General features: G+C 44.5%; 3 protein-coding genes across 26 annotated transcripts in view; 1 reads left to right on the top strand and 2 right to left on the bottom strand.

The window, feature by feature from the left end:
• Nucleotides 1-5,999: 5,999 nt before the first annotated feature.
• LOC111853980 (glutamate receptor ionotropic, NMDA 1-like) lies at nucleotides 6,000-37,187 on the bottom strand. 22 transcript variants are annotated; one of them, XM_072714723.1, is made up of 24 exons: nucleotides 36,916-37,187; nucleotides 36,365-36,728; nucleotides 33,949-34,083; nucleotides 31,926-32,102; nucleotides 26,292-26,354; nucleotides 25,469-25,566; nucleotides 24,295-24,416; nucleotides 23,373-23,547; nucleotides 22,775-22,919; nucleotides 22,195-22,281; nucleotides 21,895-22,038; nucleotides 21,500-21,631; nucleotides 20,520-20,684; nucleotides 19,931-20,049; nucleotides 19,364-19,476; nucleotides 18,723-18,871; nucleotides 18,325-18,482; nucleotides 17,807-17,968; nucleotides 17,236-17,345; nucleotides 16,843-16,988; nucleotides 16,382-16,438; nucleotides 12,966-12,992; nucleotides 11,912-12,022; nucleotides 6,000-8,342 (listed from the first exon to the last, which is right to left on the bottom strand). In XM_072714723.1, exons 2-24 carry the CDS (start codon nucleotides 36,611-36,613, stop codon nucleotides 8,274-8,276), a joined length of 2,913 nt encoding a protein of 970 aa, XP_072570824.1. In that variant the 5' UTR covers nucleotides 36,614-36,728; nucleotides 36,916-37,187; the 3' UTR covers nucleotides 6,000-8,273. The 22 variants fall into 22 exon arrangements, with proteins under 22 accessions (XP_072570824.1, XP_072570814.1, XP_072570815.1 ...); XM_072714713.1 differs by having other exon boundaries at nucleotides 36,365-37,187; XM_072714714.1 differs by having other exon boundaries at nucleotides 6,000-8,339; nucleotides 36,365-37,187.
• A 5,801-nt stretch (nucleotides 37,188-42,988) lies between these two features.
• On the bottom strand, nucleotides 42,989-61,613 carry LOC111853969 (cholesterol 7-desaturase nvd). The gene is made up of 7 exons (XM_023831455.2): nucleotides 60,895-61,613; nucleotides 47,972-48,160; nucleotides 47,548-47,726; nucleotides 47,328-47,453; nucleotides 47,120-47,239; nucleotides 46,764-46,940; nucleotides 42,989-45,650 (listed from the first exon to the last, which is right to left on the bottom strand). The coding sequence occupies exons 1-7, from the start codon at nucleotides 61,322-61,324 to the stop codon at nucleotides 45,489-45,491; spliced, it is 1,383 nt and encodes a 460-aa protein (XP_023687223.1). The 5' UTR covers nucleotides 61,325-61,613; the 3' UTR covers nucleotides 42,989-45,488.
• A 2,950-nt stretch (nucleotides 61,614-64,563) lies between these two features.
• The window catches only part of LOC111853994 (GTPase-activating protein and VPS9 domain-containing protein 1-like), a 20,504-nt gene continuing 18,686 nt past the window's right edge, over nucleotides 64,564-66,381 (top strand). For 2 of the 3 annotated variants that reach the window (XM_023831526.2, XM_023831523.2), the window contains exon 1: nucleotides 64,565-65,172. The gene's annotated coding sequence lies outside the window, so the exon portion shown is untranslated. Of the gene's footprint in view, nucleotides 65,173-66,381 lie in introns of all 3 variants that reach the window. The other variant, XM_023831524.2, reaches the window with a different exon arrangement.

Raw genomic sequence — 66,381 nt, 5'->3', positions numbered from 1 at the left:
GGGCGGAGCAGGCGGGCGCCTCGTGCTCTGAGGGGGTGCCGCTACAGCGTATCCCTTAAAGCTCCATATTTAACGACCTGATGAGTCGGACTGATGAGTAAGAGCAGACTTGTTTTTGTCCTCCGGGAGACTGGGGGAGGGTAACTCATACCATCATCTGAAAGCTGCCATCGACACTCTGTCACCGTGACATGCATCCCCGTGAACGACAGCTCTACTGGGTGCTGGTGCTGATCAGACGGGACATCTCACAAAAAAAAATCACAGTCCCTCTGGGCTTCATCTTCCAAACGGCTATTCGGGAAGGAAAATCCCCATCTGTTCACCTGGCAGAAACGATTCTGGGGACACTGGGGGCCCAAGACAAAAAACTCCAGGGGGCCACCAACGCACCCCACCTGACATGGTACAAATTATGACCATTATTTTAGCGTGAAGTCTAAATTAGAAATATGAAATATCAACAAGGAGAATTTAATAAACACAATTCCTTTGTTTTCACTTTACTATGATAAACATAATACACAAAAAGCAGATGAGTCTGTTGTTGCAAGGTATTATGTAATCAGCCCGGCTCGGGGCCTCAGGCATTTGACTGCCTTGCCTGTCCTCTCCCAATGCCTCTGCTCATAGTTTGCTGGGTTTTTGTGTGTTCTATAATGTTACCATGCCCTGGGGGGGGAGGGGGGGGTGCCAGTTGACCTTAGACCCCCAGAGGTTTTTTTTTCTCCCTACTGTCACGTCATGCCCGTCATATCCACCTGACACTCCCTCCCGACTTGGCCCTAATGAGTGACACCTGTTGCTTATTGCACCTTCAAAAGTCTTTGTATAAAAGTGCTTGTTTGTCTAGTCAGTCGCAGTCATTAAAATCTATCTGTCAAAGACACAGGGCATGGTGCAGGTGGGGAAAAGGTGACGATCCACTGGCGACTCCAAAACACTAAGGGGCTTATTAAAGAATACTCTGAATACTGAATACTCTGGGGAAAACTACAAAATTAAAAGGACCACAAGGGGTCAAAACAAACAGGGAAAAATAGACAATACTGATAACACACCCTGGGAAACAGAAGTAACCAAGACTAACTACAAGAAACCACAAGGAAATAATGTCAGGGAACAAGGCAACACCAAGAGCAGGAGCAGGAGCAAGAGCAGGCAAGGGAACAGAACAACCAACACACAGGAACATAGCACAAGGACAAATTCAAGAACAGAGCAGACGCAGGCACTTAAATACAATCAGGTAACCGACTAACGGGAGGGCAGGTGTGGCATGTGCAACGACTACCAAATCAATTAATCGATTAAGACACAGGACAACAGGTGGAATAAGTTACAAACACAGGAACTAGGGAGCATTGCCAAACACTGAGGATTAACACTACGAAGGACTAGGAACACAAATACAAGCAGAAGAGAATTAAACCAGACACAAGTAGGATAAACTAAAACAGGACAGCAAAGAACTAATAAGCACTAGGAAAAACAGAAAACCAATAAACAAACAGACCAGGTAAGGTTAGCTTCAAACGCATGACTGTAGGGCTATAGCTACTGTGCTGTACACTGAACCCACTAAGCTATGTGGCAACACAAGGATATTCAGAAAAGGGGTGAAAAGGCTGGATGGTCAGCGCAACCTGCTGGCTAAGATGGGGAAGGGACACAAAGGGCAGGATCAGATGGACACTGACCCTGTTGCCATTTTTGACACCTTGTGGTCCCAGTTTGTTTCCCTGCTTTAATTTGTTTTATTTGATATAGCCCCTTTAATTTTCCTTGTGCCTTATGACATGAGCCCTACTTGGTAGTTTTTGGTTCCTCTCCACTGTTGTCTTCTGCCATTCATTCTTTCTCTCTGCTGTTTCATGCAGCATTTCATATAAATGGTATAACAACTGGTTGCTACACACTCTTGTCAAGTGCCTTGTGGCAACTCTGTTGCAAAAGGTGCTGTACAAATTCAAATGTAATTCAATGTGTCTTCCCAGAAGTACTGCATCATTTAAAATGCAAACATCTATTAAGCATACTGTCATGACCTGCTCGTACAATCCTCCTGTGTGCCACGCCCCCTCATTTACCTCATGTGAAACCCTGATTGTGACCAGCTGTTTCCTGATAGTTCGGCTTGTCTTGTGTATTTCAGTCTGCGTTCAAGTCTGTTTCCCCTGGTCTGTCATTGACATTGTCTTGCTCCTTGTTCTAAGTCTGTATATTGTCAATAAATCATGTTTTGCTTGCATTTATGGCTTCCCTTGCCTTCTTGCCTGCCCCGACGCGACACATACACTTTTATCCAAAGCGACTTATATTTTTTAAGAAAGTTGGGTCAAACATTCCCTGTGGCAGTTTAAGTTTTGAACTTTGAACCGTTTGAACCAGCAATCTCCCAATCACAGGCACAACATCTTAACCCATCAAACTACACAATATTGCCCTGATGAACTCCATCCATCCATTTTCCATATCCGCTCATCCAATACTCATCTACTCATCTTTGTAAAGTATGTACGCTTCTTCCCCAACAATAAGGTACCAAAGACATCCTCCTGAATAAAAATGAGAATGTGTTCAGGTTGGGTGACAAAGAAGAAGCGAAGAGGGTGTAGAGAGAGCTGTAGTGAGGGGAAAGACACACAGGAGGAAAGTGGAGCAGAAGTTTCAGTAGAACAATACCAGAGTGGAGTGGAGGGCCATGAAGATTATCACTGGCCACAAGACCTGTAGCCAGGAGACAAAGAGCAACGCAGATAGAGCCAATGAGTTTAATCTCTACTTCAATGAAGATACTCCAAGCCCAGATTGCCATGGTGCACCATGCCTACATCTACATAGACAAGCCAGGAGGTACTGCGAGTATCATGTTTTTCGATTTCTCAAGTGCCTTCAGTACCTTCCAGTCAGTCCTGCTTGGGAGTGCACTGTCAGCCAACAAGGTGGAAGCTCCCCTGGTGGCACGGATCATGGACGACATGGTCAGACGTCCACAGTACTTCCATCTTCAGGATGCTGTGCCTGAGAAGGTGCTGAGCCTCACAGGAGCTCTGTAGGGGACAGTCTCGTCTCCCTTTCTCTTCATCCTGTACATCCTGTCTTGCCATCTGCAGAAATTCTCAGATGACTCTGCAGTAGTTGGTTGTATCAGGGATGTAATCATGATGAAGTACAGGAGGGTGCTGGACAACTTTGTCAACTGGTGTGGACGGAATCATCATCAACATATTATTGGTGACAGGAAGGAACTGATAGAGGACCTGAGAAGATCACTGTCTCCAGTTGTATCCCTGTCCCTTCAGTTTGGACAGGATTATAAGTATCTGGGTGTCCACCTAGATAGCAAGATATCGGTCCTGCCTGCAAGCCCCCAGCTATCGGCCCTGCCTGCTAGCCCCCAGATTTCGGCCCTGCCTAGATTTGAGTAAATCTTACTCAAATAATTCAATCACACACAAGACTCAATGTCAAATGTTTACAAAAATCTACACTCATTGACTTGATTTTAAATATGTGACTTCAGGTGTTTTCCCCAACAACGTGAGTGATCATTGTGTGATAGCAGCAGTGAGAGACACAAGGATCCCTAAAGTAAGCCGTGATTTGTTGTAAAATGCGATATGAGGTTATTTAACGAACAAACCTTTTTGCATGATTTATATCATTTTAATTGGGATAAAATTGTTCTTTTTGATAAAGTTAATCTGGCTTGGAATTATCTTCATAAACTTTAGTTGTTTTGTAAATAAACATGCCCCTTTTCATAAATTTTGAATTAAAGGGTGTGAGAATCGATGGTTTACAACAGACCTGGCAGATCTACTGTATGAACGTAATGCCGCTTGGGCCAGGGCACGTAAGTCTATATTAGAGACTGATTGGCTTAGCTTTAGACAACTTAGAAATAAAGTTACCCTTTTGCTTAGAAAAGCTAAAGCTGAATTTTACTTGTCCACGACTTTGGAAAGTCTCAATAACCCAAAGAAATTTCGGAAAACCATCAAATCATTGTCCACTAGCAATACTGCAATTAATCTTCCGCCTAGTATATTTGTTTATGATGCCAGAGTAACTGACAAGACAGCAACGTTAAATTACTTTAATAGACATTTTATTTCCTCTGGTTATTTGTTTCAGTCTGATAACTTAACTGCAGAATCACCAATTTCAAACTGTATCTGTGAAAATACGCAGGTCTTTAATTTTAGTCCTTTTACCTCAGCAGAGGTGATAAGGCCTCTAGAAGAACTAAATCCTAAAAAGTCACCTGGACCAGATAACTTAGAGCCTGTCTTTTTAAAATTGGCATCTGAAATCATAGGCGAACCACTATGTTATATTTTTAAACTAACATTGTCATCAAACAAAATTCCCAAGGATTGGAAATCAGGCTTTGTTATCCCCCACCTGAAAGGGGGTGACCCAAATATTTTAAATAATTATAGGCCTATCTCTCTGTTGTTGCAAAAGTGCTTCGATCTTTGGTCAGTGCACAAGTGAAAGAATATTTATATAATAATTCTGTCCTTTCATCATATCAGTCAGGTTTCCATAAAAATCGTAGTACTGTTGCGATGAAGGTCGTAAATTACATCTTAAAAGCCCTTGATGACAAGCAGTGTTGTCTCTTTTTGTTTTTGGATTTATCTAAAGCCTTTGATACTGTTGATCACATAATTTTAATTGATCGTCTTATAGATATTGGTTTTTATAAACAAACAGTTGGGTGGTTTGCAAATTATCTCACAGGAAGAACCCAGGCAGTTCAGATAGATGGTTCTACATCAGATTTATTGCAAGTTCATAAAGGGGGTTCCACAAGGTTCGATTCTTGCCCCATTATTGTTTAGTATATATATAAATAACCTGGGACGGAACATTCCAAACTCAACTTTTCACCTTTATGCTGATGATACTGTGATCTACTGCTCTGCACCTACTCCTGCAAAGGGTTTTGAATACCTTCAAGATGCTTGTGACAAAGTACAGGAACAACTTTGTCATCTACAACTCAGTTTAAATGCAGATAAAACAAAACTTATGTTCTTCACCACTTCAGAAACAGATAGATTAGCACTGGCTGGGAAAATTTTAACGAGAGATGGTCAACAAATGGATTTGGTATCTAGGATTTTTAATTGATGACCATCTGTCTTGTGAGGAGCACATTAAGTATCTCAGAAATCTCTTTTTTTTCTCAGATTTCTGACTTTAATTTCAGGATTCTGAGTTTAGAAAAAAAGTCAGAATTCTGAGATTAAAGTCAGAATTCAAATAATATTTTCATGGTGGCCCTAATCCTCTTCCGTAAGATTGTCTGTGTGCGAGTGTATGGTCTGAGTATGTTTTTATGTAATTTTATGTAAGATTTTGTACTAACACTGTGTTGCTGCTACCTTGGCCAGGTCTCCTTTGCAAAAGAGATCTGTGATCTCAATGGGACAAACCTGGGTAAATAAAGGTTAAATAAAATAAATAAAAATTAAGAAGGCTGGGCTGGATCTTGTGAGGGAGCTGGACACTTATGACCCTGTGGCAGAGAGGAGGATGCTGTCCAGACCTCAGTCGATTATGGACATGCTACTCTCCTGCTTCATAGTACTAGGCTTGGTCAGTGTTATTTTTATATAGAAATTATGGTATGTGGTATTGTGTTGTCTGTTTTTGCTTTTCGTGTAGTTGTGTGCTGTGCAGTCTGTAGTCACAAGCAATTTCCTTCGGGATAATAATCGATACAGAGTCATGGTGAGTCTGGGGGATATCCCAGGATGTACCAGGAATGGGGGGGATCCATCACTGATCACACACGTGCACATCATTGAGCTGTGGGAGGAAACCAGAGAACCCCAAGTGAAACTGGCCAAACACAGGGAACATGCAGACGTCACGCATACAGAGTTGGGGGCAGCAGCTGACCAGCCAAGCCCTGGGGGTCAGCTAACTGCACCTCCCCCTGACTCACTCCCCCCATCTTCACATCCACTCATCAGAGGCAATTAGCGTATGAGCTCCCTTTTAATTAGCACATATAAATACACCTTATTTACATTCACATTTATGTACAAAGGTTTTAAATACATGGCATATTCCAGTAGCATACCGAAATAACAGATTGATATTGGTGACCCTGAAATAAATGAATGCATAAATAAATACATGTTTTCCCCTTTCTTGGACGTCAGGGGCCTAACCGGGATGCATAGCTTAGCGTCCGCGGGGAAGAGGAAGGTAAGAGGGCGATAGCGGACAAGCTAACGTCCCTTTCAATGGAAGATGCCGTGTGCGGTGCCGTCTTCCCAATGCACCGGAGTAACTCTGCATTATAAACACACACACACTCACACACACACACACACACACACAGACACACATACACCCGAGGGAGAATTACAGATGTGCAAATAAATCTATACAGTGTAACATCAGTCGACGTACGTAAAGCATTAATCAATAATGATAAATAAATAATCATGCATATACATAAGAGATCTTGGATAAAGGAAATGTTTTCCTTAAGGTCTGTCTTTACATAATTATTATTCATTTAGAACTAATTAATCGATAAAGTAAAACCACAAATATATTTAGCTTTTGGCCTCCTGACCAAAAAAAAAAACAAAACAAAAAAACAAACATTTTCCAGCCTCCCTTAAAATACAGAGTACTGTCTTCTCTTCACAGTAAACCAAAACTGACCACTAGCAATGTGTATAAAACGAGCTAAGGTCTAATTTCACAATGTCTCTACATATGTATACATAGTCCTTTATTGAAATAGGAGTCATGGTATGTAGTTAATACCCCCACATTAAAGTGCTGTGCCATGAGTCATAGTCTGGGGGGATCATTTACAGCAGAGAGTGTCAACTACTCATTCCACACACAGCAGTAATAGTTTCTCAACTCCAGAGTTTAGGAAATGGCCTGTTTTGCATCTAACCAGGTCTGCGGGCCAAAAGGGCTGCATTTTAAACCCAGTATCAAAGTCCACCTGCTGTCAGACGTGCAAAAGTCCGACCGTGGGTTAGCAAAGGGGGGTGGGGATGGAGAGGGGGGGGGGGGGTATCAAAAACCAAGGAGTTTTGCACGAAAGACAAAGTGCCAGTTGGAGACAAAACGCGACCATCTGATGCACCAGTAGTTCCGAAGCTGAGAAAGAATGAAGCTGAAGGTGACAGAGAGAGAGAGAGAGAGAAAGAAAGAGAGAGGATCCCACACGAGGACCAGAGCGGCTTCCCTGTACGGCTCCCCATTTCCAAACCACAGCCGCATTATCGTAATAAACACTGCAGACTAAAGGTCAAAGAACAGCCCCCCCCTTCCTTCTTTTGTAGTAAGGGGGGAGGGGGCGTGACTTGTCTGCGCATGATGCCCCACAAAGGAAGAGGCCGTGTCAAAAAAAAAAAAAAACAGCAAAGAAAGCCGTGCTGACTTGTATGCATCAGGAGAACAGCGTTTAAAAATATATATATATATGTATATACTGGCTCGTAGCCAAGAAGCGAGAAGGAAAACAATGCCGAAATATAAACAGGTTATTACTCCGCAAAGTTTACTAAGTAACAGGTGCAGGAAGCCTTATCAGTCACAGCTCTGCTGCTCTAGGTGAGGACCATGCCATACTCTGACTGCGGTATATGATTGTGTGACCGTCCAGGTGATTTTTCGTGCTACTACATTCACTGTCACGATTTGATAGGATACATACTTATATTCTCAATACTAAAGCTTACCCGGTTTAGCAAATGCATATATAAAACGTTTAAAGATGTATAGTTAAAAAGGACATAGTAACATGGTATACCTTACCTAAAAAGTACTCCATAAAATATACTAATATGTAAACAACAGTTCTGCAGTATGCAAATGAACAATCTGAACTCTATATTCTCAGCGATGCTTGGTCTTCTAATGAATCCTACTTTTTCGTAATGGTGGGAGGAGATGTGAGGGGGGGGAGGGTGTTCCCCCCCAGCTCCAGGAGTCAATGTGGGGACACAGATGAAGAGGCAGGTCCAGTGAGTCAGGATGCGCGAAGTTTCAGTGCAATGTCCAGGGATAGGGGGGCATGCCTCTGGCGCCACCTATTGTCTGGTGACATGACTGTCTAAGATGGGAGGGAGGGAGGGGGGGGAGCTGTTGTTGGCTTCAGGTGGTCCGGGGCCCTGGGATGGTGGCTTTGGCTCAGAATCAGGATTCCGTCCTCAGGCGCCCTCATCCTCTCTCTCGAGTCCAGGCTCTATCTGTCCGTCTTGCTCTCTCTTTAACTCTCACACCACGGTGCTGACAGACGGGTCCGATAGGTTCAGCTGGCCCGTGATGTCCGTGGGCGGGTACTGCTGCAGGAAAGGCAAGAGCACACACACACACACACACACACACACACACACACACACACACAGAACACACACACAGAGACACACAGACAAAGACGGGAGAGACGTCAGTCCTGGTAAGTGTCAGTTTTTCCCCTAAGAACAAAAAAATGTCTTGAAATGAGGCACCCGTCGGTTCAGCATTTCACTGTCCGAGCTGGTGCTCCCTGCAAGAACTGCAAGCCCCGCCTCCTGCCCGCTTCTGCCCTCAACCAATAGGCAGCGTGAGTTCTCCTCTGATTCGGAATGGCAGTGGGGACTGATTGGACGACGCGAAGCTCTTGTGACAGGAGCCCTGCTGAGCTTTTCCATTGGCTGAGCAAGGTCACATGATCACAGCAGTACAGGGCTGCTCGCCGAGCCTGAGGTAAAGGCCGTTTAAATATCGACTGCTTTCAGTACCTCACGGAGATGGAAATGGAACCCGTGTTATAGAGCCGATTTAAGTGACGTTTAAGTGAAGTTTTTCCAACTCTACAACAGATTAGGAGAATTACAGCAACGGAAATGAATTTCTTCACTGCCAATCTGGAAGGACTTGTTTTTTTTTTATTGTTTTGTGTCTTTTAGCCTTATGGTCACATGGACATCGCACTTTGCACTGGGATTCTCAGTTCCATCGCTTCTTTTGCCAGAAAATGCACCTACGTCCTGCTCTGTAGGCCTGCACTCCATGCAGATGTGCAGGATCAGCATGCTAACTGCCATGATGAAATATGAGTTACTCCAGCGTAACCCTCTGCCTGCAAATATAATTTCATGATGGCAGTTACCATGTTTTACAATGGTAATGACAATCCAGGGGCAATCAATGCACTAATTATGTAATATATATATATATATCCATATATACTGTGACCATTGAGAGCCACTGTGCAGTTTGTGTCATTCATACATTTACCATTATAAATCTTGCAGCAAATCTCAAAGCACCAAACTTGCAACTGCAATGTTTTGTGATGTTTCATTCGTATGACTGGAGAAACAACACAGTGCCAATTCATGCAGTTCTAAAAATATGTTACTAAAAATATACACAAATGAGATGTTTCCAGGATGCAGATCCTGAGTACACTGATGGCAAAGGGTAACAACATTAAATTAGGTACTCCGACTGTATTAGGTACAAATCATGCAACAGCTCCCTCTATTGAACAGTTGCAGTTCTACAACGACAGCAGCTTGACCAGTTCAATGCAGGTACTTGATCCACACTGGAAACACTCAAACGTGTGATGGTAATCTTATACTATATTATAAACATAATAAATAATATTTTTTTTTTTTGGTGCAAAAAAAAGACTAATCTTTTTTCTACCCCAGTAGTCTAAGGCAAACCGAGCCTGAATTGTGAGGAGGATTGTAAACCTCCCCGTAAATGTTTGAGTGCTGTCAGCAAACCGCTTTAACACTGAGCAGCACAAAGCAGCTTGATGGTTTCCAATTAATCCAAGTCATTGTCTACTCCAAAATAAATTTAAACGTACTTGATTAATACTGAACTTTATCTTGAGATACTAAAGTGTGCATTTAAGTGACTCTCAGATTCAGGGATTCAGAATTGTGTTCTGTTGTAAAGAAGTGCGTTTTTCCATTTGGGCTGCAGTAAGTGCTTAATATCATGCTTATATTTCATTTATTGAAAAAGCATCTATGATGCAGCTACCAAAGACAGATTCTGAGAACAAAAGTCACATATAATACCATCAGACAATAAATGTATTTAATTGTTTTTTGTTGTTGTTGTTGTTTTTTTGGCTACTTCTTAAGCTTAGGCTGGGAGCTGCATCCAAGTGCTTTTAATACCCTGCAGGACCTCATCAGTGAGGTCCACCTTTGTTAGCATTCCGAATCATAGCCCACAGCGCCTCCTGCTGAGAGACAGGTTAACAGCAAGAGAGAGGTCTACTACTCTATGACAACTCAACAATCATGCTGGTGAAGGAAGAAAGAGCAGTGTATCATGTGGTGGGGGGAGGGGGGGGACGCCAACACTCAAAATCCATTGATATCCATTAAAAAAAAAAACACTGATATAAAAATAAAATGATGATTACAACTGGGGATGGTCACAGTCCAAATAGGAGGACATTGTTGTTCCATTTGCCCTCACACAAGGTCACCAAATACCTCTGTCTTCTGAGCCTTAATCTTCCACATGGGCCACCCAGACACCCCTCTTCCCCTTCAAGTTCTACCCCTTTCGCCTTTAATGGACCGTTCAGGGCCTCTGGGTGGAGATAAGTTGATCACCCCTGGAGGTACCTATGAAAGATCCAGGCTACCCCTAAAAACTCTCCCAATGAGCCATGTTTTGCTAATACTCTCTCTGCCGAAACAAGACTGATGCCCCCCGCCAGGTCGTCCCAGGGCTGCCACACGATCACCTAAAGAGAAGGGCGGCACCTTAAGCCACCATCTTAAGATCGGCAAAAGAAACAGTCAGTCTCTCCACAGACTTAAGGGCTGCAGCCCATTCAGGGGAGAGTGTACGGCAATGATCGGAATGTGTTTTTTTGGGACTGCAGCATCTCGATTGGCTGTGCGGGGTCACGTGATCATTCTGTGGGTTCAGTCTGTGAAGAACAAGGTTAGGTGTCCCCAGGAAGCGAAAAGCAAACAACCTGAGATACCAGACACTGTGACCCCCTATAAAGGAAGAACCTTGAGATTACAGCATGCAAAATAACAATATACTGAAAACATCACACATTGGCAACAGTATATGATAACAACAGCGACACCTGCAGGTTAGCGGCAGATTGAACCACACACACAGTTATTACAGGAAGGTCCTGAAACAGAACGTTTGTAATAAAAGAACAGTGAGGTTAGTTTCCCCCATGCTTGGTGATTGTCTTTGGCCATTTCAATGACTTTATGCTCTCTGGTCATTTGAATCATGCCTTGATATCAACTACAAAAAGGGGAGAGGAAAAAAAAACAGAACGAAGAAAAAAATGGGGTAGGATCAGGCAATATAGGGGCAGATAAGGCACACATACACAACCAAAAACACACAAAAAAGGAAACTTAAATCACATCCAGGTTAGCAATAGGAGAAAGAGCAGCACCGACACTAAGGCAGACTGCTGCCTGGTCCTCCTCTTCCTAAGCCACGCCCACTAACCAAGCTACACCACTTGAAACCACGCCTACAACCCAGGCCATACAACTCTAGACCACGCCCACTACCTAAACCTCCAAGCTTTTCCTGCCTACAGCCTTCGGTTCCCTCCATCCCCTGCATCCTCACTGCTCTGTGCTTCCCTGACGGGACAAATGTGAGCATGACGTGTCGATGGCTGACTGACAGACGCGGTCATGGCTGAAACTCCAGGCGTGAGGGGTGAGGGAAACGTTGGAATGGGACACTCTCGCAAGTAAGGATGGGATGGCCTGATACAGACAGAGAGGAGGGACGAAGAAGAAGAGTGAGAAGGAAAGAAAGAAAAGGAGAAAGAACAGAATAGGAGGAAGGAAGGAAAGTAAGAGAGAGCAACAGGGAGGGTGAACTTTCTTCATCTCCTTACCGTGTCTTTGGAGGACCTACGTCTCTTGATGCTGGAGGCCAGGGAGGTACTGATGGACCTAAAAGAGGCTTTCTTTTTGGGGTCGGGCTCTGCTCTACCACTTTTCCTATCCTAAAATAAATATATGTAGAAAAATTATTCATGTTCTCTAGTGGAGCTTTATGTGGTTTCTGCTCCACCCCCCCCACCCCCCCCCAACAACCGCCCCCCTCCCACATCCACACCCCCCAACCCACTGCCTCCCCCTGCAAGGGCCCAAGAGCTGGAACAAAGTTTATTGCTACCTTTGGTCTTTGGGGTAGGTTTCCATTTTGGAAGGGGGGGGGGGGGAGCAGTCTCCAGCGCTGGAGTGCTTGGGTCATATTGCTGGACTGGGTTGGGGGCGGGGCTCTGTGGAGATCACCAGGATCTCACAGTTTCATAAGACAGAGAGAGGATTCCCATCCTGGGCTCTTTCAGGAGGTCTCTCTTCAGAACTTCTGCTGGAGCTCAACTTTCTCTCGCTCTGCCTCTCTTCTACTCCCCGAGGCCTCAAGGCCGTGAAAAGAAAAATAAATCAAAGAACCTCGCCTTGATGTCAGGCCCTTCTGTACCTCCTTAATTCCTCTGAAGGAATTAATAATGGTCAACCTGGCCAAACTGGGAATGTAAGCATCGTCCTGAGCTACAGCCTTAGCCCCGCATCAAGCCGTAATCCCTGATGTTGCCTCTCTAGTTCACTTACAACATCCTCCTACCCTTCCTCTGCTCTCTCCCGCATAAAGGCTGCATGGTCTGTCGTTGCGATAGGCAGTGCCCCCTGGCGTGCTTCGATAACAACTCAGCGGGCCTTTCAGAAACCTCGAAAACTACTAACCAAACGCATTCCTATACACTCCATTGTCAGCCCCATTAAGGGCGGGGAAAAAACGTGTCGGATCAAACCCATAGATACAGAAGATTTTGTGCATTTTGTCCCTTCCATCCCCCCGTCCATCAACGGCTACTCTCAGGACAGGAAATGGCACAAGACTGGGTGTGTTTGTACACAAAGCTTATAATTAGGAATCCTTACATCCTGAGTCTCTAGAGAGGAAGATGGCTGCATAGGGGAAAAAAAAGAAAAATAAATAAATATCCATCCTCTGCTAATTCATTTCAGTTCAGAATCCAAAGCAAAGGCAAAACGAAAAAAAAAAAAAAACATCAAACTCAAAGGAGAAGCTCACAGAATAAGGACACCAGAAGCCAAGCAGTTAAAACTTACATGTTTAAGGAGGTAGGGAACCATAAAAATGCATAGGTCAAGGGGAGACAAGCAATCTATACGCAGGAGTGTATTCAAAGAAAATCCTTTTGCTCCTTTGCGTTATACCAGGAGATGGGTATAACGGAAATTCACCCCACACACTCAGGGAGGCAGGTTGTAGGCAGGTGCGGGGGGTAGGCGGAGTCAGAGGATTCTGGGAGAGGGCAGTGTGGTGTGAATTTCTCCTGAGGGCATGCAGCATGGGTAACTGAACAGGGGAAGCAGAATGAATGGCATGACAATCGACCCAGGCCAGCACTGTCCCGCAGGACGTCCCCTTCGTCAGGTCACATGACTGGGCCTCTTTTTGCCACATGACCCCACTTGAACCTTGGCCCCCTCCCCCCATTTCCACAGCACATTTAAACATTAACAGGTTAAAACGATATTCGAGATAGAGGCCGGACCACCTGATCAGGGGGTGGGGGGGCTCAATAGAGGCTTGCAAAAAAGAGCAAAAGAACAACCATTCAGAAGGCTGGGTTTGTGCATTGGGGGAGGGGCACTCCTGTTTGGAATTTAAGGCGACCTCTCTTTGGGAGCGGAACTCGAGGGCATCAATCGGAGTTAATTCCGGGAACCTTTATGGTCTCGTTAAAGATCGCCAAAAAAACAAAAACATAATTCAAGAAAATAAGACAAAGGAAAACAAGAAAAAAATAGGAATAAGTGAAGGCTGGGAATGGACGACAAAGTCCTTCCCTGTCGAGGAGCAGGTCGGTTTTGGGGTCCTTTGGTTCAGGTGAATTTTTTTTTTCATTCTATCGACTCTGACCGTTGGTGAAGTGCTGCGTTTTCACAGTCCAGGCTCTGCACAGCACGGCATGCTAGACCAGAAGAGCGTCACACTCACAGAGATGCAGGGACGCGCGGAGAGCGAGCGGCCAAAACCAGAGCGCAAACCCCCCACCCCCCCACGGATCTTTTTTTAAACATTCCACGTCTGGTCGCCCCCTTTCAATCCGTCCTCTTGCCCACCCCACCTCCCCCTACTCAAACAGTGCACCTCTGAATAGTGCTCCCCGTACACCCCTGAGACAACAGCAAGTCGTGGTGTCTTTGTTTTTCTGTAAAAGGTTGCAGGAGCCCTGCCATCAGGCACAATAGTGCCGAGAGGAGCAGGGCCGAGGGCGCAGGTGATTCACAAGTGCACTGTTTATGGAGTTACCTGTGTTGTAGATATGCGCATGTGTAAAGGTATTTACATATGCACATACATATACATAAATATACATACATACACGCAAACACACAAGCAGTCAAAATGATGGAAACATCTGGAAACCATGCTAAAATCCCAGCAGAAGGGAAACTTCCTGCTCTTACATGCTTTTTTTTGATAAGCATCACATTTAAACCGGACAAAAGGATATATTTTAACGGCAGCTAGTAATTTTATTCTTAGTTAGAGTTTAGTTTTAGCTACACCTTAATCTCAGGTGACATTACTCTATAGGGGACAAGTTATGGCATGGTATAGCATGGTTATGGGGTGTATCACTATCCTGCTGCGGCTGACTGGTAACTTGGTTTCCTGCCACCTAGTGTGGACTGCTTGTAATTGCAACTGGTAGCTAGACTATCAAACGAGGAGTCCTCTGGTGGTAACCTAGTTTGTGGTAAAAGTGTTACAACTAATTAAATGAAAATGGGGATGTTTGAGCTCAGCAATCACACATTAGTGAAACACATACAGGCCAACATTACATCGAAATCCTGCCGTCTGTTCTTCCCCATAGTTGTATATCAACGATTACTTTAATCCTGTCTTTAAGTTGTCTTCCATGTCCCCACCCCCCCTACAGCCTATGAATAAATAATACAATACCAGAATGCACATTTGGTGTATGATGGGCAGATTATAATTTAATTTACATGAAGCTGATTTTATCTGATGGCCAAAATGAAAGAAGCCTGGACACTGATGGCTAATTATTGTAAGCTAATATGTTATAGCGGTGTTTCCCAATCCGGTCCTCAGGACCCACTGCCGGTCCACGTTTTTGCTCCCTCCCAGCTCCCTGCCAGACAGTCCACTCCCTACCAGGAGATGGGAGGGAGTGAAAATGTGGACTGTCTGTGGGGACCCCGAGGACCGGATTTGGAAACACTGCATTATAGCGCAATAAGTGTTACGGTGAATTCTGACTGTCGGCAGCAGTACCCATGCTTTTTGACTGCCAGGGTGTGTCCGTACACTCACGCACATGACGGCTACAGCATATCGTGGCCGCTGACAGACAGCACTGAAGGTGACACGCGGGTCCCCACACAGATGGCAGACTATGACCTTACCTGCATCCGGCACGGCTGTCTATTCAGTGCCTGCCGCCTTTGTGAGAGAGCAGGGCCCAGCATGAGGCCACAGGCCTCCACAGCAACATCACAGACTCACAGTGCCCCCTCCCCCTCCCCAACACCTGCCCATCCCCCCCCCCACCCTGACCCTCATCCACCGCCTAGCTTTCCCTGTCTTGGGGGGGGGGAGGGGGGGCGGCAGCTATGGTGCTATGCATTAAACACAGGGGTGGAAACGAGGGCGGTGGTGTTGACATGACCTGCTGTGGGACGGCAGACATAATTCACGGGATAGAGGGACCTTTGGTAAGGTTTGTGAGCGTCCCGTGCTGTACAGCCTGTGTCATGTCATTCTGTGCCTGTTTGAGTCTGTTTTAAATGATGACACAGGTGCTCCAGTCAGGTGCCTGGCCTGTTTAGCTGTCACAGGTAGATAAAAAATAATTAAATTGTTACACTCTCACCAATTCCATCGTCACAAAGATGGCCGGCGGCATATTCAAATGTTTTTGGGCGCCTCAGTCCTGTCAGGGCCCCCCCCCCCCCCGCTACAGAGCCAGGCCCTGCTTCTAGATTTTATTCAGTATTAGTGGCATTTTTTATTTAATGGTTACCGCTTACGTCAAATAAGAATGCTCTTTATTTTATTATTGCTGCTTCCGTTATCTCAGTATTATATAAATATTTGCATGCTTATCTAAAGTGTTACAGGTATTACTGATAACTCTGGTAGCAAGAGAAACAAATTAGGTACATTTTAGGTCGCTCTGGAAATTGGCGCTGGTTTCGATGTTCTCATTTCTTGATTGCTTTGTTTGGAAGTAACTCCATTCCTAAACAGCGATGATGCCATGGTGACATGATGGGCTGTTGTGTTTACGTACTAATGACGGAGTCCCGGACGGCCCCACAACTTGACTTCCCGGTGCCTCCTTATTGTCCTGTTGGGACAGACAAAAGGCAGCGGTCCGTTCGTCCGTTCCGGGTGGGGGACACTAGATGGCGCCCTGGGGGCCAGGGGGCTGAGGTCCAGGGTGCCGGTTAAAGGCAACCCCTGTAAAATCTTCTAGCGAATCTTTGCCACTGAACTGGAGAGCCTTGTGACCCCTTGTGGCAGCAGGTGGCACTGCGGGTAGATACGCACTCTGCGCATATCTCGCCGGCCACCGCCTGGCTCATAACCGCTGTGGTTATGGGCAAGATGATGTCATCGCAATGGTGCGGCCCAGCCTGGAGGGGAAGGGCCCTGCAGAGTCTGTCTCTCGCTGCCCCCCCCCCCCCCCCCCGCCCACTTCACCCCATCCGCCCTTCCCCTCCCAGGCTGCAGGGAGACGAGAGGCCCCACCTGCAGGTTCTTCCTCCAGACGTTGACGGCCGCGAAGGCTAGCTGCATCTGCTTCCTGCGGGCGTCCTTGTGCCGTTTGTAGGCGATCTCAATGAAGATGAGGAAGATGCCTGCCGCTATTCCCCCGGCCACCAGCATGAAGACGCCTACGGGAGGAGGATCAGTCATCGGAACAGTCATCGGGACGATGGGCACCCATCCAGCAGGGCCGGCAGGAGCCGCGTCCTCCATGTCTAGCTATGCTATCAGCATGAAGACCTGTGAGTTTCTCTTCAGCCAACCTCTACGTCAGTTTTGGGTGGAAATAGCTGCAGGATTTTACTGCCAATGTTTTGCTAATGACGACTCATTCCTCTGCAGTGGGGTGGGAGTGGGGGGGGGGGCAGGGCCTACCTGCCATGTTCTCGAAGGTAAGCGTTGCTGGGGCGTTGCTTCTGGAGTCACACTCCTGGTACCTCACCCAGGTTTTATCCAGGTCCTCCATGAAGCCGTTTTCGTGGGAGCTGTAGGGGGATGGGTGTCGGGGGGGGCCGGGGTGAAGAGGCGCAAGTTACATTTGCAGTGGGTGAGCTTGGCTCGAACCCGGAAAGCCATGATGAGAAACACATGAGGTAAGAAGGAGAGAGGGGGGGGGGGGGGGAGAGAGAGGGAGAGAGATTGAATCTGAAAGAGACAGAGGAAAACATGAACGAGGAGCGACGAGTCATGGAGAAAAGAACTGAAACCGTAAGATAGCAAGAGAGTCACAGAAAAACATTAAAAAAGGGAAACAGAGGGGAAAAAGCAAGACAGAAGAAGCGGAGAATGAAAACAGAGCAGCTGGCAGAAACCAAGAGACAGAAAAACAAACAGAGAGACACAGAAGACGCGACAGAGAAAGAGAGACACAGGAAGACGAGGAGACAGAGACCGAGCCGTGGAAGACGGGGGAGGCAGACATGGTGCTGCTTGGGCTGGGACAGACCTGAGGATGGCCAGGGACACATTCTGCTTCCACGGGCTGTCCTTGCGCATTCCTATGCCAAAGCCCGATCGGAAAAACAGCTCTCCCGTGGTCACCAGGTCGCACTTCTGCGAGGCTTCAAACTCCAACACCGCAGAGTCCCAGATGAAAGCATGCAGTTTGCTGTTGGGGAGGGTTACCACGTACAGCACAGTGAGTTACCATGGAAACGCCACCACCGCCACCACCAGCCACACGCAATCCAATGCCGGAACGCGGGCCGCACCACACCGGATTCCTGCAAGAGCTTCAGCTTTCAGACTTGACCTGGAAAGAAACAGAGAGCGCTCCCGTCTCGAGCGCGGGGGGGGGGGCTAGTCTGTGAGGGGAGGGGGTGGCCTGGCTTAATGCCTACAGGCATCTCGCTCTGGATAGGGGGCCTGGGCCAGGATCTGATGAGCAGAACGAAGGCCCAGCGGCCCCACGGTGACGGACTATGAGGCCCCTGCAAACCACAGCGCCCCCTGGCGGTGACTCACTTGTCACGTACGGCCTGGATGGCTTCGGCTGCACTCTCGTAGTTGTGCTTCTCCATGTGCCGATACATGGTGCTCAGCTCCACCTGCCGCCTGAAGTAGATGTCCACCGAGCTCTGCTTAACTGTGGCGTAGATGAACTTGTCTGATGGGTTCCGCAGCTGGGGGGATTGGGGGGAGGGGTTCATTTTGATCACACTGACTGTCAATTAAGGCACCACCCCTTATCGAAAGGAGGCCAGTCTGATCCAGAGAAGAGAACTTTCAGAGGCCCAGATAATGGGATGATGATAGCTATGGTTTGAAGACATATAAACAATTTACAGTTCATCAACCAGCACATTCGCACTGACCAATGACAATGTGGCACTTCTGTGACAGCGGTGGCTGACTGTACCCACCCGTGGGTCATTGATGCCGGTGATGCGCTCCTCAGGCCGGTCCAGCACCAGGAAGGCAGCCAGGTTGGCAGTATAGGATGCCACGATGATCATGGCGAATCCAGCCCACACCATGCCCAGGATTCTCGCTGAGAAGCTACGGGGAGCACCTGGGGGGGGTACACACCAGCATACGCAGCACCCGGGACACACACACACACACACACACACACACACAGAGGCACGGTCAGAGTTCCCAGGGGCCTTAAAACACATGCATCAAAGAGGGGAGGGTGGTGATGATGTACATGCTGCTGGTCACATGATACCTGGCCCACACACAGTACATGTTTACTGCTATTGCTACGCGAAACGTGTATCGCACTCAGGGTACATTTCGGACGGCCCACAAGCCATCGCACTCAGGGTACATTTCGGACGGCCCACAAGCCATCGCACTCAGGGTACATTTCGGACGGCCCACAAGCCATCGCACTCAGGGTGCGTTTCTGGTGCCGCGTTTCACGGTATGGCCTCTGCATCCCGCGTCAGCTCCCTCACACAGGGACAAGAATGTCTGTCAACATAGAAACCACACAGAAGGGGGCTGAATAAACGAGATGGGGGAGGAGGCAAGAGGCAGAGGTGGCCCCGATACCCACCTTCCCCAATGCCGGAGTTCAGCAACACTCCCCAGGAGAACCACATAGCTGAAGATAAGGTGAGGGCATCTTCTTCTTCTTCTTCACTGTTGACTTTGAACCTTCCAAACGGGCTGGGAAGCAAAGCCGGGGAATCCGGTGATCAGGTGCCAACAAACAGACATCCCCATGTCCCCCTGATGGGAAGACCAGCCCCCCAACACACACACACACACACACAGACACACACCCCGACCTTCACATAGACCTTGTCGAGCTCCTGCCAGACCCAGCGGAAATGGGGAGAGATAGTCAGAAGCCTGAGGGTGGGGGGCACAGGGACAACATGAAGCCTGAAAGGACTGCTGGAGAATCGGGGACAAAGTCACAGCGGGGATACGAGACAGGAAAATGTCACCTCCCGCCCAGATCACTGTGCTGAGCAGAGCGGCGTGCATTCCTTTTATTTCCGGACAACTCCGGGGAAAATGGGTGCGAGAGGTCAGCCTCCATGGAGACAGGATGGCGCACGGCACAGACACACAGACACCTCCCCCCCACCCCCGCACCCCCCGCCAATGACGGTACCTGAACCGGTCTAGTAGGTAAAGCATCACCGCCACCACATGCACCGAAAGGCCCACCAGCAGCCACAGCGTACTCTGGAACGGCTGCATGAACGAGTCCAGGGTGCTGCGAGGGATTTCCTGCGAACACACGCCGTGAGCGGTCAGAGGGGGGCGCCGCGTGCACACCCATATACCAGCTCACGCTGGTTCAGCTCAGCTGCCTCTCTGTCCCATTTAAACAAATTTCTTTGCCAGCTAAAGATCTTTCACTGTACTGTGTAGGCAGTACAAATAAAGCAGCATAAATAGGTACAGGATCATAACTCAGTATATATATATATATATAATGATATATATAATGACATGATCTATTATAAATTCACGCTATATAGTCTCATGTATTCCATCGCAAAGGGGAGTGTATAGTATGCATTACTGTCTTGATAATTAATCATTTTTGTGGGTACTTTTAGCACTGACTCGCCTAATTTCGATGGTGTGGCTATAGAAAGTAAGACATATAAAAAGTGATGTTGAACAACCGGTATATTTCACATTAGCCTGCTAGCGGATGGCTACACCTAGGCAATGGGTTTGTGGGAGTGTACCTTCTTCACGAGGATTGTGAGCCCTTGATACTTGAAGGGTTTTGAGAACTCGATGTACTGGGCTCGTTCATTGTTGATCGTGAGCGGGGCCACAATCATGTCTGCCAGGCCACCCAGAAGCTCTCCCATCATGCCATTCCACTCTTTCTTGTTGCTATTGTTGACCTATGGGACGTGATGCAGGGGCAGGTCAAAGGTCAAGCTATGAAAACAGGACCTGAGAGCTGTGACAGTGATATTTCTGCCTCTTCTAAAGGGCACTTGATTAGAAGCCAGAATGCAATTTCCTGTCTAGGGCTTGTATTGTTCTTAATTTGCAGGACTAATTGTCCATTGCTGGGCTAGTACAAGCATGGCACCTATTGGAGAAAGATTAAAGCATACACTGAAGTTGTCAGTTGGCCTAAACCAAGCTTGTTTGGACTGCAGGAGGAAACTGAAGCAGCTGGAGGGATCAATTGGCAAAAGACGGGGATGAACAGGCAAACTCTGAACACTGAACTCACAGTCCTGGAGGAGCAACTGCACCACCCAATTCCTAAATCCGTTATCCAAAAAATGCATGGATATACTGAAGACATGGGGTGCTGGTACGGTATGGCCAGGAGAACGAGCAAAAGCAAACATGGGACAAAACTGTGAGTCTATGGTATACTTAGGAGAAGGTCCATGTAAACCATGGAAGGAAGAAAAGGAAGCTCACTAAGTTAAAGACCTCACTTTGACCTCACCGCCACACAACGATGCCCTTTATCAAGGGACAGACCGCTTCAAAGTTCCCTTGGATGCTGCTCTGAGGCCTGGTCTAGTGAAATCTGTAACTCCAGGATCATATACGCAAAGTCCTAGGATGGCTGCACAACTATAATATCCATTTGTTCTGGTGTTGTGATCACAGAATTCCGGTCCCAAATCCCACCTGGGAGGTTCTGTTTCCCATTCCCCTGGCACCAGTGCTCAGTGTCTCCGCGGTGACCTACCCGCTCCTGCGTCCCGAACTTCCCGTCTGCCACCAGATGCACCTCATAGGTGAAATTCATGGTCATCGCGAGCTTGATCAGCAGGTCGATGCAGAAGCCGTAGCAGCACTGGGGCACGATTGGGCGTCCTGTAATAAAACCAGCGAAGGCAGCCAATCAACCTTGCGTCCAAGCAACCCTCATTGAGAGGCTAGTCCGCTAACCCTACGCAGAGCTTAGACAAGCTGAGCGTACAAACACACACAGACTCAGAGACACACAAACGTGTACACCCATATACTTACATGTATAAATATGCTTTATAGATATATTTGTGAGCATATCCATTCACTCGAAAGAGACCCGTTGCGACTTGAATGCTAGTAAAGGCACAGTGATGTCATAAACGTTCCTGTTTTGTTACCTGGGATGGTCTCATTGGGCCCCGTGCAGATCACCTTTTTAATTAAGACTCCATTTGGTGTAAACTCTTCCTTGCATGTCCCATCCAAAAGGGTGGGTTTCACGTAAACAAAGGGCTCCTGATGAATGGTGACTATCTATAAGGGTCAGAAGAGACAGAGACAAGGAAATGCTGATGTCACAGCTAAGGCTTCCATACTTCCCCTAAACAGACAACCAACCCCATCTCCAGTCCACAAGCTTAACTCCTGAAAGTGGAACAATGACTGACACGTGCACTGGAGGCTTGTTACCTTAAGCCTCGTAGACATCTGGAAGCCTCTTGGTTTCTCTGTCTCTCCTCCTGGCCAGATGATCTTCCTCTGATTGTTTAACACAACCTAAGATGGAATTTCATGAAGTCAGAGACAGAACAATGTTGCACCAGCATTCTGTGGAACCGAAGGCTTCTCCTAATGACCCTTTGTTTCCCTGAGCAAAACCATGCATGATTGTGCTCTGCTGCTCCCCATGTATGGAGTTCAAGTGAGTCAGTTCTGGGTGTGACTAAGAAAATGCTACAGGTGGTGATTTAACTGGAATTTAACTGATAATTTACTACCTAAAAAAAGTCAGTCAGTCAGTCATGGGATGGGGGGGGGGGGGGTATTTACAAAAGTCAAGGAGGAGGGGAGTTTTTGGGGTCGGCGTGCATGTTCACCCAACATCCAGTGTTCATATATGAGTTGGGGTCAAGGTCATTGTTTAAGGGCCCATCGAGGATATGATTACTTTGCCAGCCATGGGATTCAAACCCATGATCTTTCAGGCACAGGCATGGAATGAGCAAATGAGCAACATATGACCCCTGTGAGAGCATGATGATGGGGGTACCTGCGTGCCGTTGTAGACGCCCACTTGAATCAGTCGACTCTTCTGATAGTTGAGAATGCTGTAGTGAGCAAACTTTCGGTCCCCGTCGTCATTGAACTCCACGCGTCCCGTCAGGCCCTCTGGATACTTAGACGACATCAGAACTCTGAGGAAAAGCCAAACATCCGCGATTGGGGACTGTTTATGTTGATGTGCCAAAAGGCATCTGCTCGTGTTCCACATGAATGGCCGATTCTCTCAAGGGTCCTCAAAACAATCCTGACAATGATTCCTCAAAAAAGCTGCTGGAATCTCAGTACTGAATACAAACAGTGAAGTGGAAACAAGAAGCAATGTGTCCATCTAACAGGTAACTTCCAGTTGGGTCACTCAAATCAGTGGGGAAACTTCTACGTAAGTCCTACATAAACAACACAGATTGCAGATAAATTCACTTATAATGACATTCATGGAGTTGAAACAGCAGCAAAACTCAAAGAACTTGACACATGCCCTCTAAGAAGACTTTCACATTTATGATGATTCTTTGTATCATCATTTCCTATAGAAGAATTTCACTCTACCAAACAGAAGGGCCCAAAAGCAACGCTGGCCTCACCGTTTGAAGAGGGGGCCCGTCTTCCAGATGTTGGTGTTTCCCACGCATCCACGTGGGGGTTCTGTGATGTTCTCCTTCTCAAAGAGCTCCTGGATGGAGCGTGCCACCACCGCCACGGCGTCGTTGATGTGCGCTGACTCGTTCTTGCCGTTGATGAGCTGAAGGCCGATCAGTCCTAGCCGGTTGACACCGCAAGGAGGATTCAGACTCACGACATTGAACTCAGAATTGCAGTAAATGTGCCATATTACTTGAGAACCATTCAAAATGTCTGCTGAAGAACTTCAAACTGGATTGTTGGATCGTGCCGCTCAATTTGCCTAATATTTTCTATTCTGCAAAATGCTTCAGGCTGCAAAAGTCTGGTGGACCGAACCAAAAATGACATGTGAAATTGCAAACCTCAGCAAGTTCCTGAGGAAAGTGAGCAGGCAGAACTTGGCTATTATAAGTGACATTGGTTCTACAGATAACTGTGTTTTTTTATTTTTTATTTTCATGACCATGATGTGAAAGTGTGCAAAATCCAAGACAAGAAAGGCAGTATTCGCTTACCATAATATTTCAGAAAACACGTCAATGCCGGGTTGAAAAACACTAACAAATTCACGAGAGCCAATCTATTAACATATCATAAACAATACACAAACAAAAGCCCAGCTTTATTTCTGGAAGAAATGAGATTAACACCTCGCACTGAGAGGCTTAATGCAGAAAAAACACATTTAAAACAAAGAGCATAGTTGTATATACTGTCATGCAAACTATGACGGTAATATTTTAACGGGTTTTGGCACCGTTATCGATTATATGAAAGTTATATTGAACTCCATAATCGCGATACCACCACCCCCCCCCCCCAAAAAAAGAGAGAGAGAAAAAGCCCATTACATACAATATGAGTAGTGGCTCTGATACGTACCATCAGGTGCTTCACTCAGGGCTTTACCAGACATTTCCCTCTCCCCGACCAGCCACACGTAACCGGATCCCGTCATGTTGAGGTAACGAGCGGACTTGTATACCGCTGCTGCGTCCTCTTCGCTGGAGGCAGACAGAAATCGTGAGCAGTAGGCTGTGAAGTTACACACATACCGGTATCTTTATATAGACAGACTATATTAACTCAGCATATCGTTGTCACATTCAGGAACACACGTAGACCGTACGGTTGTGGTTTTAAAAAGGATCCTAACTCGTATTTATCTTTTTTTAAAAAAAATACATATTTTTGATGATCACTAAAATTCCTAAATCTGACAAACGTTGTCATTTTACAACTATGAAACGTAACAGATGACTGAGTGATTTTATATGTTTAGTTGGTGGAGGCTCCAGAAATGTAGTGTTTGTCGAAAAATGCCTAAATGCAAGTAAAGTACCTATTCCATGGTATAACAAGTCTGTACAGTATATGGCCTGTAGTACAACCAACACACTGTCATATTAATTTATATATCAGGATAAATACAATCACAAATAACTTGTTATATTACATTTCTGTAATTGCTACGTTTGTGCTTTAGGGGTTTTTGTTTATCAGTGGTTTCAGTTTGCGTTTCTTTGGTCCTATTACATGGTTTTTCGTGTTGTATAATTTTTCCTGGTAAGGTCGTAATTTGATTTATGTGCGCTGTGTATACAGAGCTTGTGGAACACCACCGGCCCACAAACCTTTGCATGTACAAGGACTGCAGGCATCCTGCGTAAAAGACCACTTACCTTCAGTTTATGGCGTAGCTAAAGGCCTGGATTGAAACTGACTCCGTGTGTGTGAAGGGGTGCAAGTGCAGAGGTAACATTCACACACAGAGAAACCAGGGACAAAATCCTGACACAGAACAGAACCACCGAATACGAGGCCGCAGCTGAGCTACCTGCTCCAACTACAGGTTTAGCATCATGCTGCTCGTCATTCACTTAATTCTAATGCATTTGACTTGCATGCCAATTTCCTTTCCAGTTCAGCTGGTGCTTACGCTTATTTATTTTGTGTATCTGTCAGATATTCCACATTTAATTCCAGGCTGAGTCTTATCTATGCTCAGAAAACACCAGATCCACCCACCCGGACCGACTTGGACGGCGATTCTCACCTGGCAGAGAGAATGATGACACGAGCCTCCAGTTCCCTGGCTTCCACCAAAAGCGCCGTTATGTTTGTCTCCTGGTTGAACTGCAGAACTTTTTCTGCCTGCGATTAGGGCACAGAATCAGTCAAGTAGGCTACTTACCCCCACCCAGAACCATGCTGGCTTTTGCTCTCGTTGCCGGGATCGGTCGGTCGATTTTTTTTTTGTTTTCGTTGAAAAAGAGAGAAAAAATGATAGAGATCCAAGAGAATAGTTTCAACTAAAAAAATAAAAAATAAGCCTGGGGGAAAAAAATGTTCTGCATTGTGGCATGCAAACTGAAGGTTATCAAGACTCCAAAAAAGGAACGTGCATGTTAGAGGTAGAAAGGGGGGAAGAAGATCGATGCAACCAAAAAATTAAAAAAAAAGAGGTGGAAGGGAAGAGGAGGTGGGGAGTGGGCTTCTTTCCCAAAGAAAAAATTTTAAAAGTGCTGCGGGATGGGAGGAGGTAGTGCATGGCACGCGTCTGTCCCGCGCTACCAGATCCGCACAAAGGAAAAGACTTGCAAACCCCTTGCTCTGAACACATGCATTCCTTTACACAAAAACAAAGTGTAAAAGCTGGCCGTTGTTTTTCTCATAAATCATTTTTTTCCAACATAAAACCATTCTCGATTCAAATCATATTAAAAATGCCTGAAAGTAAAAAATGTAAAAAAAAAAAAAAAATAGACGTGCTACCAAGATAAGAACATTTCTGGTCGGCTGTTGACTGCTTGGCGGGTTTTCTAGCTGCTACGTTTAGAGAATTGGTGGGCGGCGTGCATTGACCATGCAAAATATACCTTGGGTCCTCGCTTGTTGTCATAGGACAGTTGGTCGAGGTTTTCATAGTTCCTTTTTTTATTCTGATGAGTAATGTGCACAGAGAAAATATGCAGACACAGAAGAGTATTATAAACAGTTGAAAATGGTGTGCAGTAAAGCATTCCAACAAATCTCCAGTTTCCTGATTCAAATTTTGGAATCCTTAACACTGGGGCTTGCAAAGACATCAAAAAACCCCATCCGTAACATGCACTCCACCCCGTATATCGGACAGTACGTGCTGTTTTGCGATTGACATGGGAGACACCGGCACGCTTCGCGTTTGTTTTGCCCCACCGAGGTGCGTCTTGTGTGTCACCTACAAGACGGCACCTATGGCGACTAGACTTGTATTGTTCATGAGTGAATATTTTAATAATCTGAATCAACATTCTAAGTGAACAAAATGACACTGCACTGATTCGTTCAGTTCATTTCGTTCAATGAGCGAATCTTCCTTAATTTTGTTCAGTGACTGATTTCATTCATTGAGTGATTCATCGTTCAGTTTGCTCCGTTTGTTCAGGGAGTGATTTGTCATTCATTTTGTTCTGTTACTTCAATGAGTGATTCAGTGTTCAATTTGTTCATTTCGTTCAGTTGTTTCAATGTTTCAATCGTTCAGTTTGTTCGTGTTTTTTCCTTTTGTTCAATGAGTCCTCGTCCAGTTGACTTGTTTTGTGCTTGTTGTTTAATAGGTGATTAATCAATGGACTTGTTCTTGGACGGCAGCCGTACTCATGTGCATATGTCTGAAATAGGCTAAGTCACTGTGGCTAAGAATTAGTTTTATTCAATTAATTTAAGTTTACATAAGTACAAAATATAGACAGGCACCCCTCCCTAACCCTGACAGTCAGAAACATCCTCAGAGCAAAAAATATCGCACAGGAGTACAGGAAGCAAACAGATCAATGAATGAATATGAACAATTATTTGAAGTTGAAAGAATCGATTCACTGAAAAGAATCATGATTTCCATCCCCAATGGTGCCTGTTTTTCCTGCATCATTCGTACTTTGCAACAGATGAGCCACCAGCAACATTTAACCATAAATAAGCTTCCGATGTCTTATGATATAGATTTTTTGAGATTAGGTGGTTTTAAGATACAGTTATTTTAGCAGGGAAGTTTGTAAAGGTTCTCTGTCCGATGCTTTGCCCAGAAATCCTGTAATCGTTTATATACATAAAAAATAGGCAGCAGTTTTGGTTGCAAAAATGAATTTGAAATGGAATCAAGTCCATACATTTTTAAGTTTCTTGATTTAAATTATTCCTCTGTGATGACCTCAGCACTTGCTTAAGCCATACTCTGCACTGTACTGATGTTTGAATGTGAAATTCTCATTTCTACGACATAAAAACCAACTTTTTAATACATTTTGAGGAATGTATTAGTATGATTTGCTATTCAGATATCGAAATAATAATAATTGCTTTCAGTTACTTAAGACTGCACACAATCTTAGACGGTCACGGCCTGGTTTAACCCTCCGGCGTATTACAGCAATGTCACCTCATTCTCATCCAGCTTCATCAGTTATTCATTGTTTTTAGTTTACTTATCTCTGATGGCAGTTGAGTCCCTGTCCTTATAGTGTCAAAAGTACAAGTTATTATATTAAAAGAGAAATTCATATTCAGACAGGTATTGTCCTTTGAAGTCTCCTCCAGCAGCTATTCCTGTTACATATTTCCTGGAACCACTCATCTGAGAACATTATAACCTTTTGTCAAGGTCAATTGACTGAAATATGCTGCACTGAACTGTCACATAATCTCTGTACAGTTTCTGATATAGCGTGTTACCATTCTGTGGCTGAAGGCAAGGTTTATATTGTATTTTTATAACTTTGAAAAATAACAGTGTAGCTTCTTGATATAGTCACACAGAGTGTAAGGTATGGCACGGTGTCACACGTAAGGAGCTTGGTCATTGGTTACATTACTGGAGGACACTGAGAACTTAATCACGTTCTATGCTTCTGTACAGTCAGATACTGTCCACCTTGGAGTCGCATGTCTATTGTTAATGTGAAAAAAAACCTGTGTGATATACTGGTTTCCAAAATCTATACCGTGCTTCACCAATCAGTCCTCTCATGTGTATATCAAGATGCCGGTTTATATATCGCCAGTACTTTAAGATCCCAGAGCACAGAGCTGAACCTAGACATAGTCCAGTCCAGCATTTTTTCAGATGATATTGAACAATTATCTATTTTCAACACCGGCTTATCCAGCAGACGGACATTTTGAGCTTGGAGCCTATCCCAGCGAGTACCCAACAGGGGGCGCCCTAAATGGGTTGCCAGGTGATACTGAACATTTGGAGTTAATTGTATTGTAACTGGTCTGGTTAACTACAGCATTACCTAAAGGGTACTTTGGTCCCAGTGTGTGTTCTTTGCTTATTAAGATTCCTGATGGACAATAAAATATATCATGAATCAAGGGTGAAGGAACTGGACTTGGGGGGGGGGGCATGTTCCCCCCAATATTTAATTTGGCTTCATTCATCCCCCAAATAAGCAGATCTTTGTATTTAAATGAAGTTGCCCCCCCACAACATCAAACGCTCTCCTACGCCATTATCATGAACAAAGCAATATATTACAAAGACTAATTTTGTATTTTAGACATTTTAAGTTCAGTTTGCCCCACTGGTGTGTAGAATTATCTGGATTTTCGCCTGGACAAACCTCTCCCTGTAAAAACACCAGCAGCAGAAACAGGCACCCATGATGGACGCTGCCCCTACCGTGGCAGCCATCGACGACAAGTTAATTAGCGCACATGGGACAGAGGGAGTTAAGCAGCCGTGAGCACCTAGGGAAAAGCAGGATGTGTGTGTGTGTGTGTGTGTGTGGCAGGCATGGAAGCAGGACCCAGCGATCTGCATCCCACAATGAGTCATGCTGGACTAAACACGGACTGCCTCAAAACCTTTTGCTGTATTATTAATTGAATGTGAGTTAAGGCAATATACACTCTTTGTATGTTACCCACAGGAAGGGTGATATGAGAACACATTTCGATATCATAAATCAAAAAACGCAGAAGTCATTATTATGATTGCTAGTATCTGTAGTATTTTAATTTCAACTTGTGATAATTTGCTTCATTTAAGGTGCTGTTTTGGAAACAAAATTCATATGACAGCATTTTCTGAGCTTTGTTAACCTGGTTGGTAGTTAGATAGTTAGAATCTTCACCCAGTAAAATTATTTAAGTTAAATATAAATGTGAGGTTTGCCCAGGGTGCATGTTCTGTCAGTTACATTTATCTGGGCCTTTGCATGTTCATATTTTTGTAATTTAAAATACATACATTTTCCTCAGCTTTTTTTCTTTTGTTAATATAACATGAGCTTCTGACTGACAGCACACATAGCCAATGAACATAAGTTACAACCTCTGTGATGTCCCGCCCCCATCCAAGTTCACCAAGAATAAGAAATCAACACAGTGAAACCTACCAAAGGCTCGAGCACACGCCAAGAATCAGCACAGAGAGAACAACAGAATACCAGAAGAATCCAAAGAAGGGGAAATGCACAAACGAGCTCTTATGAATTGTTTCTCATAACGTTCTTCTGCCGAGATACTTAAGGCCTTCACTGTTTTTTAAGGGATGATAGACCTCAGTGCAACAAACAAGAAAATGGCAAAAAAACCACACACACCAGCACCAGCTGCTCAAAAAGTACCTTCCTTAAGTCATATAATCTGATAAAAAATACATTTCACACTCTACCCCATGAAATGCTTTATAAGCAGACCGTGCTTGAGAAAAGCGTAACCTATGCAGTTAGCAGAAGCACCGTTATAACATTTCTATACCTTTTAATGTAATCTTACAGCTTTTCTTGCTTCTTGTGTAGGCGTCGCATTTAATCATCTTAGTAAACTGTTGTGTTTTTAAGTAAAAATGCCACGTTGCAAGAAAACAGGCATCTATTTACCATGCACCTTTGAAAAGAGGGTTGCGGTAAAGAGCTAAACCCAAGGAAGGTACATGGAAAAGCACATCGTTGCATTAGCCTGAAACTGTCTGAACGTTTGGAAGACAACATGTTCTGTCTCTTAAAAGCCGTCACTAGGTAGTCAATTACATCGTTTACGGAAACACTGCCAGGTTACCTAAAAACAACAAGGAAAACTCATCATCACAGACTTAAAGCACAGGTTTAAAGAACGTCCATGCACATCATTTTTGACAAGACGATGTAAATATTTTCTGCCCATTAACTTTTTAATGTTTTATGCCAGTTCTCATGTAACCCCTATAAAATAAAAGTAACTAGGCCTACCAGGCATTTACATAAACCAGTGTCATTCAACGTTCTATCAATGTGCGTAAACATTAATATCGTGAAGCATTAAAAACGGAACAACAGGAAGTATTCTACTGTATGTTAACCTTCAGAACTAACTGCCAACATAGCTATCCATTGAACTGCAAAGCAAGAGAATGTGCCAGCATTATGACTGTTCTAGTGGGTAGTGTTTTGCTTAAAGTCAAGCACTTGTGTCTATATATAAAAGGTGCTTAGATCAAGACCCAGGAAGATCCTCAATTCAAGTCAGGAAAGCATCATGCTTGACTCAAACTGCTCCATGAATATATACAGCTGTAAAAAGCATAAAACGCTATTGGCCCATGGGTCTGCTAACTGTAATAGTATTTCATAAAATATGCATAATATTTAGAAAAATTCCTTTTGTATGTCAATATCAAATGCCATAGAAGTAACCATGAAGAGACAAACAGTCCTTTAGCAGATTCAGTCAATGTGTTATGAAATACATTCACAAACAATATTCACAAGACATAAACGATAGTGATACAGATCGGCTCAAAACACAGTACATTCTTAATCATTCCCAATAAATTCTGCCACTGTTCAAGCAACAATCTGCCATAAGAGATCTGAGACAGGGCCTTCAACATAAATATCCAGCAGAAACGCAACATTCGCCGACTGACTCGGCCTCGGAGCGGAGAATCGACACCAGTCCTGTTCGCTGTGTCTCAAAAGCTTACACCATACCTGAATGCAGGACCATTTCCTCACCGTTTAGCAGCGCGCTGAGACCATCAAGACCTCGGAAAGTAACAAAGTCTGAAACCAGGACAATATCTGGGCCACTAGCATCTCCTGAAATATACCAGGTCAACGTTGCTTTAAACAGGCACTTGCGACTGGAAATAAAGGCTGGGGAAGCACGCAGGGTTATGTGTCGTGGGGTTATTGATGTTTTGCAGAGTCCCAGGTTATAGTCTTCACAGTTTGGGTCGACACAGGAGAATTTGACTGTGGCGAAAGCAATGTGGGATGAGCATTATGCACAGTTTCCTCAGCTAACCACTTAAGACGCTGTTGATGCCTCTAGCATAAAAAATGTTAGCCAATGTTACAAAATGGAAAGAGATGTGTTTACACAACAAAAAAAGAAAACAGTTACATACATAGAAGACCTCTGAAATAGTCAACACAAGTCAACACATACGCACACACACACACACACGCACACGCAACAGACACGCCCGCAGTGCCCTGGCTGGCCTCTGGGTGGCGTTGGGGTGTGGTCCTGCTCCATCTCACCTTGGTTTCCCTCTCCTCCAGCAACGTCTCCAGCCTCTTCTGGGCGGCGCGGCCCTCGTGGTCATCGCTGACGATCAGGATGATGTGATTCCAGCGGAACTCGCGCATCATGTCAAACCACACATGTGCCTGGTGGGAGTAGGGTGGGACCGTCCGTAGGAAAGACAGGTGGATGCTCTGGGGGGGGGTAGAGGGATGGAGTTTAAGAGTGGAGAAACTATGGTGACCATTTGGCTTGGGCAGTATCTAATTTTTCATACCATCATGGGGGCCAGAATTTATACCGCGGTATGCAGTATTTTAACAGTATTTTCAAAAGTCTGGTATTTGAAAACTTAACAATAAAACTTGCCGAGTGGGGGGGGGGGAGGTTCTTCTACAATAAAAGTCTTCGGACCACCTGTTCGGCTAATTTCAAAATACCACGGTATACCCAAAATACCACGGTATACCATATTACCGTAATACCACCCAAGCCTAGTATCCCTCAGTTCTTAGCTTGAGACACACAGAAGACAAGGTTTACACCTGGAAGAAACAGCAATAACTTTCCATATTCCATATTCCATTGGGACATTGTTTATTGGGTGTCATGTGGTCTAAGGAGATGGGATGGTGTCTGACCACACGGGTTAGGACTCTGTGTCTCTGATTGCAAGGTCCCATCATTGTTGGACCCTTGAGTAAGGCCCGTAACCCCAACGACTCCGGGGACACCGTCTGAACCTCTTCAAGGACCCACAGTCTTTCGTCACTTCGGACAAAAGCGTTGGCTAAATATGTAAATGAAGAGTCCCAGTGCACAAGGCCCCAGCCGACTTCAAGGAACAAGTCACGGTTAATGAGGCAGGTCACTGCTCTGCTCTGAACGGGGAACATAAAGCTACAATCCCCAGATTATTAGTGTAAGACACAGCCTTTGACTAAGCTGGCCTCTCTCAAAATAAAGTGATATGTGGTGAATTCCTCACGGAGCCGCCACCTCTGCACGCCGCCGCCTGCGGGAAGGACACTCAGGTAGACCTGGCACCAATCTCCTGCTTTCCTGAGTACCCAGTTGTTAAACTGAGGAAGTGTTACAAGCGTACACAGCAGACACCATTTTGTGCATCAGACAGCGCGCAAGAACCATGTAAATTTAATGTAAATTAAATTGTTCGGCATACAAGGTGTTTCTGTTAAGGAAAAGAGGCATTAATTATATCAGGTTTAGTAAATGACAGATGCCATTGAAAGAATATCGTGAGGATTATGACTCCTTGTTGACCTTCTTTATATAATAGTTATATAGACATAAGAGCAATTGCAAGTCTGTTATGCTGTGTAAATATATGAACATCATTTTGTAAAGTTAAGAGTCATGACTCACGGGTTATGGACCAGGGAAGCCGGAGCAGGACTGGAGGAATTGGGTAACGACAAGCAGGAACATACAACCACTGCACAACGTTAATGACCGGACTCACGCAAAACACACAGACACGGACTTAAATACAACAAACTGATTAACACAACTAGAAACAGCTGACAACACGGGGATTCCACACGAGGTAACGAGGGGGGCGTGGCACACAGGAGGATCAGCACCAGCAGGGCATTACAATTAAGGTCTTACAAGTATTTCACTGGATGTCAAAATGAAACTGGAACATAAGTGACTTCGAAAATGGGGCATGGCTACAGGTGGGCGTCGTCCATCGAAACGGAACATCAGCCCACCCAATTGGAAGAGACCAAATCTGACCAATCGTTAGCTTCTATAATCTTGCATTTTATATATAGTTCCCAGGAGTACTTTCCTTCTAGATGTAGCTCTCACTGTAAATGAGATCGGAGACCATTTATACAATCTTGTTCGAATGCTGGTACCCAGATCCATGGGCGTAAATTATGGGGGTGGAGGGGGGTTGTAACCCCCCCAATAATCAAAACCAGCCAACACAACCCCCTGGACCCCCTTTAATGGATGGAGACCTCAACACCCCAATGCCCAACCCAAAGTTATGCCCTTATCCAGACCCACCTTGTCGGAGTAGATGGACATTCGTGTCGTCAGCCCCATCACAGGAATGCGGTAGAAACCTGCGGTGTATGAGACGGGGGTGGGGGTCAGGTGGTCGTTGGACTGCGGAGGGTGGCTGACTAGGATGGCGTAGACCTGTTGGAGGAAAACAGGAGTGACTGAACGTCGTACCATGGGCTCCTTACCACAGGTAATGGCTGGGTAATCATGGACCTGCAATGATGCTGAGGGACTTGGTGGTCTGTCCTTAATGAACGCTCCATTTAAACCTCTCAAAGAGAAACATAACCCTCTGCTACAGAAAGAGGTCACTTCCAACTGCCCGTTACTTCAAGATTTCTGTGTTGCCTTACACAGCGGATATATAATAGGACAACTCAAATTGTCCTAGAAAGAATAATGCTTAGAAAAATATGGAAGACTGCTACTCTACAGAAGGCCTGATCTTTGGAGAACCTACAGTGTATGTAGGTCTGCTCTGGTCAAGGGGAATCAGGACATGTAGCATGTAGATAAATAAGAGAACTATTTATTTGTACTATATTTGGTTCATGTGACCATTTCATATTCTTGTGTGCGACAATGCAAAATGAATTCAGGTTCTTTAAAATAACACAGATTAAGGTGACCTTCCCAAAGCTTACATATTTTTACAGCTGGATACTATTGCTGAGGATAATTAGGGTCACGATATTTTAGCCCTCGGTTTTAGCCCTGTCCTGTGGTACCCAACTGGAGCGCAGCATCTCCCACGCACTACTGCACCACACCGTCCTGCTGCTCTCAAACGGCCAGTCACATGCATCAGCCTTGTCCTATTATTATATAAAGCTGTATTTTTAAATACTGTTTGTCAGACTTATTCTAGATGCTTTAAGAATTGCAGCAACACATTTTCCCATACTTCACTGCAATATTTTCCAGCGACTTGTAAACTTGGAAGTGCGGTCAAAAGTAAAATCTTTGCAATACAGAGCGATTCGTTCGGTTTGTGTTAAACCGCAGTTTTATGCCGCGTAATTAAACAGGGCGTTTTACGAAACCCTTTAAGGGCCTTTTGCTTTTTTCCCCATAGGCAAAAAGTGATACTCGCTGGCCAGGCGCCATATTAAACGCCTAGTTGGCGAAAAGCGCTCGGATGGCTCGAGAAGTGAATACAGAATCTGCAGCAGACACGTCTAATTGTGTATGCGTCACCTAATTCAGCAAATTCTGCAATCGATTCATAGTGGATACTTTACAGATATTAAATCATCCCTTTAACTCAGTTAATAGGCTCTGCATTAATTTCCTCTGCCAGCACTTCTGAAAACACCATCTAAATGTCTTCAATCTGCCCAGCTTTCAAACGTCTGCAGCTTATCGCGGAGGAAACTCCGTTTCCGTATTAATTACAGTACTTTGTTCCGGCGAAATCTCAGCGGGCGCGTCTTCAGTTCACCGGTGTATCATGAAAACTATAATGCGACACTGCCAGAAAGGGCCGGTGTATGGCCGATGTCAGTCAGTCCGGTGCATTTATTGAATGTTTCATGAAGACCTTGATGAAATGAATATTCTTCATAATTTGCAGTCTTGTAATTTTATAGTTCTATACACGTTTGAATGAAGTCTGAAAATCCTGTATCCAATGCTATGGTCTTATTCAAATACTCATGTTATAGGCTACTTGAAAACCGCCGCATGATTTTTTTGCATCATGTGTTTTTATATAGCCTACCAGGATACATTTTATACAAATCATTGAATTATCGTGGTTTTTTGAGTAAATATGCCTAAATAGTTGACGTCCCGATGTAGACCTAATTAACATAAAAACAATCATTACAAAACAATGACTCTTCCTGCGTTTAGTCCGTTATGCAGTTTTCTATTCAGTCCATTCGCTTATCGTTATAAATCTGGAGAAATGCTCAAACTGATGACATACATATACGGTTTTACTGCCTATAAATGCATTTAAATGTAAAGAAAGTAAGAAAATGTTTGCTTGATTGAATAAAAATTCTTTAGTCCTATACCTAGGCACCAGTAAGTACACAGTAAGATATACAATAAGGAGCCATGCAGCAGACAGACTACCAAACCTTTGGAAATAATTAATTGCATCTTTAAACCGTGGACTGTTAATATGCGTTTTGTGGCGTCTTCCCCGGAGTTCTGTACTCAGTGACTAAAGCTATACCGAGAAGGAGAGACAGACGACCGCACCATCGCTGAACAAAAAGCTTCAGCACCGAAAACGCCGAACATTTGTGTGAAAACTGCCGGTGCGAGTGGATCTGCCGAATTACGTATGAAAGCAAACGGTAGCTGCTTGGGAACCATGAAAATCAATGTGCTTTTCAGAAACAGGGTGTTATAGGTATATATGATCGGGCTGAGACAGGAGCCGTTGTGTGCTAGATTGGTTTACCTGATTTGAGATGAGGTCCTCGCAGACCGAGAGTGCCATCTGAATTGCATTGGGCTTGTGGGTGACGGAAATGGCGTTCAGTTTGAATTTGTCTCTCCCGTATAGTTGGTTTGCTTGAGTGACCGCGTCCTTGAACACTTGCTCGTACCTCTTCTGGCTGAGCACAGCCCCGATATTCACCATTTTTGGTTCGCAACCGACCCGTGCAATGGAGCACGAGAGGAAAACGGCCATCAGCATAAGACGCATCTCGATCCAGCCGTGTCCCGTGCTCACTGCTGCTGTTTTTGCGCTTGTCTGCTGGGCAACACGTTTTACCCGATCCACGTTGTTGTTTCCGATCCCGTTCTGCTTGCTTTTAGATCTGTATGCACAGTGGAGGAATGTACACGACCGTCGACCACATATGAGCATACCAGCGCTCTTAAGGTTTCTCCTTCTCACATCCCGATGTTCATTGCATGACTATCCTCCTGATTTTATTCATTAGATGTAGATCCTACTCCTATTGTCTAACAATCCCTCCAGGATGCAGTCACGGATGTACGTACGTTGTTTTCTCTTAACAAAACAGTCTTCTCCTTTTGCTTCGTCCGCTGGATCCCACCTCGGTGAAGCCGGAGGTTGCACTGAGCCGCGTCTCCGCTTCGCTGCGATAGTCAGTGTGTGGCTGTCCTTGGTTCTGACAGCGGCGCTCGCACACGGATGCGCGCTCCCCGTCGTCTTCTCTGTCTCTTTGGTCTTCACCAGATATCGAACTATATCTATTCGGATTACATTAACGGTACAAATTATTATTTGTGCCGAATATGTGGATTTTGTATTCCACGTGTCGCTTTTAGATCTAGATCTAAAGATGAACGTATCATAAAAAGATAGTATCGGACACAAAAGGAGATCATTGCGTGGGCGGAAGGGTATACAAATCTTGAATTTGTAGTATAAAATGTTTAAGTATATTGTCTGGCGTTTATATCCTACAAAATGCGATATTGTGTCCATTATGGGCAGCGTAATAAGTTTTTGTATGCGTAAAAATACGAGTTCATAAACAAAGGCTACTATCGAAAGAAAAGATGACATTTGGACTATCTCTCTTGTTTGACCAGTTTCATAGCAGCCTTATTGTAAAATGTAAGGCAAAGAAACTTATCTGGTAAATTAGATACATAAAACTTGTCGGCCTCAAACGGACCCAACGACTAATATTGGTAAAATGTAACACAAAATTGATAAATTCTGGAACGGTGTTTCTCACATAGCCTCCCAGCAACCCAAAACAAACATTTAATTTGACTGTAGGCTACTTAATGCTAATTTTTAATAATAATTCCCACTTATACACATTTACAGCTAAACTAGACTATTTAATTTGAAAAACACATTTCTGGTTTCAACCTTAAGAGCAGCGATTTTAGGATTAAATACACTTTAGTCTGACCTATATATACTGCCGGGGGAATAATATGTCTTGTCGTGCTGCATTTTGATTGAAAATGGTTTAAGATGATTAATTTAAATCGCTTTTGCATAGAGAACGAGATCACTAACGGGAAACAGCACATAATACAGGCCAAGTAACATCTGAGTACCTGCGAAAATTTTAACCAGACCGGTTACCAAGGAAACAAGTCTCTCTGAAATGATTTTGGAAAAGTCACCTCAGCGTTTGGTTTCAATGTTCAAATAAACACGCAAGTGGGATTTCTGCCTTTTAAAATGTGCACATTCACTCTGTTGTTAGATATTCTGCCTTTGGGTGTTCGAAAAAGCATACCTTCAGTAATAGATGCAATTACCTGTCACGCATATCGGTTTCATTTTTATACAGCAGGAAATTATTTAACCCCCTGCAAAGCACCCACCGTGTCAAAAACGATCATAGCTGAATGGCACCAATGAAACAGCAATGAACTTGGACATGCATTTTAATTTAGGTCACAATCGATCTGCATCATCAATTATGTATTATCCTTATGGAAAGTGGCTGCGCGCGGGAAATATAAAAAACACATGTGTATGTTAATTTTAAGCAGTTCAGGAACGCTTGGTGAGATAAGAGATAACAAAATGTTAATTCTACTTGCTTAATTCATATATAGACGGTAATCAGTATATTAATATAAAACTGTAAGTAATCAAACGTTTACATAATCAGGATAGAAACGAATAAACGTGACCATATATTCACGAAATAAGTAGGCTACTCATCTAACTAAATAACAAGACTCTTATCGTTTGGAAGTTTTGTGCTGTAGGCTATATAATGCCAGATGTATGTGTTTTTTGTGAATTGGAATATTTACACTCCTCTGTAAAACAAACAGACGTCTTAGTAGTCATCAGAGTAGTCAAAACAGAACAAAAACCACAGAAAGTGAAATGAGGTTATGGGGAGAGCAACCGCCCCTTTCTGCGCTTTAGCAGAAGTGTCGAAGGCGTCCAGCATCCCGCGCGCTCCGGGAGCCACACAAAGTGCAGACAAGAAATCCCGTGTCCCATCCCCCCCTCCAACTGTTCAAGCAGCCTGCATTGCAGCCGTTATATAACAGCATCGTATCCTAGATAAAAAAAGCATCATACACACTCACATCGACATCCCAGTAATGACACAGCACATCCAAATAGTGTATGTTTTATTCTTCATGCCAGAATTACAACATGGAGACCATCAAGTGAATATGCCGGACAATACTAGTCTAACTAACGCGTTTCTTTTGGCAGTTAGTATACTACGTACAGTTTTGTCCATTTAACGCACATTATAAATGGATTTTCTTTTAACATGTGGTCATGTCGAGTTGTCTCAGGCATCCTCGCGTCCTGGCGCTCGAAGGATACACACGCACGGAGCAGAGAGTGAAAACCAGTCCTCTGAATTAATCAACACTGAGAACCGGCAGACAGCCAAGGGGACATGGCAGGAAAACCACACCGCAGAGTTTCATACATTCAGCCAGCGAGAGATGCACAAACTGGGTCACCGACACCGAAGGACTGCTGGAGGGACACTGTGATGCGAAAAAAACTGCAATGTGATAGATTCAGTTGAAGCTGGATAATGATATGAATAAAGACGACAATTAATAAATAAATGTTCCATTCTGAAATGTATGACGGCACCAGTGAGACAGATGCCTAAATTCAGCCAACAATTCTAATAAGCAAAGTCGAAAGCCAGGACAAAACCAAGAAGCATTTGTTCCTTGGTATAAAAGACACGAAAAACATCTGCCGGGAGTCTCACATCTACTGCGCCATTAACACAAGTGATAAACTATTGTTTTCTTTACAAATTAAACTAATAACTTATTTTGTGAAATGTAAATATTGCGCGTTACAAACAGTCGCAGTAGCGTGGACAGTTTGCTGATGAATTCTGGTACTCAATTATTGACCCCCTTTTTAGGGTTATCGGGGTAATGCGTTACCTGTGACGCGTGCGTATTATTGAAGATAGACAATACTGTCTTTTTTTGCAGAATCCTCATGTCCCGAGGGTCTCTTTGTCTGTAATTGCGTACTGCCAATATAATAGGCACTGGAGCGAGATATTGACGTCTCGTTGTTTTCTTCTCAGAGAATCAGCAAGTTAAATTAAAATGAATGCGTGTGCCCGGAGGTTTGTGTGTGTGTGTGGTGTGTGTGCGTGTAATAGGTTTATATTACATTATGGGGACCAAATGCCCCCCACTGTCACGTTAAATGAAACAACAAGCATGGCAAAAGGAAATGGACCATGAGGGGTTAAAAGGGCATAGGGGGGATCAGGTGAGAGCACAGGACACAGGGCAAACTGGGGAGGACACACAGGCAGCAACAGCAATGACTAGACTGGGGAGCTTGAGACAAGGAGGCACTATATACATCACTGACGAGGGAGCAGACGAGAGGCACCTGGAGTGATCCACACGAGGGCTGTAACGAGAGGAAAACGGGGGGAAAAGAATGCAGGGTGTGACACCCACAATGTAATAAAAACCTGCTTTTTAATGTTGTGGGGACCATTTTTTCAGGTCCATACAAAGTTCTGTGAATGCAATCAAAAAAGTAAAAATGTCAAAAGTCTCATATTATGTTTGGTTACTTATGGTTAAGGTTAGGGCTGAGTAGGGGTTAAGGTCATTATGTTGGGATTAGAGTTTTCTCCATAGAAATGAATGGAGAGTCCCCACAAAGATATAATTACAAATCTGTGTGTGTGTGTGTGTTTGTGTGTGTGCACGCATAAGCCCCTTATCACTTTTCCACTGAAAACATATATAGTGCATAAGGATTTTAATGAACGCGATTATATTTCTGCATCACCCAAGTAGAAAAGAACATTAAAATAAACAGAGAACTCAAAGAATAATGTTTGTTAATTTGTTAATAGAAATCTTGAAAATTAGATTTTCCCCCAAAAATAATTTTGAATATTAATATTGCAAAATCAGGCAAAGAATGTTGTCAATGTAAAATGAAATATTAACATAAACGCAAACAGTTGAGTTTTTGAATAATCACTAGTTTTCGTCAAATGAAACGGTCTGCATTGCGGCTTGCCCAGAAACTGGGCTTTGACCTATTTTCCTGTGTGCTTACACTCATAGCTGGAAACCTTGTAAAAATAGATGGTATCCAAAAAACATTCCCAATGACGCCTCACCTCTCTGGTCAGCTGGCTGGACGGTGAAATCTATGTGTTTTCTCAAGCAGAAAATTAAGTTTTTGAGAAAGTGCAATCAAAAATAGCTTAGAGGCAGAGTAAGTGTTAGGTCTATAACCAGCGGCAGATATCACCAGAAAGGTGTCAGATTTCAGTTAAAAGGTAACTAGATTGCTATTGACTGTTTTAGGTTAGAGAGGTTGTGGTTTTAGGGACATTCTGCAGGTTGAAAACACAGGACAGTTTACGAGGACATGATAAAATATGTTTACACTGGGGCGTAGCTAGAAATTTTGGGCCTCCCAACAAAATGTCATCTGGTTCCCCACCATGAATAATTCTCCATATGCTGGGCCCCTGTGAAGAGCTGGGCCCCCTGAATCTGCCCGGGTGTCATGCTGCAGCCCTGCATTTAAAGGTCAAGAGGAATAACTGGTCAGATAACTGGCCGAAAGGATAATGTGGGAAGAAGATGAGTGTTCATTTGGCGGAGAGGATGAACAGTAACACCAGCACCATGACAGGAAGGAAGACCAGGAGCAGGCAGCTGAGCTTAGCCAGGTGGAGCAGGAGGAGCGCAGCCAAGTAGCAACATCGGCACCTGTGCTTCAGCTGAGGGAGCAGCCGCACAAACCCGGGGGGGTACCTAACACAACCGCACACCAGCTCCATGTCCATACCGGACTCCAGCCGCCTCTCCAGTTCAGCCCACCGCCCTGGTTCAGAAGGAGGCGGAGCCTGGGCTGGGGGTGGGGCAGCCGGGAGGCAAGGCCCCAGATGGGAGTCGTCCATGAGGAGCACCGCCTCCTCCTGCATCCGGCGGATTTCCCAGTCTAGCAGCGGGGTCCTCTGGCGGCAGAGGGGGCAGGACACCCTGGTCCCATCAGCCCGTCGCATGAGCATCTCCCCCAGGCACTGCTGGCACACAGAATGGTCGCAGTTCAGCATGGCACGACCCCTCTGACCCTGGGTCTGGTATGGCTCCGTGCAAATCGGACACTCCTCCTCCTCCTCCTCCGCGTCGATCTGGCTCTCCCCGCCTGTGTGGAGTTTCATTTCCTGTTCTGACTCCATTCCCTGCCGCTCAGTCACCTTCCCTGCAGTTTCCCCCCCTTCCAGTGGCTTGGAAATGAGCTGCTCTCTCGCTGCTCCCAGCTCCTCCTCCGTGTCTCTCATCATCACTGCTACGGCATCTGGTGCTTCACCCACCAAAAGCTCTCCTGCTGAGTTCCTCCAATCCGCGCCCCTTGTGCCCACAGCTGACTCTGCACTCTGGCTCCTTCTTGGTTCCCCCTCCATACTCATAACTTGAACTCCCCCCTCAGAGTCAATTCCAGAACATTCCTCCATCGTCTTCACAAACACACATTGACAGTATGTTAAAATACACCCTTGCCTACCTGAAGACACTTGACCTGTCCTCAGCTCAACACGCAAACCCTCCAGCTCTTCAGCAGTCCTACATTTCAAAGAGGTGGTGACACAAGGTGCCCTCTGTTCCTGCCACGGTTTATTTGACGGAATATAAGGTCAAGCCCCGCCCACTTTCCCAAGATAAGTACGAAATCCAGCGTTGGGTGCAGCAGACTTCAGTCACAAGACTACTCCCTCCTCTGTGTAGATTTGCCCTGAAGTACAATCTAAACACAAATGGGAATACTTTTTGAGTGGGACTAAAATGACTTTAAACATGTACCAGAATCGTACATGCCGTTGCTTAACAGTGTCCCGGTTAAATACTGTCACACTTATTTTTTTTTTTAATTAAGGTAATTGGTATTCCTGTCATTTCATGGATGTCCGTTGAGTGTTTCACATAATTCACAGAAATAGGTATGATGCGAGTAGCTGAGCCGTGTCAGAGGGGTGAATAATGCACAGATTGCTTATATGGCTGTATAACAAGGTCTACAATTGTTTTCTGTCAAACAAAAGTGAATGTGAATGGGGACTAAGAAGCCAATAAGAAGACAAAGTCGCTGTTGTTTCGTTTTATTTTTGCAGCAATGACAAGAATAAAAGCATAAACTTCCTTATCTGATACACTGTATAAAGCGAGCAGAGATCCGGTATAAAAAGCAAGTGAAGATAAAATAATATGCTGATATAACATTTTTAAAGCATTGCAATTACAAAAATAATTTTCAAATCTGTTTTATAAAAGGGAAAATAAGACTCAGATATTGTTTTTCCACAATTAGTACATAAAGTATGATTTCTGATTCTCTCTGTACATACACAGACAGGGTTTTCTGTCTTCCTTACCCAACGTCGGCCATGGCCTCCGGGAGTGTGCAGGCTTTAATACACATTTTTAAAGTCTCTATCAGTCCACTCACATGGTATTTGATAGACTGAAACCTTCCCATGTTCCAAGAAAGTCAAGTTACCTTCTAGCAAGCAGTTCATACTTTGCCTGTCTTAAGGTTTGCTTGTTCCATGAATTACTGATAATTAGCTGATAACCAGTGCTTTTCATTTTAAGGGTTTCGCTTTAACCCTTCGCTACATATTCGGCTGCTTGAGTACCATTTTTGCAGAGAAGAATTATCACAGTATTAAGAGTCCCTGGATCATAAAATGGATGATTTTCCGCATCCGTCTGTAGCCATTATCCAGTTAGGGAAACCTGTGCTGCACCAATATTGAATTGACAGTACAGGTAAATAAACGGCCTCCGCAGCCACTGCTCTGATTGGTGCTTGATTATCATTGTGACCTCATTGTTAGAGTGAGAAGCTACACTCTTTCTACACATATTACCCTATTGCACCATTACAAAAATCCATTTCATCAGAGTGCAAACCAACTATAAGCTATTTCTGTGAAGCTATCTACATTTGCTGCTGTGCTTCCGCAACAAACTATTCACACAACCAGAATGTTAATTAGACCATTAGCCACCATTTATTGCCATTTTTAACCTGGTCTTTATTTATACATTTCAGTCAGCCTGGATAAAACAGGCCTTGCAAGTCTGAATAAAAATAGATGACTTGCAAGAGGTGTTGAAATATGAGACCTCTGAGGTCTGCGGACATGTGCTTTAATAACTGTCCATTTGCAGTTTAACTCAAATCAACTCAAGCATAATTGAGGAAATATCCAAACCACATGTTTGGGGAAGCTGTTAGTATTGATTCCAGAGTAATAGTTCCAATAAAAACGAGAACCGCTGAGCAATGAGTACCCTGTTCCATTGTAAGCAAGTACAGTAATTAAATAGTGTGTATTCCATTCCAGTCCAGCCCACCCACTCAATTACCTAGCTGGAGAATATAGAGTTCTTCCGAGCTGTACTGCGGATACAGCTCCCCCCCCCCCAACTCCACCCCCTTGAAAGGGTCCTGCTACAATCCACACTCTACAGCAGCCTTGCTGCAGTGCAGATGAGGCAAGTGGAGCTGAACAGTGTTCCAGGTGCTGGTGTATAGTGCAGCCCCCGTGCTCAGAGCAAGGAGAACCTCTCAAATACAAATACAGCCATTAAGATCTCTTGTTATTTTTTTTTTTAAAAATCCGGCATCGTGGAGATCATGAGGGATCAGAAACGGAAAAGAGACAAAGGAGCAACGGAACCTGCAGGGCCACCTGGAGACGGATCGTTCTGCAGCGGGAGACGCTGCTGTAATCAACGACTGGTGTCTTAATTACATAGCGAGAAAAAAAGAGAGAAAAAAGCTGCCCTCCACCTTCTGGGTGGCTGTAATTGCTAAGAAAAATGTAAAGTAGGTCCAAGATACTGCATAGAGAGAATATCGCTCTAAAACCAGCCCATCCCTTTAAGTCTGCCAGAATAGGGAGCACAGAGGCACTTAAAGGGGAAGGAAGGAAATAACAGGACCCTGGCTGACCTCCTTATAGCCCCCCCCCCCCCCCAAAGGATGGAGAATTAGCTTTGTGTTCACAGTCGGTACACTGGGATTACTCACATCTCTTTCGCATTTGGAATCTGTGCTCCCTCCATCTTCAGATGTTTAGTGCACTTTAAATTCAATAATTCCTCCGTAATAACAACAAGAAAAGCATTTTTAATAATAACAACAGGATTATCATATATGCCGTGCTTGTTGTGTAAGAAAAATAAATAGACTTGTTTTGAGTTTAAAATCTATTATAAAAAGGTGGCTGAGGAAAATAGTGAATCATTAGGGCAGGAGAGCTAAGGCTGCACTCCTTTTCAAGTAACATTTATGAATGACACTCTTATGGGCATAATATACTTTGACAAAGCAATTGCTTAAAAATGCATAGGACTACTGGCTTTGTTGTTAAAAAGAGCACAAGAGCTCTGCGAGCTTCTCTAAGTGGCCCCTTCCCTGCATCCTGCATCTCTCTTTGTCCAGCGCCCCCTAGTGGTTCCCTCCACCCCAGCCCACAGCCTGTGTAACAATCCCACACTTCTCCTCATTAAAGCCGTCACCCTTGGTCATTCTTTCACACTCAAATGCAGGTGCAAAGCGGCAGCACAGCTGGTCAGAAGTCCAGCGTGTCGTACTGGTAGCGGAGGCGGGGGCTGTTCTCTGTGTAGAACTGGCTGTACCAGCGCCGGTGTCTCTGGATGGCTGAGTCCTCCTTCACCAGGACGGGCTTGGAGCTGTATTTCTTGTTGTTCCAGATCATCACATCCCGTTCGAACTGTTGGGAGGTCGAAAGCGACAGGACCGTCATGGACCTCGTTGGGAAAATAAGCCTGCTGGCTCAAGACGGTCAGTGAACCCAGCTCCCGACAGGACCTTCTGGGTTCTAACCCCACACGCCTAGATTCACTTCTCAAATGATAATAATTATAATTTTGTATTTAGCAGACAGTTTTATCAAAAGTGACAAACAACTGAGAAAGCAGAGTCGGATAAGAGTCAGAGTCCCTGGAGCAATTGGGGGTTAAGGGCCTCGCTTAGGGCCCAACTGTGACATCATTCTGCCAGCTATGGGATTTGAACTAACAACCTTCCGATCACAGGCACTAAGTCTTAACCCCATAGGACCACATGCCATTTAACTACCTGTACAGTGTACAACTGTTCATGCAGAAATCAAAACCGCGAAGGGGTAGAAGTTCGCCACCCCAGCTATGACTGTGAATAGCGGTAACACTGGAGATACTGGCTGCTGCTGTCGCTCCTTCGGAGAGAGATTATGAGTTGAGCCGTAGGAGGGAAATGGGGAACAAAAAGCGAGCTATTGTTGATATTTCAAAAGAAATGACACTCAAGGCACAGAGGAAGACAACGTGCCACGTCGCTCTGTAAGACACGGCAGAGTTTTTGATAGAGACGTCTGAATATACGCAGAGACTTAACTCTGGCTTTACCCGTGCATGATGGGCCCTGTACTGAGACAGTGATGTTTTTAGGTGCCTCTGCCCACCCAACAGAGACAAGACCAAATTTAACCAATCATTAGCGATTTAATAGAATTGCAATGGACCCCCCCACCCAGTCAGAGGCGGTGGGGGGGGGGGGGTGGAGGGACATCCAGCCTCAGGCCCATCATGGCAGGGGGCTCACTGTACAATGTATGAAGGGACCCCCCCCCCCGCCACCAGGCAGCAAATTTTACTGAATGCCCCTTTTGAAACTGATTTACAACAATTTACAGCAATACCCCACAACGGCACCCCCTGCAGTAAGACCCCTCCTCCGCCCCTGCACCCCCCCAGGTTAACAGCTTTTACCCCGCCCCCCCCAAACACTGGTGCCCACCCACCATACCCAAATGCCACTGGGGAGGGAAGGGGGCGGGGCATACCTGGATGCACTCAGCCCGTAGGATGAACTTGGGCACCAGGGGGGGGATGTTGCCCTGGTAGAAGATGCTGTGGGAGACGCACTGCAGGAGGGGCTCCACGGGGGTCACAGAGTGCATGATGACGCCGCGGCCCAGGAAGCTGCTGTCGAAGAGCAGGAACACGACCCCCGGGCCCACCTGCAGCACACGGGGGGGTGCAGCCCCATGAACGCATGTCATCACACTGGCCCCCCCAAACCAAACCAATCCAATTACTGTCACTCAGTCTTAACTCCCCCCACCCATCTACAGAACCCCTGTATGCCAGCATCTCTGAGTCTCCCCTCCCCCCCAGAGCCCCTCCCAGTCCCCATCACCTGTCTGGCCACCACATTCACGTCGAGTATCGGCCAGTGGCGGCCGAACACAGTCAGGGCATGCTTCACCAGCATCTGCGAGCAGTGCTTGTTGGGCTCTGGCTCAGGTTCCCATTCCACCTGGGTGTCACAGCATGAAGGGGGAGGGGTTACTGACTGATGGACACCAGACAGGCCAATGGAAAGACAACATTTTTGATTATGCCACCTTCCAATCATGCCGGATGAACTCCCAGGTCTTGCTGTTGGTGTAGCGAAGGTCCACACCGCTGACGATGCCTGGCGTGTGCAGATGTGCCAGGTGGGCGATATCAGCTGCGTTCTCCGGGATCTCCTGCAGGGGGTGCACATGTGCAGGACGAATGCTTAGGGGATCTGCTACCTACACTCTCTCTCTCTCTCTCACACACACACACACACACACAAACCTCAATGTGTGCGTTGATGAAGTGCTCCGTACGGCCGCGGTACACCCACTGGCCCCGCGCGATCTCCTCTTGCTCCGGAATGGTCCAGCTGGGCTCAAGACCATCGCAGTGGAACCACACCAGGATCAGGCCGTTGATCTCCATGCTAGGCCAGCGTCGGACCTTAGCAAACTCCGGCACTGCAGGCCCAGAGAGGTATGCAGTCGTCACAGTATGAGCCTCAGCGAGGCGTTTTCATTTACTGAATGGGTCCCTTTTTTATTGTAAGTATTATTTAATTACTGACTTTTATAAAAGCATCGAATCCTCCAAAACATTATATGAGTGTAATTTCTATGTAGAATTTAATAAAAGCATAAATCACAGAGAGCTAGGGCACTCACAAGCACCAGTCCTCAAACATATTAATCACACACACACACACCTTTCTCCGCATAGGGGATATGAACACATTTCCCATCTTCGCCGCGGAACTGCCAGCCGTGGAAAGGGCATTCGATGCATCCACCGACCACACGTCCGCCCACCGCCAGGTTGGCGCCCAGATGGGGGCAGTACGCGTCCACAACGTGGGCCTTCCCGTCCTGACCCCGGAACACAGCCACCTGCTCACCTACGAGATTTTGCGAAGGTGTGATTTTAGGGGGCGTCACCTCTGATGTATGCATGATGAGTCAAGCAAATACAGAAACAAGGGAAGGTGTAGTTCATCCCAGAACCACTAGGGGTCTTCACTCCACATGATGTGTCTCTCTGGGGCCCATTGTGCTGAAGCACTTGGTTTTATTCTCTTAAAGGGACAGTCCCCCTTTCCCAGGTAGCAGGGAAATACTGTGTAAGCCCCACATTTGATACACATGGTAAAACTTCAGTCCTATTACAGATCCCCAGTGTCTAGCCTTGGTGCTGTACCAGGCCTACAGAGAATAAGCTACTTGACAAACACAAATGTCATTTCAGTCCGGTGGCAACTGTCGCGGGACATTCCGGAAACTTGACCGGAGGTGGTGTCCGGACACAGGGGCAGCGTACACATCCAGAAAGGCAGACCAACCACTAGCTGGAACCTGACCCTACGAACGGCCAGATGGAGATCAGGGCCAGATCATGCTGGTAAGTCTCCAACATGCTAGAGCCTCACACACGTGACTGACGTGACATGGTTTCGCGTTTAGACCCGCTAGTGCTGGCTATTTTTTAATTATTTAAAACGTATGACATGGGAACATTTTTACAACTCGGGTTTCAGACCTGCAGCGACCGCTCGGCGCTGGACTTAATATAGGTCAACGGATCTAGAGCAGGAGCTCACGCGTGGCCCAGGGGAAGGACCTCATTAGCTACTGTCGCAGGGCAGCAGGCCTGGGGGGGTTGGGGGGGGGTGTCATTTGCTGTGGAGACTGGTCTTGGATAAGAACACCATCGCCCTCACTAGGGCAATCTGGGATGTTGCAGTTCCATGCACCAGTGCAGTTGTTCCCGATTGCTGCTCCTAAACTGAGCCAATCCTCTCCGTTTGACCAGCTGTCATCGCAGCCCTAAACTGTACAGTAAGAGCTGCATCTAACCCCAAAGGGGTGGGGTGGGGGGGTATCCAGGCAGCAGTGTAGTGGGTGGCCGTCCCTCAGAACACCACATGGGGAGGGAATCCTCAGGGGGGGGCATGCAGGGACACTTTCAGAAAGACTGCCAACGTGGAGGTGGGTAGACTGCTGACTTGCACTTCGGAGTAACGCCAGCGAGAAATCACGCCAGAGAGTTACGCCGCTTTTTGGAAGCGGTACCAAACACACCTCGGGCTGGTACTGCAGCAGAACCGGTGCTTCAGCTGGACCACTCACCCCGTTCACCTCTTCCTGACCCAAGCTGCTATACATGTTTTTTCTCACCCCAGTAATCAATGATTCCGGGCCCCACTCTCAAAATGTGTGCATTATCCACTGCAGACACATAAAAAAAGCTGTCTTTGTATGCCCACCCTTTAAAGCAGTGTTTCCCAATCCAGTCCATGGAGACCTGCAGACAGTCCACGTTTTTTCTCATTTCCAGCTCCCTGGAAAAAGTGTTGACTGTCTGGCAGGGAGCCGGGAGGGAGCAAAAACATGGACCGTCTGTGGATTTCTGATCACTGGGTTGGAAAACACCTTTTAAAACCTGTTTGTTCCTCCTATATCTTTTAAAGAATGTGATTCAGTTACTGTTTGGGACTGCCTTAATCCGTCACACCTTTGTCTAAGCCGTGTGTGCATGTTCGTGTGGTCGAGTGTGTTCTGCAGAACTGCATGCATGCATGTGTGAGTATGTATGGGAGGATCATCTCTCTCCCAAATCACCATCCATGATCACATGAAGGACTGCTCTGCCCGTCATGCCCTTTGGTCCCATGGGCACCCTGATTACCCCAGAGATCAAACAAAAACATGACCATGTGATCTGTGACAGCGTGGCAGGCATGAAACATTGACTAATCTTATATTATTATTAACCAACATTATGCATCACAGACTGAACTTCCTTTTCAGGCAGAACCGCTGAACCTACCGCCTAGTGACAGTTCATGTCGTTCCCGTCGGTAGCACCTACAGTCCATGAGTGGCTTATTTGCAGCCCCTGACACATGAGCTTAGCGCTCAAATGGATATTCATGTTATAACTTTAGCGTTTTGCTCACGCATTCAGTTCCATGACTGCTATGAATACGGCTTTAAAGTTGGGCTGGGTGATATGGGCTAAAAAATAAATGCCGTAAACTGAGAAAAAGGGTCTCTCATTATCTTGGTATTTTAAGGAGGAAAATACAGTATCTAAGGTATATACAGCTGTGGAAAAAATTAAGAGACAACAGCACAATTTTTTGTGTCACTCATTTCTTAATTTATGGGTGTGTGTCTGTGGAAAATATATATTTTTTGAAAACTGCAGTCTTGTTCTTCACTGTTTCTCATTAATGAAGGGCTTCTTCCTTGCTTTACGGGACTTCAGTCCTGCTTCTAGGAGCCTGATACAAACTGTCCTAGCAGTGCACTTCACACCTGCACTTTGCCCATTCCTGTTGAAGGTCACTTGATGTCATCCACTGATTCATGGGAAACTGTTGGATAAGTTAATAGTCTCTCTCTGGCATTAGAAAGTCACTTCCGCCCTTTTCCTGGCTGGTTTCTGGTCATTCCCAGTGTCTCCTGCTTCACCTTATTCTTGTATACTGCTGTCTTAGAAATTTTGAACATGGAAGCAACATGCTGCTCAGTGTAGCCTTCTGCCTGCAGAATTAGGATTAATCCAGGATTTAAAAATGCTAATTTTTAATGTTTAAAAATATAGAGTTGTCTCAATGTTTTTCTGCAACTGTATCTCAGCGTTTTCAAAGAAGTGGCTCAATGTTTAGATATAAGTCAAAGCCACGTGTAAGATGTCATGAAAACATTTAGATGAAAGACAAACGAAATGCAAATGCAGTGTTTCCTAACCCTGTCTGCAAATATACAACTATAACTATTCAGCATAAAGACAAAAATAAAGGATGCGTATATCAGTCTTACATGGGTGCAATAAAGCACCAACCGCTCAGTTAGATATTAAAACAGAAGGTGAATGTTCAGGAATAAAACATTCTAAATATAAAACCTCTTCAGCAAATGGCTCTAAATACAGAAGTCTGACAACCATTGAAAGTGTACTTAATAACTGGAATGATACTCAATTTAAGGAATTAGTCTTCAATAAAATAAAATATATACTGCAAATTAGGATATCTTATCTTCTAAGTCAGCCAAATACTGACTGAATGGTTTGTTTTTAGCTTTGAATGCTGATATTCTATGCTATATCATTACTGAAGCTCTTGTGTTGTTTACAGCAGGAAGGAATACTATAGGTCTCTATTAAAAATCTTTGCTCATACTGTTCCCTCAGTGGGTTGTCAAAATGTGGAAACGCAATCAGAGAAATCCAAATTTCGACAGCCTTAATTTTTGTGCATAATAAAAGTATACCGATGAACACAGGATTCTCATCCTTTATCTCAAACAAAAATATATCAATATATCATTAAATATGAGAGTCCTGCTTCATGCGGAAATTACCTGCAAATCCTCAAATATATATTCCAAGCCAATTAATTTCACTGATGAACTACTGCAATTATCCTCTTATAAATCTCATTAGAATGTGCTTAACTATTATTATCAGAGTAAAATTTGCCCAGCAACATCAAAATGTTGATCACAACCTTGAAAGCATTTGCTTGCTGTAGTAGTCACGGCACTCACACAACACAACCAACCTGTATCTAGGGCATGCTGGACAATTGGATCTCAGGTTCACCCCATGAAAGGTATCTGGATTGATACAATTCTTCAGTGCCTTCCCTTGGGTTCCCCCCCCCCCCCCCCAAAAATGCAGTTTGTGAGTAATGTTTCCAAGGAGACGAGAGACTGGTGGAAAGTGGGAGGTTGCATTCTGCCATCCTGGTCCAAATGACAGCCACCTGGAGGGGTGGGGGTCTTGAAGGGACTTAAATTATGTAATTAAATGTGACGGTTGACAGGAGACAGGAGTAGTCTGAGTAGCACGGGAGATTCCTTTTAACTCTATGGCTCAAAAAGACCTTTTTGTGTTGTGGAACCAGGGCAACAAATCAGAAAGCAAATCTTTCTCAGTGCCCGAAAGGCTATCCTGTTCACATAATAACTACCTACTCCAGTGAACAGAAACTCGAGAGAGCCAGAGGGACGGGAACGCCGACTGAACCGGCTCCGCCAGCCACCCGGCGTGAGCATCTCCCCTCACGCGCTGTGCGATTACTGCGGCCGCCCCATCTCACCTCACGCGCTGTGCGATTACTGCGGCCACCCCAGCTCCCCTCACGCGCTGTGCGATTACTGCGGCCGCCCCATCTCACCTCACGCGCTGTGCGATTACTGCGGCCGCCCCATCTCCCCTCACGCGCTGTGCGATTACTGCGGCCGCCCCATCTCACCTCACGCGCTGTGCGATTACTGCGGCCGCCCCATCTCACCTCACGCGCTGTGCGATTACTGCGGCCACCCCATCTCCCCTCACACGCTGTGCGATTACTGCGGCCGCCCCATCTCACCTCACGCGCTGTGCGATTACTCCACCCTGTAATCATAGAGCGACAAAATGCTCCTTATTCTGGCCATAACTACGAGGTATAATCAAGGACTCGGAAGTTTCACGTTGCAACAAAGGGCTAGGAGGCATCGTACTGGGCGTGTGTGTGTGGGCGGGTTTAAACACTGCTTCACCTATTGTATTAATAAATTGTATGGTTTCCAAGCTGACACGAGCCGTAGTAATGCATTAAGCCCCGGGGAATGGAAAAATGAAAGTAAGAAACTTCTTTTTTGATCATATTTTTGATGCCCCCATACACACAGATTACAAAACTGTAATCCCAACATGACAACCATAACCCCTACCCAGCCCTAACTTTAACCATATGTAACTAAACTAAATACGAGACTTTTGGCATTTTCAATTCTTTTACTGTAGTCAAAGATTGAAAAACGGTCCCCACAAGATCGATCTATCTATCTATCGATCTATCTATCTGTCTGTGTGTGTGTGTGTATATATATATATATATATATATGGCACACCTGGCCAGTTCTAATACCACATTAGTCTATACGGTCTACACGGCAGGTTGGCCTTGCTCAGCTTCACAAACACACTACCATTCTTTTAGTCAGTGTCATACTGGCAAGGTCGCAAAACTGCAGCACAGAGCTGAAAAATGCCTTTGCGGACCAATTAAAAGAGTCCACTTTTCCCGCCAGTGTTCCTGCACTGGGGATGCAGCACTTACGGATAAATCTATAAGGACCAATATAGGCATGAAAGACTGTAAACCCATTTTCACCTATGTGAACCTATATAACTGTGTGTATTTATATATGTACTATTCCCTATAAATTAATTCTGCTAATAGATGCAACGTAAATGTAGCCCAGTGCAAAAGAAGGGGTCCACTGGACTGAGTGGTTACTGATGGGAAAAGCAGACTGTGTAACCTCAAATTAACTTACTTCTTATACAGAACAGAATCCTTTCATAGTCGTGTTCCAGAAGCCAGGGGTCCTACATTGCTCATAATGAAATGATGTCATAATGTGCTCTTTTATATAACCCTAACGCTCTGTCATGTAGTCATTTCTGTTTTGGGGATGAGACTAAAAATGGGTATGGAGGACCTTAGCGAGGAAGATGAGATTCCTCAGCCTCACATTTGCAGTGCTGGGTACAGAGTGTGCAGCTCTCTGTGTTGAGAGAAATGAGGGGGTGGCTTCTGCCCCAGCATCAGATTTGCCCTCAAGTAACCCCTCTGAAGAATGGCCCGCGAGCTGGATTTACCACTCACTGGCCAAGGTGTGAAAGCTGAGATGAACTGCACCCTGCGGGCCACTCTTACTGCACCGGCTGATAAAACTGCATCACCTTTTAAGATAGCAGTTATTTCCCTGTGCAAGATGTGTCACTAATTTTGAAATTTGCAGGCAGACTCTGGATCTCACCTGCATGGGCTGATGATTCTGCCAGACTTTCTAATGCACGTGTGACACCTGAGTGTGGCAGAGAAACCCTGTATAAATTTTTGGCACTAAAACATGACCTAATTCCATTGATAATTGTTTAATCTTTTATTGGTCGTTACCACATCCCCGATCAAAAGGTTCTCAGGGCTGGACAATTATGTCTATTGGGCATTCCTCACACAGAAACACTGGTGGACTTAGGTGGGGAATGAGGGGGGGGACTGCACCCCCCTTTGCCATCAAGAAAGTCTCTCAAGTGTCCTATAGAGTGGCAAACATGCCACTATTAGCTGCCCATAAGGTGCTCCCTTCATATGAGATAGTATGATGATGATGATGTGCCTCATAGTGGAGGAGATGTGACACAGTGCCCTAATGAGGGTACTTCTAGTGGAGGAGATGTGATACAGTGCCCTAATGAGGGTACTTCTAGTGGAGGAGATGTGATACAGTGCCCTAATGAGGGTACTTCTAGTGGAGGAGATGTGATACAGTGCCCTAATGAGGGTACTTCTAGTGGAGGAGATGTGATACAGTGCCCTAATGAGGGTACTTCTAGTGGAGGAGATGTGACACCGTGCCCTAATGAGGGTACTTCTAGTGGAGGAGATGTGATACAGTGCCCTAATGAGGGTACTTCTAGTGGAGGAGATGTGATACAGTGCCCTAATGAGGGTACTTCTAGTGGAGCAGATGCGATGCAGTGCCCTAATGAGGGTACTTCTAGTGGAGGAGATGTGATACAGTGCCCTAATGAGGGTACTTCTAGTGGAGCAGATGCGATGCAGTGCCCTAATGAGGGTACTTCTAGTGGAGGAGATGTGATACAGTGCCCTAATGAGGGTACTTCTAGTGGAGGAGATGTGATACAGTGCCCTAATGAGGGTACTTCTAGTGGAGGAGATGCGATGCAGTGCCCTAATGAGGGTACTTCTAGTGGAGGAGATGTGATACAGTGCCCTAATGAGGGTACTTCTAGTGAAGGAGATGTGATACAGTGCCCTAATGAGGGTACTTCTAGTGGAGGAGATGCGATGCAGTGCCCTAATGAGGGTACTTCTAGTGGAGGAGATGCGATGCAGTGCCCTAATGAGGGTACTTCTAGTGGAGGAGATGTGACACCGTGCCCTAATGAGGGTACTTCTAGTGGAGGAGATGCGATGCAGTGCCCTATAAAGTGCCCTTACAATGGTCTAAACCAGGGGTGTCAAACTCCAGTCCTGGGGGGCCGGAGCCCTGCACATTTTTGGGTTTCCCCTCGTTTAACACACCTGATTCAGCTCCTTGTGCTAATTACCACACAGCTCTTGAGCTGAATCATTTATGGTGGAACAGGGAAATAACTAAGCTACACAGGGCTCTGGCCCCCCAGGACTGACACCTGTGGTCTAAACAATCTCTATGGGTACATTTCCAATGGAAAAGGGTGCTCTTATGTGGTGCCCTTTAATACTGCCCCTACAAGTGTCCCAAAGGGTCCCCTTTCCAACAGAGCAGGGGTAGGGGTGTGCACAAAGGGCCAGTGTGTGTGCAGGTTTTTGGAATAACCTTTAGGTCTGTTCAAACCCAGATGTGAGGACTCTTCAGCCAATCAGTCCTCTAATTAGTAATCTAATAGGGAGTTACATACCCAGTGGCCCTTTCTGGATAAGAGAAAATGGGATTCAATGCTGTAAAGTAGGGGTTGTCATTTCTGCAGACTGGTTTACATCAGACAGTTTTTCATATATGAACTAAAATGTGTAAACATAAGGGGTCACAAAAAATTGAAAATATTTGAAAAATTGGAAATGAATGAACCCATTCGCAAAACCACCAGCATTCCATAGCCCGGTAGAATACTAGCCATGAGCTGGTACCAGTCCATGAACTGGACATGGGGAGTCCCTACTGTAAAGGGTACTCTTGTTCTCTTCTCCTAAGCAGCCAGAATATACAAAGAAGTGCCCAAAAAGTTTCCCCTCTAATGGATAAAATGTGATGCAGTACAGTACAGGGAGTCCGTTCCTGTGTGGGAATGTTGGAACTGTCCTACTGACTGTCACTTCCACATGGTCAATGTGTAAAATGGTAACCGTGGTAACTGTGAATGGTACACACACCCAAAAGAATTCATTTCTTAACTCCTTTATGTCATAAAATAGTTTCAGACAATATAATTTAGTAGTTACAATGAAATAAGATAAATGCAAATAAAAATTCAGACATCTGGGCAGCTTAACTGAATCAAGCAATGGACACTGACTCCTTCCAGAAGATGCTATGAAACTATATCTGTGCAACATTTCACACATGTAATTACTACCATGGTAACGAACCGAAGAGGGTGTCTGGGTGATCGTTACCGTAACAAATGGTGCTATCTGCCCTCACTGGGAGCAGGTCTAAAGAAATAGCGACAAAATTGATTAGAGCTAGTCCAGTCACGATTATTACATAATTGCCTGATAGCAATTATTAGAGATGACCGCGATTATTTATTGCATTATTGTTAAAATCGTTTCCATTAATCTGTATAAAAATAGATGAATGACACACGTATTTCTATTACTACTTCCACATCACTTTTATTTTTTACCGTGTAACGTTTGACATCTCGTTGCGCTTCTGAAGCGATCCTTACCTGCCCTATTTGTACCTCGCACGTCTGCGCATGCTCATGTGCAGCATTAGCCTTTAAGGCAAATTTTACGACAGTGCCCGATTTGTACCACTTCGTTCCACAATATTTTGACTCAACCTGATCTGGTTTATATTTTTTTCACTATGTCGCATTCATTTTACGGGCTGCTTCTGAACGTTCTCCACCAGCCCAGAATGGGATAATTAGCCAGATATTCCAATTTTTGATTCTTTGTGTTGTCTGTCCGTTCAATAAAAGTTCTGCATAGCACCTGCACTTGTGTCTGAGTGCGTGTTTATGGGTTTCGTTAAGGTGGGATGACTGTATATGTAACTGACGACTGGCACGATTATGCTGCAGCAAAGTCATTATATTACGCCAACAGGACAAAGAACCAGAGAAATGTATGTTATTTTGTCCATTTTTTCTTATCCCACTGATTTGGAGTTATATAATGGGTGCACATAGCTGGTACGAAAGTACGCATTCGCCAGTGATACGTACGCGCGGCAATTTCTTGAAGCAGCGCAAATGCGTACGTATGGTATGTGCGCTTTTATGACAAAGAATTACCATTGTTTTCAACCTTTAGGTAGTTAATTTTTTACTTCTTTCACGGTATAAATGCTAAAATGCACACTGATTTATTGTCATAACAGCACGAATGCCTACAATAAATATGTATTTGCATATATGACGACTGCGTAGGCCTACTTGCTTACCAGTTATGTGCACCCTGGATATAAATATGGCTGAACACAAAATACAGTCAAACCTCCCTTATCCTGGCAGAATGGGACCAAGGGGTACCCGTAAATTAGAAATACATTAACAGTACAGTACAACGTACATGTGTACAAATACAAACTACCTGATATTTATGAGGTGCAAGGCTTATAATAGGATGTTATTTCAGTCTGAGCTAGCGAATCATCCCGGTTTATTCTTGCAGTGGTCATCCAGTTTTTAACCAGCATCAAGTGAGCTGGATGATTTTTTCTTTACTCTTCCAAATATCGTCTACCGTAGACTTAGCAACTCCAAAATGGTCTGCAACAACTGTGTGCTTTTCCTTTTCGTATCTCTGTAATGATATCGAGCTTCTTTTGGAAGGAGATGACACTACGCTTAGTCTTTGAAGCCATATATTTTGCAGTTTTACGCGACGCCGTAAATTCAGCTCCGCCCACAGCCTCGTCCTCTAGCTCGCTCTCCATTCGACGTTCGCTCCGCCTCCACGTGCAGACGCCGCCCACAGCCTCGTCCTCAATCCTCAAGCTCGCTCTCCATTCGACGTTCGCTCCGCGGCCACGCACAGACTCCGCCCACAACTCGCTGTATGCGGCATTCGTCACTTCCGCCTTCCAAAATGTAAAGTCGACCGCAAGACGTCTCGGGAGCTCTGCTCACTTGATTATTGTTGTTGGTTTGCTTTTATTTGTTGGATCTTCCTGTGTTTGATTTGTTTGGTTTATTGGATTTCTAATTTTCGCTTTGCCCTTGTCGGTACTTTCGCTTACTTCCTATTTGGTTCAAACTCTCGCCCGATTTTTGGGTAACGTCTTCACGCGCCCCTCGGACTTTGACGCTTTGATGTATATGTCAGGTGCATAGGGAGTGACTGCCATTTTTGTTTTTTTGTGATTAATTGTCATTGTTGACACACCACAGTGCACTACAACGAAATGTGTTTTCTGCATTTAACCCATATGTGACTTCGTGACATAGCAGGGGGCAGCTAATTCAGCACCCGGGGAGCAGTGCTCAGTGCCCCAATGCTAGACTGGGGCTCGTAACAACAGCTGTTGGTTGTGTAAAATTAATTTGCTCGTGCCTAGAGCTGCCCGGTAGAGGGAGGTGCCCGTAGGCCTATATCAGAGGTCCGGACAAAGGAGTTTGATTGTACGCCAAACGTCATACTTCAGTTTGCAGTGAACCAAAGCTATGAGTAAACCAAAATACCATGTCGTTGGATAGCAGCAATTTCAACTGATGTAAATATAAACTAACATGTCAGATATGAGATAGCCTATTAATAGTTTTGAACCAAAAACTGGAAATAGACGACCGGACTGAACACTTAAAACAACAAGCAAAGATAACGGATTGTTTTTTTTTAAGTCAGCGGAATCATAAAAGTCAAGGTTTTGTGTCCTGTTTCACAAAGGATTTCTTGCTTAGCCAAATAACTTGTCAGACTTATGATAGACCAGTTTAGATAGATTTTATTTTCGTTCACTTATATTTACCCCAGACTACCCTAATTTCAATGTTTGCTGTAAATGTAGACAATATGTCCCAGATAGCATACATACTGTATGTTGAAATGACATTGATTCCATATCAAAGAAAAAGGTTGAAACAACGTTAATCTTCAATCTTTCATTGAATCATGGTTTTACCACCATCAATTTTTCAATAATTAATTCAGTTTCAATCAATAACCAAAAATCAATTCAGTTTCAAAGTTAATAATTTAACACTGACCATAATTCAACGCATTTATAATTCAACGGTGAAACAATAACATGATATGCTACCTGGGACATTCCTCCGTAAAATGGCACGAGGAAAGGATCGGGCGGTGTAGACGTGCGAGGTAAAATCAGGTAGGTGGTACGGATCGGGTAATGACAAAACTAACTTTTTATCTCGAGGGGGTTAACTTCTTATTTGTTATTTATGTCACATCTGCCCAGTATTTTTTTTTTTTTTACAAAGCTTAAAAGTAAAAATCAGTTTTTATTTTTGTGTTCCAGTATTCAATATTCAATTCATTATAAGGTATATGTATTACTAAAAATGTGTTACTAAACTATGATTAGGGTAACCCATAATGATTAAAATGAATAAAAAAGACAAATCATTAATCACAATTATTTGTATGACAATTAATCGTCAACAAAAAATACATGATCGTGACAGCCCTAATTAGAGTGTGACAAACCCTGTGCTCTCCGTTTAGGCCCAGGTTCGACACTCCCAGCCAAACGAAGAACGGAATTTCTCCCCGTGATTTAATGAGATTTGACTTTTTGTGCAGCCAGACTTGTAATTGTGGCTGCAGACCGGGGATTTAATTTGATGGAACAAACATTGCATTGTGTTTTTAAATTCCCTGCGTTCATGCATGAAGCTCATATCTCATTACTTTCTTTTTCTGAAAAACTTTCACTTTACCCAGAAACAGATTTCTTAATGTTTGCACACTTAAAAGCTCTTTTTAGTTAGCTGTTATCTTGTTTTGGACAAGTAGCAGGCCAGCATTTCATAATTTCAAGTATTTATTACAAGGGTGCTTTGTATTTGTAATTATAAACTGTAAAAGTCGTAGAAGAGACCCCGTACCTACTAGTTATGATTATTGTTACTATTATATTGTTACTATTAATATTATATGTTAATAGCCTATACCTCCAACATACAATTGCAAGGGTTGTGTGTATCTAACAAACAAAATCATTCACACACACGGAAATGATTGGGAAAGGTCCAGTCACTAAAGTGTAAATCACTTAAGAGTTCATGCTTGGCAACAAAACCCAAAGTCATTTTATGTGTTATTGTTATAAGTTATCGTTTTTAATTTATAGTCTTTCTACTTTTAGCCGTTCTTTGTGACAGTTATTAAATGAAAGAATAATGTAGGGCCTACTGCCAGGACTGTTTTAACGCAGAATTAATTTATACATCATTAAGCATATTCCGATTTATTAGGCCATAGGCTATATGTAATTTTAAACGATTAATAACGCATTCAATAGCCGGAATATGTGAAATAACTGTCTTCTAAAAATGAAACGTTAATTTAAGAACCAAATGAAGAAAATCGTGCACATGTGCTCAGTGCTACATTCAAAAACGGCACCCTTTCTCTCTTAAATCACCTCAAACCCCTCATGTTACAAAACTGCCAATTAACTGTTATTTTCCCCACATCTGCGCGGCTGTTTTAACGCGTGGCGAAGAGGATCGGGGATGCAAGTCAAAGAATGTGCATCCGTCCTTAAATTAAAAGATCTTAATTAACGTGGTCATAAAACGTCTCTAATAAACGTTAATATTGAGCCCACAAGGCACGATCCACTCCGTCCCTCGGGATAATGCGCAGTGTACCGCTCTGCTTTTGACAGCGGGGACGGGCGTTTCAAGGGTATCGGTACTTACCCAGCACGGTAACGCTCTTCACTTCCCCCCTGTCCAGCATGTGCGAATCCAGCACCCGAAACCATCCGTTGGGGTAGATAGGTGGCAGCTCCCCGGTCTTGCGTCTCCGGCGCACCTCGTTGGCAGCCTGAGCACGGGAGCGCCCGTCCTCACTTATGTAGCCCACCTCGTCCGGTGTGCGGAGCAGCTCCAGCGGAGCGAAGAGGAGCCGGTACAGCCAGCCCAGTGCAAGAAGCGACACCCCGACGAGGATGCAGGCTGCGGCCCTGGCCGGGGCACCAGCCAGCCCGGTTTTCCTCCACAGCTCAGGATACCCGCTCATGAAGATCAGGTCTGAAGGATCGCGGACATCCAGCAGCAGTCCGGCCGTCAGGCTGATCGATATCACCGCAAGTACCTTAATCAGCAGCGACAGATTGCAACTCTCCATGCTGGTGTTTGTTTATCGAGTAAAATCTTCGCTCTGCCACCAAAGCTCGGCTGAGAGAAAGTGTGCCACCTTCTGCCGCAGTGAACTAATGAAGTGCCGCTCTGTACACCTGATAAGCGGAGGGATCGTGTCTCTGCCTATGGACTTACCCGTAGTCCGCCTTCTACCGACGGTTCGCCGTAAGAACTGGTGTGTTTTCGTATTTATTACTAAGTTCATTCACCCGCAGAGCATGAAAGCAGTTTGCCCTAAGATTAAAATCAGTATCATATTCGTACGGCTTTCAGCCTGCAAATATCACCATTGACAGGTATATACCCGAGGTCAAATGTAGAATGCAGTATATAATACAGCAATTTCTTGCCGTTGTATTCCTGATGACATCACCATTGCTATCGCTGTCATATACAACGTGACGCAGAATGTAAGTTTATAGAATTATATAATGGAGATTATAGTGATTATATTGATTGAAGATTATAGTGTTTGATTGTTGGCCGATTTAATTTTCAATTAAGCTACAAAGCACGCCCTTCTCGAATAAGTACATACATAAATAAACAAATAAATAAATGGACGGATAGATAGATAGATAGATAGATAGATGGATGGATGGATGCGCTAACAACTTTTCCCACGCATAGTAAAACGATGCCCCATAACCACGGATGCAACGGATTTATACACATAGGTTACAGCGGTAACCCCAACAGTAGTGGAGTGCGTGTTGAATTTAGGAGACGGAGAGCAAAGTGGCGTTTCACTGAACACCTGTGGATCACTACTCTTGGCTTCATATATGTGACAGGCTGTAACTTATAAATGAGGATTCGCATATATTTGAATATAACTCGTAAATAACAGCAGGTGGCTTGGTGACTCAGTGGGTAACCTCACACCAACATCGCTGGGGTTATGAATGTCAGAATGTCACCTCCATTCTGTACGTGTGGAGTTTGCACGTTCTCCCGCAGAAATTCCTCTATGTTGACTAAGTGACGTGTTTAAATTACATGTAGCATGTGAATGAATTTATGTATATATTAGTGTATTTACATACACAGACACACGCGCGCACACACAGATACAAACCCCACATCCATAAAAGTTGGCATATTTTCTATAATGCAACAAAAACAAAAATCTGTAATGTACTGTAGATGTCGCAAGAGCCATCCTTGCTTGCAAAGACTGAGCCTTTGATGGATGCTAGTTTTATACCTAATCATCATACCCAATCTGCTACCAATTAGCCTGCTTAATGTGGAGTCTTCCAGACCGGTGTTACTGGAATATTCTGTGCACTTTTCAATCTCATTTTAACTCTGTCCCAACTTTTGTTGAATGTGCTGCAGCCATCAAATTTTAACTTTGCGTATATTTACAAAATACAATTAAGCTGGTCAGGTCAACTGTTTAAAAATATTTTCTTTGCACTTTTGTGAGTTAAATGAAGGTTCACGTGAATTAAAGAATCACAGATTTTTATTTTATAGCATTTTAGAAGTTTTCTGGAAATTGGGTTTGTATGCTTTGTTATGTATTGGTATCTCATCCAGGATGTAGCCCAGTCTCGTGCTGGCTCACAGTCCTACACGACCCTGACCAGGACACGTGGTTGAAAGATGAAAAGATGCATAAATGGATGAGTTTTTTTGGGCTTAAGGACTCGAAAAGGCAAACTGTTGTGTAACAAGGCTGATTTGTCCACATCCACATCTCACATAGTTTGCTCTAATATGAACGGGATTTATTTGTTACCACATTAACCGGCACAGTGGTGCTGGTATTGTTTAGCGTTAAGAGTCACTTCTGTATGATGACTTTTAAAATGTATTTAGGCTATTGCAAAGTTGTAGATGTGAAAAAAAAACCCAAAAGTGATACAATTTTCAATATGAAACTTCATGGAACGATGTGACACCTGGGTACGACATACTCACCATCCTCTCTATCTGCACATTCATGACGTGAAAATTATTTTCGATGGTATAGCCACATTCAGATGAGTAGCCATACGAACATACACAATGCGAAAAATGTGAATGAATGGAATTTGAATATGAGACCATTCTAGTTAAGAATTAATATAAGAAGAAATCAAAAACACACCTGCACATTTTAACAAGAGCAGAGAATTCCGTGTAAGAAAATTCTTAGATTTTCAAGTAGTACAATTTATCATCTTATCAACTTGGTATCTACTTTAATTGGTTACTACTTTAATCCATATAATGTTGGTGAGGCTGATGCAATTCCCCCATCTTATTAAAATTTTGAAAGAAATCTGCACGCATCAATTTATTCTGAACCGCATCAGTAGACACGGCATAATAAAACAAGATGCGAGGGTTTTAAATTAACCTTCTGAATACCGTATTGTACCTTCGTTAGTAAAAATTCCTCTATCTTTGTGTGTCGCCTACTGGTTATTGTCGGTACTGCAACAACTTAACCTTAATGTCACGTGATTGCAGTCGCTCTGGCTAACTGCGTTCCTGAGTTGAACTATGGAAAGTAGTGTTCAGGGCTGGTTGAAGTCCTGAACACTATATTATTATATTATATTATATTATATTATATTATATTATATTATATTATATTATATTATATTATATTATATTTATTATATTATATTATATTATATTATATTATATTATATTATATTATATTATTATAAACAATAGGGGGCCAGCACGGTGGTGTAGTGGTTAGCACTGTCGTCTCACACCTCTAAGATGTGGATTAGTAGTTACTACTAATAATGACAAGAATACATCTTAAGTAACAGGTCCCTTGAAGGAAAAGCCTCTGGGACATTCAACATAACCAAAGATATAGGAGTTAGAATAAAACCATTAAAACAAAGTCGTTCAGAACAGCATACAGTATTCTTATGAGTAGTAAGAGTATGAATACTAGGAGCAAAGACATTTCATTTCTATATACATTGAATATAGGCCTACAGGCTATAAAATCATTTTATGGTATTGCAACACTATTATAGTCCTATATACGTATAACGACAAAAAAAACGAATTTGACAGCCCACTTGAATTACAATGCACTTTTTTTTGGTCACATCGTGCCAACGTAACATCGTCGTTGACACCTTTCCTCTCCCCATCATCATACAGCTGTTATGTGCCAGCACTGCAGGGGGCGCGAGCGAGCCAGTTTTACTCTGTCTCAGAGGGGTTGCGCCGCGCGCAGGTGACATCAGATGGCAAGTCCGCTGTCCCAGAAGTGGCGCTCCAGGCTGGGGGGGGAGTTCGTGAAATAATTGGGGGTGGTCGCTCGATACACACCCTCTTGGGACATTGTATCGTATGGAAGGCGAGACTAAACAATTTTTTCCTGAGGGGGGCTAGCCGCTGGCCTAGACGGCCGCCCATGATGTTCTAGGGGTTGATTGGACCTATTAGTCTTTTCACTAAAGTCAGCAGCCGTGTCACGAATTTGTTTAGCCTGCATAGAAATAAAATAAAAAGTATTATTAAAATGCCCATATTTTAGTATGAGGTAAATTCTAAGTATTGGTTCTTTTTAATGTAATATTCGGGACTTCACTTTAAAACAAAAACCAAGTTATAGTGGCATTAAATTGTTCAAAGTCTGTAAACGGCAAAACGAGGAATTGCGCGGAGTAAATGAAAACTACAAGTCCCGAAACACAGGCATGGCCAGCGGGCACCTTGGAGGGCGGGCTGGCCCGACGTGATTTTCCGGGATGGCAGCCAGAGGAGGTGAAATTCTCGGGAAGGGAGCGTGAGAGTTCACCTGCTGCTTCATCTGCGGAAGGCTGCAAAGTTACCAAAACATAGCGATCCTACGACTGACATTCAAATGTAAGTAGCCTAACAGGCTTAAACATGTTGGTTGTAAACGCACCTGTAATGCAGTCCCGTGCATATCTCGCATTAGCGAATTAACTTGATTTAATGCTGTCTGTTCAAATTAATGCAGAGACTTAGTTAAAGTTCTGAATACTGTGATAACGAAATGTAGTCGTTGAGACGGTGTTTGTAGTACATATAAGCTCAGGTCCGATGCACAGCAGTTGATTGAATTTTCCAGCTTCGCCTGTTGCTGAATTTGTGGTTCAAACTTCGCCGAAAGACAATTTGGACCGAGAAGTCATAATCAGTGTAACCAATCTGCTTTTCCGTGTAACACTGCACTCCTTACTGACTATTACTGACTAAGACGAGGGGTTTGGACCGTAGTGGAGGGTTTACTCCGAAACGAAGCACGCAAGTGATACGGAACGACGTAAAATTTGACTAACAAAATAAGATCAGTTGATTTCAAGGAAGCGAAGATGAACCAGGCTAAAAATATCTGTTTAAAGTCCCTCCAGTTCCCCTTTGTCCGTCAACAGAGCACAGTGTTACAGTACTGTGGATGAACTAGACCTCGACTGTATACATGAGCATCAGCATTACAATATAAATTGGCTCCGATGAAGTATGCAGGTATCCGCCGATGTTTGACTTGAACTGGACCAAAGGTGCGGTGGTGTGGCACGTGCATGCCAGACTTTGTCCTGTAGGAGGTGGTAGTGAAAGGTTGGTGCTTCAGCTACCAAAAACAAACTTTTCCTAGCATCAGGGGCATTGTAAAGGGGGATTTGGGCGATTCTAAGGGGCCCTCAAACTTGGGACATAGTTGGATTCTTAATATTGATTCTCATTTAAATGCATGTCTTTTTTGGACACTTCTTTTAAAGACCATATTCATTCTTGACACTAAGTATTTGATCCTGTGTGTTTCTTGTACAGCTGCTCACTTTTAGGTTGTCAGTTTACCCATTCCAAAGGTATTGGAAGATCTCAGTCCTGGTTTACTTTTCCATTGTACTCCTGCGAACCTCCGGAGTGCAGAGTGAAAGGCAAACCGAGTGAATCTAAGTAATGGTGTAGATAGCTTAGAGACCATGATTCTGGCAACAGTCAGAATCAGCCATGCAGAACACCTGCCTGCCTGTCTGTCTGCCTACTTATCTGCCTGTCTGTCTTCCCATCTGCCTGTCTGTCTTCTCATCTGCCTGTCTGTCT

The sequence above is a fragment of the Paramormyrops kingsleyae genome, chromosome 7 (assembly GCF_048594095.1).
Source record: "Paramormyrops kingsleyae isolate MSU_618 chromosome 7, PKINGS_0.4, whole genome shotgun sequence".
Classification (NCBI taxonomy): Eukaryota; Metazoa; Chordata; class Actinopteri; order Osteoglossiformes; family Mormyridae; genus Paramormyrops; species Paramormyrops kingsleyae.
This window is presented reverse-complemented; position numbering and strand designations above follow the sequence as displayed.

Coding starts and splice junctions, on each gene's coding strand:
- LOC111853980 (XM_072714713.1), bottom strand. CDS start 36,778: ATGCTCATATGTGGTCGACGGTCGTGTACATTCCTCCACTGTGCATAC. Junction 22,039..22,194: donor AGATGTCTACGAGGCTTAAG/GTAACAAGCCTC, acceptor TGACCCTTATAG/ATAGTCACCATTCATCAGGA. Junction 20,685..21,499: donor AGTTCGGGACGCAGGAGCGG/GTAGGTCACCGC, acceptor CACGTCCCATAG/GTCAACAATAGCAACAAGAA.
- LOC111853969 (XM_023831455.2), bottom strand. CDS start 61,324: ATGGAGAGTTGCAATCTGTCGCTGCTGATTAAGGTACTTGCGGTGATA. Junction 47,727..47,971: donor TATCCCCTATGCGGAGAAAG/GTGTGTGTGTGT, acceptor CTGGGCCTGCAG/TGCCGGAGTTTGCTAAGGTC. Junction 47,240..47,327: donor TCATCCGGCATGATTGGAAG/GTGGCATAATCA, acceptor TGTGACACCCAG/GTGGAATGGGAACCTGAGCC.